Raw genomic sequence first — 72,089 nt, 5'->3', positions numbered from 1 at the left:
GGGCCTTTTAGTTTGCGGAACCCTAACCCTAGGCGTAACCCTAACCCTAACCCTAGGCAGGGCAGCCAATCAGCCTAGGGTTAGGGCAGGTGCCAAGGAGAAAGGCCTCGAGGAGGCCAGCTTGTGGCAGTTTTGCGATGCCCCTGGGATGCCCTTTGCAGCTGCAGCGTGCCCGGAGCTCTGGGCCTTTTAGTTTGCGGAACCCTAACCCTAGGCGTAACCCTAACCCTAACCCTAGGCAGGGCAGCCAATCAGCCTAGGGTTAGGGCAGGTGCCAAGGAGAAAGGCCTCGAGGAGGCCAGCTTGTGGCAGTTTTGCGATGCCCCTGGGATGCCCTTTGCAGCTGCAGCGTGCCCGGAGCTCTGGGCCTTTTAGTTTGCGGAACCCTAACCCTAGGCGTAACCCTAACCCTAACCCTAGGCAGGGCAGCCAATCAGCCTAGGGTTAGGGCAGGTGCCAAGGAGAAAGGCCTCGAGGAGGCCAGCTTGTGGCAGTTTTGCGATGCCCCTGGGATGCCCTTTGCAGCTGCAGCGTGCCCGGAGCTCTGGGCCTTTTAGTTTGCGGAACCCTAACCCTAGGCGTAACCCTAACCCTAACCCTAGGCAGGGCAGCCAATCAGCCTAGGGTTAGGGCAGGTGCCAAGGAGAAAGGCCTCGAGGAGGCCAGCTTGTGGCAGTTTTGCGATGCCCCTGGGATGCCCTTTGCAGCTGCAGCGTGCCCGGAGCTCTGGGCCTTTTAGTTTGCGGAACCCTAACCCTAGGCGTAACCCTAACCCTAACCCTAGGCAGGGCAGCCAATCAGCCTAGGGTTAGGGCAGGTGCCAAGGAGAAAGGCCTCGAGGAGGCCAGCTTGTGGCAGTTTTGCGATGCCCCTGGGATGCCCTTTGCAGCTGCAGCGTGCCCGGAGCTCTGGGCCTTTTAGTTTGCGGAACCCTAACCCTAGGCGTAACCCTAACCCTAACCCTAGGCAGGGCAGCCAATCAGCCTAGGGTTAGGGCAGGTGCCAAGGAGAAAGGCCTCGAGGAGGCCAGCTTGTGGCAGTTTTGCGATGCCCCTGGGATGCCCTTTGCAGCTGCAGCGTGCCCGGAGCTCTGGGCCTTTTAGTTTGCGGAACCCTAACCCTAGGCGTAACCCTAACCCTAACCCTAGGCAGGGCAGCCAATCAGCCTAGGGTTAGGGCAGGTGCCAAGGAGAAAGGCCTCGAGGAGGCCAGCTTGTGGCAGTTTTGCGATGCCCCTGGGATGCCCTTTGCAGCTGCAGCGTGCCCGGAGCTCTGGGCCTTTTAGTTTGCGGAACCCTAACCCTAGGCGTAACCCTAACCCTAACCCTAGGCAGGGCAGCCAATCAGCCTAGGGTTAGGGCAGGTGCCAAGGAGAAAGGCCTCGAGGAGGCCAGCTTGTGGCAGTTTTGCGATGCCCCTGGGATGCCCTTTGCAGCTGCAGCGTGCCCGGAGCTCTGGGCCTTTTAGTTTGCGGAACCCTAGGCGTAACCCTAACCCTAACCCTAGGCAGGGCAGCCCAATCAGCCTAGGGTTAGGGCAGGTGCCAAGGAGAAAGGCCTCGAGGAGGCCAGCTTGTGGCAGTTTTGCGATGCCCCTGGGATGCCCTTTGCAGCTGCAGCGTGCCCGGAGCTCTGGGCCTTTAGTTTGCGGAACCCTAACCCTAGGCGTAACCCTAACCCTAACCCTAGGCAGGGCAGCCAATCAGCCTAGGGTTAGGGCAGGTGCCAAGGAGAAAGGCCTCGAGGAGGCCAGCTTGTGGCAGTTTTGCGATGCCCCTGGGATGCCCTTTGCAGCTGCAGCGTGCCCGGAGCTCTGGGCCTTTTAGTTTGCGGAACCCTAACCCTAGGCGTAACCCTAACCCTAACCCTAGGCAGGGCAGCCAATCAGCCTAGGGTTAGGGCAGGTGCCAAGGAGAAAGGCCTCGAGGAGGCCAGCTTGTGGCAGTTTTGCGATGCCCCTGGGATGCCCTTTGCAGCTGCAGCGTGCCCGGAGCTCTGGGCCTTTTAGTTTGCGGAACCCTAACCCTAGGCGTAACCCTAACCCTAACCCTAGGCAGGGCAGCCAATCAGCCTAGGGTTAGGGCAGGTGCCAAGGAGAAAGGCCTCGAGGAGGCCAGCTTGTGGCAGTTTTGCGATGCCCCTGGGATGCCCTTTGCAGCTGCAGCGTGCCCGGAGCTCTGGGCCTTTTAGTTTGCGGAACCCTAACCCTAGGCGTAACCCTAACCCTAACCCTAGGCAGGGCAGCCAATCAGCCTAGGGTTAGGGCAGGTGCCAAGGAGAAAGGCCTCGAGGAGGCCAGCTTGTGGCAGTTTTGCGATGCCCCTGGGATGCCCTTTGCAGCTGCAGCGTGCCCGGAGCTCTGGGCCTTTTAGTTTGCGGAACCCTAACCCTAGGCGTAACCCTAACCCTAACCCTAGGCAGGGCAGCCAATCAGCCTAGGGTTAGGGCAGGTGCCAAGGAGAAAGGCCTCGAGGAGGCCAGCTTGTGGCAGTTTTGCGATGCCCCTGGGATGCCCTTTGCAGCTGCAGCGTGCCCGGAGCTCTGGGCCTTTTAGTTTGCGGAACCCTAACCCTAGGCGTAACCCTAACCCTAACCCTAACCCTAGGCAGGGCAGCCAATCAGCCTAGGGTTAGGGCAGGTGCCAAGGAGAAAGCCCTCGAGGAGGCCAGCTTGTGGCAGTTTTGCGATGCCCCTGGGATGCCCTTTGCAGCTGCAGCGTGCCCGGAGCTCTGGGCCTTTTAGTTTGCGGAACCCTAACCCTAGGCGTAACCCTAACCCTAACCCTAACCCTAGGCAGGGCAGCCAATCAGCCTAGGGTTAGGGCAGGTGCCAAGGAGAAAGGCCTCGAGGAGGCCAGCTTGTGGCAGTTTTGCGATGCCCCTGGGATGCCCTTTGCAGCTGCAGTGTGCCCGGAGCTCTGGGCCTTTTAGTTTGCGGAACCCTAACCCTAGGCGTAACCCTAACCCTAACCCTAGGCAGGGCAGCCAATCAGCCTAGGGTTAGGGCAGGTGCCAAGGAGAAAGGCCTCGAGGAGGCCAGCTTGTGGCAGTTTTGCGATGCCCCTGGGATGCCCTTTGCAGCTGCAGTGTGCCCGGAGCTCTGGGCCTTTTAGTTTGCGGAACCCTAACCCTAGGCGTAACCCTAACCCTAACCCTAGGCAGGGCAGCCAATCAGCCTAGGGTTAGGGCAGGTGCCAAGGAGAAAGGCCTCGAGGAGGCCAGCTTGTGGCAGTTTTGCGATGCCCCTGGGATGCCCTTTGCAGCTGCAGTGTGCCCGGAGCTCTGGGCCTTTTAGTTTGCGGAACCCTAACCCTAGGCGTAACCCTAACCCTAACCCTAGGCAGGGCAGCCAATCAGCCTAGGGTTAGGGCAGGTGCCAAGGAGAAAGGCCTCGAGGAGGCCAGCTTGTGGCAGTTTTGCGATGCCCCTGGGATGCCCTTTGCAGCTGCAGCGTGCCCGGAGCTCTGGGCCTTTTAGTTTGCGGAACCCTAACCCTAGGCGTAACCCTAACCCTAACCCTAGGCAGGGCAGCCAATCAGCCTAGGGTTAGGGCAGGTGCCAAGGAGAAAGGCCTCGAGGAGGCCAGCTTGTGGCAGTTTTGCGATGCCCCTGGGATGCCCTTTGCAGCTGCAGTGTGCCCGGAGCTCTGGGCCTTTTAGTTTGCGGAACCCTAACCCTAGGCGTAACCCTAACCCTAACCCTAACCCTAGGCAGGGCAGCCAATCAGCCTAGGGTTAGGGCAGGTGCCAAGGAGAAAGCCCTCGAGGAGGCCAGCTTGTGGCAGTTTTGCGATGCCCCTGGGATGCCCTTTGCAGCTGCAGCGTGCCCGGAGCTGTGGGCCTTTTAGTTTGCGGAACCCTAACCCTAGGCGTAACCCTAACCCTAACCCTAGGCAGGGCAGCCAATCAGCCTAGGGTTAGGGCAGGTGCCAAGGAGAAAGGCCTCGAGGAGGCCAGCTTGTGGCAGTTTTGCGATGCCCCTGGGATGCCCTTTGCAGCTGCAGTGTGCCCGGAGCTCTGGGCCTTTTAGTTTGCGGAACCCTAACCCTAGGCGTAACCCTAACCCTAGGCAGGGCAGCCAATCAGCCTAGGGTTAGGGCAGGTGCCAAGGAGAAAGGCCTCGAGGAGGCCAGCTTGTGGCAGTTTTGCGATGCCCCTGGGATGCCCTTTGCAGCTGCAGCGTGCCCGGAGCTCTGGGCCTTTTAGTTTGTGGAACCCTAACCCTAGGCGTAACCCTAACCCTAACCCTAGGCAGGGCAGCCAATCAGCCTAGGGTTAGGGCAGGTGCCAAGGAGAAAGGCCTCGAGGAGGCCAGCTTGTGGCAGTTTTGCGATGCCCCTGGGATGCCCTTTGCAGCTGCAGCGTGCCCGGAGCTCTGGGCCTTTTAGTTTGCGGAACCCTAACCCTAGGCGTAACCCTAACCCTAACCCTAGGCAGGGCAGCCAATCAGCCTAGGGTTAGGGCAGGTGCCAAGGAGAAAGGCCTCGAGGAGGCCAGCTTGTGGCAGTTTTGCGATGCCCCTGGGATGCCCTTTGCAGCTGCAGTGTGCCCGGAGCTCTGGGCCTTTTAGTTTGCGGAACCCTAACCCTAGGCGTAACCCTAACCCTAGGCAGGGCAGCCAATCAGCCTAGGGTTAGGGCAGGTGCCAAGGAGAAAGGCCTCGAGGAGGCCAGCTTGTGGCAGTTTTGCGATGCCCCTGGGATGCCCTTTGCAGCTGCAGCGTGCCCGGAGCTCTGGGCCTTTTAGTTTGTGGAACCCTAACCCTAGGCGTAACCCTAACCCTAACCCTAACCCTAGGCAGGGCAGCCAATCAGCCTAGGGTTAGGGCAGGTGCCAAGGAGAAAGGCCTCGAGGAGGCCAGCTTGTGGCAGTTTTGCGATGCCCCTGGGATGCCCTTTGCAGCTGCAGCGTGCCCGGAGCTCTGGGCCTTTTAGTTTGCGGAACCCTAACCCTAGGCGTAACCCTAACCCTAACCCTAGGCAGGGCAGCCAATCAGCCTAGGGTTAGGGCAGGTGCCAAGGAGAAAGGCCTCGAGGAGGCCAGCTTGTGGCAGTTTTGCGATGCCCCTGGGATGCCCTTTGCAGCTGCAGCGTGCCCGGAGCTCTGGGCCTTTTAGTTTGCGGAACCCTAACCCTAGGCGTAACCCTAACCCTAACCCTAGGCAGGGCAGCCAATCAGCCTAGGGTTAGGGCAGGTGCCAAGGAGAAAGGCCTCGAGGAGGCCAGCTTGTGGCAGTTTTGCGATGCCCCTGGGATGCCCTTTGCAGCTGCAGCGTGCCCGGAGCTCTGGGCCTTTTAGTTTGCGGAACCCTAACCCTAGGCGTAACCCTAACCCTAACCCTAGGCAGGGCAGCCAATCAGCCTAGGGTTAGGGCAGGTGCCAAGGAGAAAGGCCTCGAGGAGGCCAGCTTGTGGCAGTTTTGCGATGCCCCTGGGATGCCCTTTGCAGCTGCAGCGTGCCCGGAGCTCTGGGCCTTTTAGTTTGCGGAACCCTAACCCTAGGCGTAACCCTAACCCTAACCCTAGGCAGGGCAGCCAATCAGCCTAGGGTTAGGGCAGGTGCCAAGGAGAAAGGCCTCGAGGAGGCCAGCTTGTGGCAGTTTTGCGATGCCCCTGGGATGCCCTTTGCAGCTGCAGCGTGCCCGGAGCTCTGGGCCTTTTAGTTTGTGGAACCCTAACCCTAGGCGTAACCCTAACCCTAACCCTAGGCAGGGCAGCCAATCAGCCTAGGGTTAGGGCAGGTGCCAAGGAGAAAGGCCTCGAGGAGGCCAGCTTGTGGCAGTTTTGCGATGCCTCTGGGATGCCCTTTGCAGCTGCAGCGTGCCCGGAGCTCTGGGCCTTTTAGTTTGCGGAACCCTAACCCTAGGCGTAACCCTAACCCTAGGCAGGGCAGCCAATCAGCCTAGGGTTAGGGCAGGTGCCAAGGAGAAAGGCCTCGAGGAGGCCAGCTTGTGGCAGTTTTGCGATGCCCCTGGGATGCCCTTTGCAGCTGCAGCGTGCCCGGAGCTCTGGGCCTTTTAGTTTGCGGAACCCTAACCCTAGGCGTAACCCTAACCCTAACCCTAGGCAGGGCAGCCAATCAGCCTAGGGTTAGGGCAGGTGCCAAGGAGAAAGGCCTCGAGGAGGCCAGCTTGTGGCAGTTTTGCGATGCCCCTGGGATGCCCTTTGCAGCTGCAGCGTGCCCGGAGCTCTGGGCCTTTTAGTTTGCGGAACCCTAACCCTAGGCGTAACCCTAACCCTAACCCTAGGCAGGGCAGCCAATCAGCCTAGGGTTAGGGCAGGTGCCAAGGAGAAAGGCCTCGAGGAGGCCAGCTTGTGGCAGTTTTGCGATGCCCCTGGGATGCCCTTTGCAGCTGCAGCGTGCCCGGAGCTCTGGGCCTTTTAGTTTGCGGAACCCTAACCCTAGGCGTAACCCTAACCCTAACCCTAGGCAGGGCAGCCAATCAGCCTAGGGTTAGGGCAGGTGCCAAAGAGAAAGGCCTCGAGGAGGCCAGCTTGTGGCAGTTTTGCGATGCCCCTGGGATGCCCTTTGCAGCTGCAGCGTGCCCGGAGCTCTGGGCCTTTTAGTTTGCGGAACCCTAACCCTAGGCGTAACCCTAACCCTAACCCTAGGCAGGGCAGCCAATCAGCCTAGGGTTAGGGCAGGTGCCAAGGAGAAAGGCCTCGAGGAGGCCAGCTTGTGGCAGTTTTGCGATGCCCCTGGGATGCCCTTTGCAGCTGCAGCGTGCCCGGAGCTCTGGGCCTTTTAGTTTGCGGAACCCTAACCCTAGGCGTAACCCTAACCCTAACCCTAGGCAGGGCAGCCAATCAGCCTAGGGTTAGGGCAGGTGCCAAGGAGAAAGGCCTCGAGGAGGCCAGCTTGTGGCAGTTTTGCGATGCCCCTGGGATGCCCTTTGCAGCTGCAGCGTGCCCGGAGCTCTGGGCCTTTTAGTTTGCGGAACCCTAACCCTAGGCGTAACCCTAACCCTAACCCTAGGCAGGGCAGCCAATCAGCCTAGGGTTAGGGCAGGTGCCAAGGAGAAAGGCCTCGAGGAGGCCAGCTTGTGGCAGTTTTGCGATGCCCCTGGGATGCCCTTTGCAGCTGCAGCGTGCCCGGAGCTCTGGGCCTTTTAGTTTGCGGAACCCTAACCCTAGGCGTAACCCTAACCCTATCCCTAACCCTAGGCAGGGCAGCCAATCAGCCTAGGGTTAGGGCAGGTGCCAAGGAGAAAGGCCTCGAGGAGGCCAGCTTGTGGTAGTTTTGCGATGCCCCTGGGATGCCCTCTGCAGCTGCAGCGTGCCCGGAGCTCTGGGCCTTTTAGTTTGCGGAACCCTAACCTGCCGACCCCCGAGGCGGGCAGGCGCTGCCGGCTGTGGGACTTGGCGGGCGGGCTGAGCCTTCCAGCCGCGGCTGGAGCTGCCGGCCATGCCTTCCCCCGGCACGCCGGGCTCCCCGGAACACCGCAGGGCTCACCGGCGTGGCGAGCATCGGCAACACGTGCACTGGACCTGGCGCGGCGTTACCGAAGGGCTTTGCCAGAGCTCCCTTCCCAGAGCACCGGACCGGTGCTGAGCACTGGACCCTGCACTGCCCGGCACAGGTGCTGAACTGTTCAGGTGTGCCAGAGCATCCTCACACCCAGATAAAACCGGCCTCCCACACATGCAGACAAATAACTTGAGGATGGGCATTAATCATAAATAAAAAGCCAATTTTGTTAGTGCTTCTCACTGAGCCCATCCTACAGCACTAATAAAACCACTTCCGGCAGGCCACATGGGACAGTGCTGTGCTGTCGAGGATGAGCTGCCCTTTACTTACATCCTCAGAAAACAGCCTTAAGTTTACATCTGCCTTAAACTAGCTTTCAAAAATGCAACATAAACAGAACACATGGCTTCAGAATTTATGCTATCAGCACCCTCTGGATAATGTGTATGGGAGATACCATCAAATGCTGCCACTATCATTTAAGCTTTCAGTTTCACCCCTGATTTTACTACATGCTTGCAGCCAGCAATTTCTAGTCTCTTTTTTTGTCTGTTCAGATTTCTAGTTTCTAAAGTTACCACGTAGGAAGGCATCTTCTTATTCAGCAGATTTGCTCTACGTTTGCATTCATTGTGAGAGCTGCTGACTTCAGTGACAGGCAAGTTTTTACTGCTTTTTGTTCCTGCCAGCACTGCAAAGCTCACAGAGCTGAGAGCTGGCAGCCAAACCAGTCCCTTCTGCTGCATCATCACCGGGAATGGCTACAGCTTGAGTCAGTGACTCCTCTGAAAGTCTTCAGAACAAAGTCAGAACTACTAAAATGCGATGTAAGCCATAGGTTGATCTACATCACCTTCCTCACTTGTCAAAAATATATAAGCAGAGTTTTCAGGGAAGATAACTGCGAAATATTTGCTTTACATGCAAATCACTTACCCCAAAAGCATCCAGACAGCTTCACTTTGCAGAGCAGAACTGTACATGCACTGCTTTGATGTCCAAATAGGACCAATTACAACAACAGGATCCACTTGACCAAATATTTTTCAATTTTCCTCAGTGTTTTAATTTACCTCATCAGAAAAGCGTGAGCTATAAAAAAGAATCACAAGCAGTTTTGTTTATATTCTTTTTTGAGCATTAAGGACCAAATATTCATTCTTTCTTGTGGTAAACACACAATTTTCATCTGCAGCTCATGCTAAACTCTGATTTATCAGTGTGACCTCCATTTGAGATTTACTAGAGGAACTCAGCACACCTCCAAGAAAACCACAGTAGAGAATGCAATATCCAGTAACATTTCTATGCCAGATGCCTCAGTCAGTTGGTGGAGTGGCTGGAGCTGTCCCTGGGAGATGTAAGGTCATTTCCCTGCAAACCATGGCACTGCTTCCCACAGGCATGAGTAGGTGGCTGAGCTGTACTGCCCAGCACTGGACACTATCCCACCTGTCCCAGGGGAACACCTCCTTGCCCAATTCACTAGCCCTTTTTGAAGGAGGAGTTGGTCTGAGCTGACCAGGGGACAAAAGAAAAGCCAACAGAGCAAGTTGTAGTCCTGTCCTAGTTGTGGGCTGCTTTGCCTTATCTGTGTCATCTGTGCCCACTGCTGTGTTCTGCTGTGATGAGGAAAGTGCTCTACCATCTCCCTGAACTACACTGTGCCAGCAGGAGATTTTGACTCATGACATCAAATGCAATATTTGTCTTAAATGGCTTAACAAAGCAAGTGCTTCCCTCTGGAATGCTCTTTGTGCCTGTGTCTGGGCAGCTACAAACACCAATATTTTCATTTTCTCATTTCTGTTTAACAAAATAAGTAATGCAATTCCTACTAGAACTAAGCAGTTCAATAGCTAGATAAGTATAAACTCTCCCTCTTTGTCAGGATTCATTATTTTAACACATTTTCCAGTAATTAATTGGGTAAGAGATAGTGCAGACTTGTGATAACATATCTAAATTCATACATAACTGATAAACTCGCTGAACCACAGTTTAAAGGCACTGCCAGTTGTAACTTTGTCGAATATACTGTATTTGTAAACATGCAGCCAATGAACACAATTATCTACTTGGCCAACCATTTCAGAAGCACTATCTTGAGGAAGACAGAAAGGCAGTCCAGGAGCACAAGATCTTGCAACCAACATAAACAATGCCATGCCTACTTTGCTGCATGTCAGCAATTTTTCTTCCGTCACCAACACAGATTTTTGCTTGACTCGAGCTGTATTTTTGGTTATCCAAACTTCCCCCATTTTTGAAACTCTTTGTAAGTTTGACACTCTATGTAAGAACTCTCTTTGAAGTGCTATCAACAGCTGGAACAACAGCATGCTGTCGAGGTTGCTGTCTGTAAATAACCTGATTTACCTTATGCTACATTTCAGCCTCAGCCCTGGCCAGACTGATCTATATGCTTCCTGGAAAGAAAGACTTTAAAAATCAGATTGGCTTCAACAGAACTGACCCAATTTTTTGCTCCACAGGCAGCTGGCAATACATCCAGGACAGCTAAACTGAGCTAGGGCTATAAAATCCAGAATTTTGGTACTATTATGTACCAAAGAGCAGGATTCTCCAAACATGAATGAAATCTCATGACTGTGGTTCTTATATGCTTTGTCTAAAGTGTTCCCAACATGTGTAGAAAGTAAACTGATAGCCAGGAGTCTTCCCTGGGATGGAATATAGCAACCTCAGGAAAAGGAAAGCTGGAAATTCACTAACTGGACCCTCCCAATGTGAACTCTGTATTTATGAGATCACTGCAGCCTCAAACCCAGGATGAAGAATGCAGTTCTTTCCACGTTGGAATACAATTTTTCTGACATTAGAACATTTACACCTCCATCAGCTTAAACCAGAAACAGTCCTGTTTAGTCTGTGGTCAGTTTTGTACTGAGCATTTCACCCCTATCTGAGAAAATGAATAGCATCATGCTAGCTCTTTCATCCCTGTGGTCTGGAAAAAGCTGTCACAGCAGCATGGATGGAGCTGGGTTCTCACACGCTGCTGCATCCCACCTGATCTAACAAGCTCAGAAATGGGAAAGTGGTTTTGCCCACATGATCTTTTCTCTTGTTTTGGCTTCATATGGCTGTGCTCTAACACTGCAATGTCATGGAACAGAAAAGGAGGGGCATGAGCACCTCTGGGTGGGAAGTGAGAGGTGGGGAGAGTTATTTACAGCGGTTCAAAGTGTCCCCACTGGAATATGTGCAATCACTATCCTCAATTAGCTGTAGCTCATAAGATGTGGGAGTGGGGTCCCGGAGCCCAAATCCATTTTTAAATGGACATATAACCATTATCCTGGTCCCCACAGGCTCAGCCCTTCCCAGCTACCAGTGCCAGGTCCCAGCTCATCCTCCAGCTCTGCTGGTGGGAGTTGTGGTGTCACTGCTGGTGTGGAGGAAGCGGGAGCTGCAGGCACCACAGGGTACCTGCAGCACAGGCAGCTGAGTGTGGCTGTAGCAGCACATGAGCTGCAGCCCAGGGCAGGCTGGGAGCAGTCGTAATTGCCAGAAACCCATTAATTGCAGGGGAATTACTGCAATTTGCAGCAGCCAGCTCTGCCTTCAGACAGAGTCCCCAAAGCCCAGCCAAGGGGCTGCCACGACGCTGCACTCCTGGCAGGGTGTCATTAAGTCTTCTTCTCAGGGTAGCCCCTTTTGTCTTTACAGTCCTTGCTCTGAGTGTTTTTGATCTGGTGTCACTGTAAGCATGTTTAGACACTTGCTTGTTTCTCATGCCAAACTCCTGACCCAATTACAACTGTATTCCCGGTATTTTTAGTAGGTTACACTAACTCTATTAAGACTCACCATAACAATGTTTACTTTTGGCACATTTGGTCACTTAGTAGTTTCTTGTTTCATTCTAAACCTGTGTACAGTTACCATCTCCATTATCTTCTCAGCAGAGATTCACTCCTTCTATGAGCAGATGGGCAAGAACACTTTGAGCTGAGCCCTTAGGATGCTAATGAACTTTCTCTCCAGGCAGCCTTTGTGTACAGGAAAAGCACACCTTGACAAAGGCATTTTAACACAGTTCTCATCTTGCCATAAAACAACTCCAAATAGAAAGCTATAAAATTATTTGCTATATTAGCATTTTTTCCCCTTCCAGCCACCTTCCAGTGTTTTACTGGCCCAAATCAGTGGTGTACTTTTGCCAGATTGTTTCACAGTGCCCCAGAGGCAGCCTCCAGATGTTTACCCCCACCCTTGAAGGCTCATCACACCAGAATAAAGAGGAACCCTGCCATGAATTTCAGCAGGAGATGGATGACAACTCATCATCTTCTCCCCTGCTGCTGGAGGTAACCACAGGCAGTTTGGAAGAGCAACCTCACAGGGATCTGGCAAAGTGCATTCCCTTGCTCTCCCACGCCCATTTGCTGCTACAGGAAGGTGAGAAAAAAACCTAAATATTTTTGGTCAGTCAGCCTGCTGTTTCCTAGATGCAAGCCACCAGATCTTGTTGGTACTTTTAACAAACCATACAGCTAAAGAGAAAGGGACATACCTGATCCCAGATGCACTCTTGCCTTCACGTACAGTGTAAAGGCTTTATGGTGCGGAGTTTGGATTTATTGCAGCTCCAAGCTCTCTGTTCTGGCCTTCATGCCACAACTGATGCTCCTCTGCTTCAGTGAATTTCTCTGAAGACATAACCTGCCAGAAAAGCCTTGCTGTTTTTCAGTAGAGCTTGTTTTTTCCTGGTTAATCTCCCTAACCTGGCTCTTAGGTGTAGAAACACCAAGGGTTGCAACATGAAGCAGAAGGTGTGGCAATAGCATGGGACAGCAGCTCAGATCAGCCAAACCACCATGAATATTTTCCAGGCCAGGGAGCCTACACACTTCTGCCATGCCACCTTGGGCTTCCAAACAAGGAGATAAGCACCATTTATCTCCTCTGAGCTCAGGGGTGCTCAGCACTGCTGGGAGGAAAGTTCTCACCACTTGGCTGGCATGGGATGGACCAAAGTGACAGCCGACTGGCAGCAGCAGCAGCTGGAATTTGCACACTGAAACACATAGAATATTTTCATAAAGGGCTTATGCATATGTAGAAATTGTGGAGCAAGTGGAGACTCCCATTTTATGGGAGCTGTCCCATAAAATGCATTTGCAATATATATATATTAATTTTATTTTATATATAAATATATATTTATATATAAAATATACATTTATATATTTATATAAATATATATATTTATATTTTTAATTGGCTCAGTACAGTCTCCTCTCACAAACCTTTTTCCAATATGGAAACAAACAAAATCTTGGAATGCTGCAGTACTGTACTCTGATGTTATCTTCCATAAATCAGTGTTTAGGCACTGGGTCAATACAATAAGTATCAGACCAAGAATAACTCAACAGAAAGAAAATATCTCCTAGGTTACCCTTTTCTATGTTTCAATCTACAAAGGAATCTCTCAGAGGCAGCTTTTTGTTAGTCTGTCATGCTTATCATGATAACCCACTGTTCTGCAGCTATTTGTTTAGCAACAGGCATGAAATATGCTCTCCTTTCATCCCTATGTTACCTTAATTTTGCTGTTACAACAGGAAACAGGCAAATAATTTCTTCCTCTTTTCCTCTATATGTTTACAATGATAAAACAAATATTAAAAATAAAATAAATTAAAAACAAGGCAAGTCAGAAGCTAGCTAGCACTTGGACATACTGCTGAATATACTGTGCTACAGGTTCCTATTTATTTTTGCTGTGAAAGATTGTCTTTCCTTTGTCTTTGCATTCTCAGCATGTTAACAACTTGGTCTCTCCTCTTATCTACAATTTATCCAAAGGAACTATTAAAAAGAAGGATTGGGGGAGGCTTCCTGCTGCTCTTGTCCCATTTCATCTCCCAGAGACATAAGGAATTGCTGGTCAGGGAGAGGCCACTTGGCCAAAGCAGGCTGTGCCCCTTGGGTTTATCTCAGCGCTGCCAGCGCTGCTCCCTCCAGCGCGCGGCCCTGTCACGGGAGAGCGATCGCCTCTCAGGAGTGTGAAGATAAACAGATTTGAAGCCTTCAAGGCATGTTCCCACCACCTCCTCCCCCTCACATGCACACAGAGGCTCGCCCTGCAAATGCCCCTGTGCACAAGGCGGCTTTGGGGATGCAGACCGAGATGTTTTTGAAGGGCCACACGGAGCTGTGACTTGCACCAAAATGGCTTTGCCAAGAATTCGGGCTGACCCGCTAAAGGCAACACCCCGGTGCAAGGAGAGAGCTGAGGGGGGTGAACCCAGGGGAGCCAAAAGCTGGGCATTGCAGGGGTGATTTCTTTTGATGCCCAAATTGCTGCCTCCATCAGCTGCAGTTGCTGGGATTTTATCTCAGCTGGGCTGCAAGAGTCACTTAGGAACCTGTGGGGATCTCTCCTGTTTAAAGACTCTGGAAGAATTCTCTGCCCAGTGCTGGGCAGGATATGAAGGCAGGAGACACGGCTGGATCACAGCGGCCTGCGTGGCCCAAGGGACTGTGGGGAAACAAAGCAGCCCACCCCAATTCCTCCTCCTCCTGCATCGTTACTAACCTAGCTTAGGTCTCCAGCTGCTCTCTGCCCAGGCACAGCAGAGCAAGAGGAGATCAGGAGCTCTGCTGGAAGCACATCCCCAGGTGCCCTCAGTTTAATGCAATTCAGCACTTGCCACCCCAACACAGGCACTGCCAGCTGCAAAGAGGTTGTGCGGCCAAGTGAGGAATCAAAAGAACTAATCCTGATAGAAATAACTTGGGGGGCAAATTACAACTTGTTTTGTTTTGGAATTAATTCCTTGGTTCAATTTAGTGTGTGGTATACACAGGTATGGCTGCATAATGTATGAGGAGAGCAACCAGCAGTTAGAGCTGCTCATAGTGTAACTCCTCATAGTGTAACTGTGCTGCTATCCAGCTATCTGTGCTGCTAATCATTAGTCCAGGATTATGCTTGCTCAATGCTAAATAGCATTTTGCTGTTATTTGTGTTCAGATACCTCTGTAAGCCCACAGAGGCCAGAGGGTGGCATGTTATGGAACTTCTATTGTTTAAATAATACACATATGCAATACATACCAAAATGTTCATGCTAAGTAACTAGGGGAAAAAAATGTGTGCCATGTGTGTGGGGCAGTTATGACAAGTTAGGGAGTTAAATTGGCCTAATGTGCTGACTGAGGACCAGGCCACTGCAAGGCACTAAGTGGAAGTCCCATCAGGAGCGGCTGGGGCCGTCCCACCCAGCCTCAGCAAGCTGCAGCACCCAAAGCACAATGCCTAACCAGAGCAAACCAACACACAGACAGCAGCCCTCCAAATCCTGCTGGGTTTTCAGACTCCTGCTGGCTTCAGTTGGAGCCTGCCCCGTTAACACCTCCAGAGCAGGACACCCCCAGTCACATCCTGCAGCCCACTCCCACCCCGGCCCAGCCCCGCAGCAGCTGCAGCCCCACACCAACTGATTGAGCTGCTTCAATTACATACAGCCTGATCAAGATTAATTTCTTTCTGCAGTGAAAGACCAACTGATCCAGCCTGTTTGCACTTTCAGAGTTAATTAAATAGCTGGACCTTTTCCAGTACAGAAAAGCATTTATGTGACCAAAATGTTGTTAGTTTTTCAAATTCAGGTCTATGTAAGCATGCAAAATTTCAACTTCCCCTCTTATCTTTACAAAATTGTAGACAACTATATAAATGAAAATCTGTTCTTAGAAAGACTTACTGTCAGACACCAAATTCTCAGTGTGGAGAATAACAAAATTAATTAATTTGCAAAATAATAATTTTTAGCTACATATAACTAGAGCTCAATTATATTATATTGGACGAAGCAGCACCTCACATTTTGATAGCTAACCTTTAATTATACTAAGAAAAGCACTTATAATGATCTGATAAAGCACAAAGAATTACTTTTTACTAACCTGTGAAATAATTATTCTGTGAGTCTTCAGCACAGGATGTCTCTAACTACAGGACTGAGACCCAAAATAGGAATGAACAGCTTCTCAGTCCCCTGGTTTTGGGCCCATTTCTGTAGGTCTACATAGAAAGGCAGGCATTTATTTAAAACTCTGCATTACAGCAAGCAATAGCACATGAACAACTAATTAGGCATAAATCTATTAAGGATGGACAACTAATTGCTGGGCAGCAATACATAGAATGGAGGGGCTTATAACTCCATCAAACACTTTCTGAAACTGAATTTATTATATACTTATCATAATTAGAAATAATGTGTTGTAGCTGTTCATCATAAATAAAATATATTCTCATTAACTACAGCTTCAGCTAGGAAGTAATTTCTAATATCTTCTATAGAGAAATTCCTTTACTTGGGCAAAGGAAGAAAGCAGATTTTCCAGACAAAGGGAATGGCATGGCATGGTCTGGCCTGGGTAGCTTCTATTAAAGTGGCATAGTTTGTCATATCTGACAACCCACTGAAGAAAGTTATCACTAGTTAAGGGCCTGACCCTGCATTCCTTAAGTAGACAAAAATCCCTTTGAAGTCAATGAAGCATCCTGCTCAGATAACTATATCAGGATTTGGCAATTAATGAAAACTTCTAATTTCTTAAGTAGATTATCAAAGGTTTTCCCTGATAAATAACTATTACATGTTACTCACAGCAACTCCTTCAAAGTGTGGGTTTGCTTCCAGCAGCTCTTGCAGCACAGGAACTGTTTTTCACTAACTAGGAATTACCAAAAGTCAAAACCACATTGTTTTCTATTTGCATTGATCTGCCTTTAATGTTCTTCTCTAGCTGATGTCTAGTTGAAGGTTTTGACAGCTTTGCATTCAAAAGGTCAGTAAGCAGTCCTCGGGGCAATTTGATTTAAACCTTTAGCATTTTGCATACTCCCAAGCAGCAGTGCATAGAAGGAGGTGTATTCACAGCCTCTGAAAGGTCATACTTCCCAGCCCTCAAAACAAAACCGCAATCAGAAATATTTCGGCTTGTAGAAAATATCAGAAAAACTAACAATTATGAAAACATTTGCCACTGAATTAAACTCAAAATGGGTTAAGAAAAACAAATTGTAATGCATGCTTTTAGACTTGGTGTACTTCAACGGGAAGTTTTACATTCTGTCACAATTGGGAAAGCTGCCTTATCTGTCTTTCCTCAGGAGGCAGGCTCACTTACTTAATGTCTGTTTAGGTTTTCCAAGCCACTTGGCCTCCCCCTCCCCAGAATCCCAAGCCTCTCTCTGGGATGAGAACCTGAAACCTACAATGCAAAATTTGTTTGAAGTCTCATTAAGCAAGAAACCTCAAATTAAGGACAGCTCAGCAAAACAAAACATTTTTCTACAGAATCACGTGGACAATAAACCAAGCATTACATGGAAGTTCTCCCTCATTATCCCCTTTGTGAGTTGTTTGTATTCTGATTAGCGTGCTAGTGATATACGTTCCACAGAGAAAAAGCAATTAAGTCTCCACTTCAAAGAAAAATGATTTCGTATAAGAGCACCAAAGCTTGTGCTTGCATCTCCTACTGATTCTGTGATGCTGCAGAGCAAAATGGCAGCTGTTAAATGCTTAATTCCCATTTATAAACATAGAAGATGGTACATGTGGGTTGTCTTTTAAATGAATAGACATTTCAAAAACATGCTTCTAGGCCACCAGAGGTATGGCTCCTTGGTAGTGCTCAGACTGCAGATAAATGAGTTCTTCTCAGTTCACATGCAATGAACTGCAGAGTGAGTCTTTTAATAGTTCATAAAGAAGGGCAGATATTAAAATAAACAAACTGCCTGATAAAAAGCAAAACCTCATAGAAAAATAGTATCATAAGACCCTACATGAAGAAATCAAGCACCACAACAAACTAATTAATGAGAAATGGAAACCACACATGAAGGGACAGCATGAAAAATAAGAGACAGAAGAATCTCGTCTCCTAACAACTGACATTATTTTTGACCCCACAAGAAATTAGGAAAATGAAGACAATATTTAGAAGTACACAAATTCAGTTTAAAGTATTTCATATGTTTTAGCATGTTACAATTGCCACAATACAATTCCCACTCTAGGGAATTGATGAGTATCATGTATTTGGTAACTAAGGCTGAATTGCACTGAAAAAAGTACACGAGTTTAAAAAAAAGGAAATGTGTGCTGATCCAGGACACGTTCCACGTTGACAGTATGCCTGAGGCAGCCGTGGATTTCAAGGACATGTGTGCAGATTTTTGTAAAGATGTCATCAATTAGTGAAATACCATCAAACTGTGCTAAGGATCTACAGAACAAATCAAATGTCAAGGCAATGGATAGCTTACAAAGTGTATGTATGAAATAGCGAGGTTGGAGAGAGAGAAACAGGATAAAGAAGGAAAATTAGTAGTTGACACTCATGTATTTTGCCCAGGTTTTATGCATTAGCCTAGTCTCTAATTAAAAAAAAACCAAACTTGTTAGGTATGTTACAGATCTGATTTTTTAATAGTAATTAAAAAGAATTTAAGTCATGTGTTCCTCAAAGAGCATAAGTGAAGACTCAATGGCACTTTCTATAGAAATTATTGTTTTCACTTCCTCTTAACCCACAGCTCTACCTCATGATGCAGCCAGAATGCTGAAGAATCACCTGCACCACCTCAAGAAGTGAGAGACTTGATACAAGTAACACCCAGCCTGTTGAGAGAAATTAATTTTGAAGGGAAAAACCAACAACACCCACTGCCCCAAACCTCCAAGTGAGTGTTGAATGTGTCTTGTTCATGCCTAAAGTCTCATTTCCCTACCACCAGACTGGAGAGCAGTTACACAGACATAACCTTCAAAGGAGAAATTTTAAAGCTTCCACTGCAAGTCTTTGTTGAGGTTAATCTATACACTTACCTTTTTTAGGGCAAATAAATTCCCTTCAAAAGCATCCTAACTATTCATTCAGAAACACCCTTTACTATATAACTGTAATAATTAACATACAAACAAATATCACCAGCAACCTTATTAAACATGCAACAAGAATAGTTTAACTTCCTAGGGAAGTTCAGCCCCTGAAAAGTTTCCCAGAGGTTTCACACCATCCTAACACATCTAACCCCTGTGCCAGCAGCTCCCACCCCTGCTGTGCCCCACTGACCCAGGGGGCCTGGCCCAGCCATCTCCAGTGCCCAGGGAGGCCTGTGGCCACTCCCAGCACAGCCAAGAGTCCAAATCCCAGGCAGAGCCTCCACTGGAATCTCCAGGTTCTATACAAGATGCCTGGAATCAGTACTGAGCTGCAGAAGCCACAACCAACAGGAGGGAACTGTTTTGCTTACAGCTCTCCAGCTTGGAGCAGCCCAGAAAAATGCAACCTCAAGCTCCCCTGAATTTTCAGTGTGGTGTTTTTAAGGCTGAGAAAAGCAAAACTATTCCTGTTGCAGCCATCCTCTGCCCTAGAATGTACATTTTTCTCAAGATCTTTTTCATCTCTCAGTTTCTTCATAGATCAATATTTCTTAGCCAGATCTGCACAAAGTCTCTTACCAAATATCAACCCTATATCCATTTTTTCCCCAGCAAATTAGCTCTTACCTACCTGAGAAACCCTTCTTCCTTATCCCTCACCTGGGTGTTAAGAGCAATGAAATCAGTGGGACAGAGCTGGTTGCTGGCTCAGAAGGAAGCAGCTGTTAACCTCTCCTCTGCAATGGCTCATAAGAAATCTGCAGCTGGCATGCACAACTGTGTTTCTGGTGAAAAAAATGGGTGTTCATAGGAGCATCTCTTGAGTTTCCTCCTCTCTCTCTCTGTGTATGTGCTTCAGGGAATAGAGAAGTTGATGTGCAGAAAATACAAGTGCAAAGGGACGTGTAGCAGATCCCAAAGAGCATCTCCCTGGCTGCCCAAGACTGCACCCTTGTTTGACTGTCCATGACCCCCAAGCCTCCCAGGTCGCTTCCCCTTGCACTGCCCTGCCCACAGATGTAAGGGAATTTAGTCTCCACTAAGAGCCAGGGTTTACAGCTCCAGAATTCCTTGACAAGCTACAAAACCCACCCTGCTCCTTCCTCATGACAAACAGCAGCCCAGGGCAAGTCCTGACCAGGATGTTCCCACAAGGGTCTGCACCAGCCTGTTGTCCCTTCTGCAGCCCTCGCTCCATCCAGTAATTCAAGCCACATCTTCTACTGCTCCCTGGCTTTTCCCTGGCTGCCTCTGTGTTCAGGCACTCAAGGCAGGTCCCCTTCAGCCTGTGCCATCCTCCACAAAGGCTGCCTCACTCCCATCACCCTGTCCCATCTGACCAGAGGGTTGGATCACCTCTCTAAGGAAAGGCTGAGAGAATTGGGACTGTTTTGGAAAAGGCTTCAAGGTGACCTAACTGTGCCCTTCCAATACCAAAAGGGAACTTAGAGGATAGATGGGGCAAGGCATGTAGTGACAGAACAAGAGGGAATGAGTTCAAATTGAAAGAGAGTAGGTTTAGATTAGATATTAGGAAAAACTTCTTTACTGTGAGGATAGTGAAGCACTGGCACAGGTAGCCCAGTGAAGCTGTGGCTGTCCCATCCCTGGAGGTGCTCAGGGCCAGGCTGGATGGGGCTTTGAGCAGCCTGGTCTGGTGGAAGGTGTCCCTACCAATGGCAGGGGGTTGGAACTGGATGATCTTCAAGGTCCCCTCCCCACCTAGGCCATTCTATGATACTCAGCACCACCAAGCTCTCCTTTACTTAAGCACAAGCTGCTATCACTACTCCCCCACAAACTTAGTTTAAAGCCCACAGAAAGGACCTGCTGCTGGACACTCCCTGCTGCTGGTGCAGGGTTTCAGGGCCCCTCTCCCACTCCCCACCCAGCTGTGTTGGCTGTGCACCTGCCAGGAAGGTTCCCAGAGCAGGGAGGAGCCTGGCCCTGCCTCACCTGCTCAGTGGCCTTGCTGAGGGGCCTCCCCTCAGCATCTCTAGGCTGGCCATGCATTGAAGGCTGACAGTGACCCAGAGCTTCTAGAAAAACACACTGTGTGTCTTTCCAAGGCTGCACGTCCCGGGAGCAGAACACCAGGAAACAGCACTGCTGCATCTTCACTGCTCTGCAAAAGCAGCAGCATGTTGTGATGGAACTACTGCCGTGGCCTACCTAGGAGTACAAAAACTTCTCAATTCTTGCTCTTTCAAGATTACTGATTTGCACTTCAAAGAACTCAATCACAACTTATTAGAATAAACTTTTATTTACTGCTCTCAGGATCCTTATTTTATACTTTATGCAACAAAACTGGCTACATTCAAATCTATACAGATTCACTGATATATCATTCACGTTTTACAAAACTGCATATAGATTTGGGAAATTTGTATAAGTTACCTTTATTTACATGTAATACTCTCAGTCCTAATGACCTAGTCAAAGGATAAAACAAAGTGGGATTTTAAATATCCCTTAAGACCCATTAACATTTGTTACATAATTTACATATCTTCAGAGAGAGATGTGCTACACTTCCTTCTTGCATATTTATAAAGACTGTGACTAAACAGAAATTTGGTGGCCAAAGCTAGGTACTGTCATTTCCTCAGATGATATTGGTAATAAAATATTAAAATTTGAGCAAGCCAGGTATACAAACCAATTTTTCTTTCAGAACCAACTTTGCTAATCATTTTAACCAGCACTTGCTCAAAAAAAAGTTAATATTAATACAAAAAAGACCCACATTTACAAAAGAAATCAAACTAATATTTATATATGACAAGTTGATCTATAATAAATTGCACATTGTTGGTTATGACTTTGGTTATACTGTATTAACAAATTTGGTTTCTAGACTAACACTGGAGAAAAAAATATAAAAATGCAGCTGTAGAAACTAGCAACCTGTAAACATATCACAGAACCAAATTCTGCACCTGCTCACATGTGCACAACCTCCATGCAGTTCAGGAGTTTGCACATAACAGACTGCTGAATTTGGCCCAGAAAACCCTGTAAACATGTTCTTTATTGTTATGTAGTGCAATACTGCAAGAATGGATAATAAAGGCCTCTAACTATCAGTAACTAAATACTGAGTGATATCCATAGAAATTTCATTTTAAGATTGATTTGTTGCAAAAGGCTGAATTGAAAATATTATCGTTCAACTACAAATTTATCCAAAAAAGTGACGAACACTCAATAAACCAACATCAGTATACAAATTCAAACAAAAAATGGATATAATTTCTCATTAAAAGTCAGAATTATGCTGCTTATCTGTTTTGTATAAAAATCTTGGGTTTGTTACACTGTTTTAGCAAAAGCAAGTTAGAAACAGAAGTCTAACAACTGTAGCAAGTCAGTGTTCTGCAAACAAATGTTTTCCAATGTGTTATATAACATGCTGAATTATAAGGTGCTTTGGGCAGATCTGTTGCAAAGAGCCTGAAGCAGCACAAATTATGATGTTATAATACATGAAGTTTGTTGGGTTTTTTTTTGTTTGGCTGGGTTTTTTTAAAACAGTTTAACAATTTCAGTTGCTCCTCTTAAAGCAGCAAATCAAATTTAAATCCTCTGCAAAGTTTTCTTCACAGCTTTACTTCAGTAGTTTACTGCAGGACAGTCTCAAATATTGTACAAGAGGCAACTGCTAAAAACATTTTAGTTTTTTACTTACTTGGCACTGGCTGATCCAATGTGTATATTGCATGTATCAGCAAATACACAAAACTATGGAAATGACAAAATACATTTTCAAAAGTTAGTGATTTTTAATACTTAGTTATTTTACACACGGTACTATGAAGATTCAATAGCCATGTGACTAAATACAATGGTAGCCCCTGGAAAATTCAGATTTGTTTGTAAACCCTTAAAATGAAATTGCAGCACTGGACCAACATAATTTATGTCTGTGTCTTAATCAACCCCATCAAAACCCTGAGTGTTTTCAATCGCTAGAAGAAGTTTATCCCATAAATCTTCAAACGAGTCATATGGAGGCAAATCCAAGCGATTAAAGCTGAAAAACAGATGAAAACTCTTAAGTATTTTATCACTTTTACTAGAGGTCATAATTTATCTGAATTAAATACTCACCAGGTATGAGCTCTTGGCAGTTTTTCAGGGGTACCCCACTGTTCAACTGTGAACAACTGTGGTCCATTTGAACCTGAAGAAAAGAACGCATCAATTTTCACCCTATTATGAAATCCTTCTATAATCAGAGATACAAATGATGACATATTTGGGGGTTTTGTAATCCAGGTCTGACATTTGAAGGAGCTATCTATATGAATAAAATACAGACTACAGAAAGAAATAGTCAATAATCCTGATTCCCTTGTATTTTAATTATTTCTTGCTATACCTCAGTTTCAAGAGACTTTTACACCTTCAGCTCAGCAGTCTAAGACCTAAATGTATGTGTATAGTAGCTGGCATTGAAGTTTTAATACTTTTTTATACTTTTATAAATTTTGCATGTAAAAGCTTATATGCATTTATCACCATGTGCCCAGTTTTATAAGCTGGTAGAAAGTAGTCAATGCACCTATGCAGCAACAAAAATAGAGTACCTGAGACCTTCTGGTAACATGGCAATCATTTGTGTATTCTCAGGATGTTCTTATGCATCTGAGAGAACATTTTCTGGCTAGCAAAAACAGCTCCCTCTATCCTTCAAGAACTGTCTTACAGCATCCTCAATCCTCACCAAGCAGACTCAAGGAGTATTTCATAACTGTTTCCTTAAGCTGGGAGAAAGACTGCGGTTAAAAAAAGAGAACGACAAAAGCTGTGCTATCTCAGAGAAGGTCTGTTCAGTGTGCCGGTGCTCCAGCGCGGCTGGGCTCGCTCCCGAGCCGGGAGCCCTGGCGTTTGAGGAGAGAAGCGCCTGGTGGTGCCACGAGGGGGAGATCTCGGCCAGGGAGCGGCTCCAGCGCAGCCGGGCGGGGAAGGAACGGCCCGGCAGTGGAAAAGCGCCACGGACCAGCAGAAAACACTGAAAAACCACTACAGCTCTTTCAACACAAGGTACAGGAAATGTCATTGTTACTGGGCTTTGGTAAGGACGGCATGCTGGCCATAGTAAGCAGAAATAACTTTAAGAGAAACAAACAAAGCACTGTGCAAGCAAACTGCTAGTTGAGTTTTTCATTAATAAGTGAGTGAATACAACTACAGAAAACTGCTCAAGTATATTCTAAACCCTGAGCAGAAGAAAGCCAAGAACTTCAGCAGTTTCTTCCCCCGTATGAATTTTTAGTTCTATCTCTAGTAGTGTTCTTAGACAAATAAGCAGAGCTCCTGAGGCAGCAAAATTCTGACTGGGATGCCCTGTGATGAGCACGTGCTGTAACACCAGCAATGCCAAGGCTCAGGTGCAGCAGCAGACATAGCTAAGCCTGCTGAGCACAATGTTCTTCCCACTGCAACTCACAACTCCTTTACTGATGAAATAGAAAAACATAACCAAGTATTTATGATGAAAATGAAGACATGGAGAAGTGTGAACACAAGATGGGTGGTTTTGTTCACAATCCTTTTGTTTTATAAACAAATTAACGTCCTGTTTATAAAAAAGGAAACGTTTAATCAAAGAGGCAAGTTAGACTATTCAGTCATTTGCACAGCATCTCAAAGCACTTTTAGCCTTAATAAAGTAGTCTAGCAGAAAACATAATAGCTGATGGCAGCTGAGAACAGACCTCCCCTAAGCCAAGCATCCCCACCCTTTGTGGGCTGCTCTATCTGCTTGCCTGCAGTCAGCCCACAGTGGCTTTTCCGGCTTTGTTATTGAATTTTGCTCCCCGCTGTCCTCTGCTTGTCTCAGTCTCAGCATTGTAGGTTCAGTACTTTTCTTCAGACTTTATGTTTAACTCGTGACATTTCAGTGGTCCCCTTTGGAGTATATCCTTACAAACAACTGCATCTGTACAACCATGGCTTGTGAGCAGATAAAAGCAGCTGTGGAACTGAAGTTAACTGCTGATGCCAGCATGTCTTTGTAATCAGATCTTGGATAACTGAGAATTTTCTTCAAGCTCAATCATGTGTTAAACAGGGATTTTTGCAGCTCTTGAGAACTTTAAAAATCCACATTCATTTGAGAACTCCTATACATTTAAAAACGTCTAAAACCAGAATTAAAACAGTATTTTCCCAAGATGTGACTCTTCTCTAACTTAGTTTCTTATAACTGCCAGTACATACTAAATTTTAAAACAAAATTTGAAAAAAAATTTGACAATGTCTGAAGTCAAACATCAGGACGATGTTGGTATCGGGTTCTTTGTTACTTAATTGTGAAGATAATCTTAAGTACTCACCATACAGCTCAGCAAACCCATTCATGGGAACACGGGATGTGCCAGTAACAAACTGAAGTAATCTTATTCTCTTTTCAGAGTCCATCATTAAGACTGCCTATGTATGATAATAATTACAATTAAAGATTTCTTTTTAAATTAAGGTTTTAAGCTAGTAGACTTATGCAAAGTAGTATCTACCTCTAAATCATTATCTATGAAATACATATGCATTTTTTTTAGTGACACACACAGTCTAATTCATTGCCTATTGCTTAAAGCTATGAAGTCAACAATTTTTTAATGGCACTGTAACAAGAGTATGGTTACTGGCTTAGCAGGCTGTTAAAATGCTTCCCTTGAAGATTTGGCCCCCTACTTTCTTTGAAGTTTCTTGTGTTATGAACTAGAAGCCAGATTCCTGTAATTTATTAAACAGAAGAGTTTAACACCTCTTTAGTGTAACCATGCCAGGAAAACCTACACAAATATTTTTAACTCCAGTCAGGGATATTTTTGAAAAAGCAATCATCAGTATTGCATTTACATTCTTACCATGCATCTCACCTTTAGTTTTCTTACTTTCTCAGGAATTTTAATGGTCAGATAATATTTACCTAACCTTTTAATGAATCAAACTATAAACTAGCAGAAAGGCAGCAGCTTTTGAACACATTTTCAATAAGAAAATATTAGAACTTCACGATACCTTCCAGAACCACTGTATTACTTGATGGTTTATGTTGTAGCCATTTTTGTATTTTGTGTGTAGTTTCCAATCAGCCACGTCCACATCTCCCAATCCACACATTAATAACTACACAGATAAAAAAAACCAAACAAACACCACCAAGGTTTAAATCAGTAAACTGAAGTTCCAACATAATTTGTTCTCTTTTCCATGATGCACTTACCTCTAGCTCATTTTCATCAAAAATTTTAATCAGATCCTGTGGTATTAGTTCAAAGAAGCCCTAAAAAAGATGAGGGAAGTTTGTAAAAATCAAAGCAACATTATTTTACTTTTTAGTCAAGAAGAAGGATATTGAGAGGCTTTGGTAAACACAGCCAAAGCAATATATCAAAGACAGATGTTTGGACACCAGTAGTCCTAAGTTTTGTTATAGTACTTTAAATTGATTTCTCACATCTTTACTGTGCAACACTGAGTGATGAGTATAGAAGTTTGAATATCATCTATGTAATACAATTGGTACAAAAAAAGGGTATATTGCCTAGTTTAAATCAAACCGATATAATTAAATTAAGTTTAATTTCTGCAGTGGTCATTAAATAGTTTGCTCTACAGCTAAAGCTGTCAGTCAGGATTGAGAAATAAGCAAATTTTTCAAGATGAATTAAACACCTAATGTTTAATTAATGTAAAAACATACCAAAATATTTTTAACTCTGAAATAATTCAAAGCTGACACTACAAACAGTATCACTGCCTTTTCTAATACTTTTAAGAAAATTATTACTGAGTCTTCAGGGTGTTCAAAAAAATATCAGATGCAACAAACTCTTAGAAGAATTTATTTTGTAATTAGAACTGTACCTCTTTAAAGGCTGTCATTTGTTTCTGTACTCGGCTCACAAATCTCCACTGAATTACAAGACTGCAAAAAAATAGAAACCCAAACAAAACCACATTTAAAATAAAAGTGATTTATATACAAAGCAACAACTTCCTTTTGTAAACAAAGCTAACACAGAGCCCCTGTACTAGAGGGCAATCCAGTGAGGTACATTGCACACAGCAGCCACTACTCACTGAATGTAGTCTCTCTTGTTTTTGTTGGTGACAACTATTTCTGATCCACCACTTTTCAGTTCATGTTGATGGGTCTAAATGCAATGCACAGAAGAGGTCTTAAACAAGGTGAACATATAACAGAATTCCTATGTTAGTATTAGATAATTCATGCAACTCTTGAAGACTGCAGAATTTGACAACTATGAGAAATAGATCTAGTTACACAAGTCACCTAATAAATAGAATGTGGTACATTAAAAAAAAAGATGTATTATTAAGGGGTGCAATGGGAAACCTGCATTTTTTCTGACCTGTTACAGCACACCACCCAAGACTGCACACAGGTTTACAGTAAGGCACGCTTCTCTAACTTCACATTCCATGACCCAGCCCTCATTCCAAATCTCAAGGAAAAACAATTACAGAAACCACTTCAGAAATCATCCCAGCAAGTGAATCAATATACATCTCTGTTACAAAGTGACTTAGACTACTAGAACCTCAGAAGACAAATATCTCATTTTCAGTTATCACTGATGTACATTTTCATTGCCGCTCCTCAGGATCACTGCTGTTACACAGGACCATAAAGGTTATTATCTTTAGATCTAGCTGGCAACTGCAATTTGGAAGTTTTATTCAAAACCTATGGTATTTCTACATGACTTATCTTACATAATTTTGTATGCAATAACAAACTTGTTTATTTTATAGGTTTCTAGTACATCTTAAGAGAAAGGGAACATGTTATCTCCCAGCAATTCCAGCATTTTCCAAAGGAACTCATCCTTTCCAGCCAATCACATAAACCCAGCCCCTACTCCAGAGCAAATAACGGACTGTGGATATCTTAGTCTTGATTGCCTTCACAGCAACAGCTACATTTCAATGCAAGTTGTATTCAACAAAAAAGCAGAAGCAATTTTTTAAAGCTCTGCTTATTTCCAAGTCCTTTATCACACCAGGCTGAAACTCACTCACCGCATGAGTGGAAAGAGCTGAGTGAGCCAAGGGCTTTTCTTAACACCATACACATAAAATCCCCCAATTTCACAGGTCAAGTACTTTCTTCCATGCTTTTTGTATTCCACATTACATGAACATACTAACCTGACCAAAAAGCTCTTCATCAACTATGAATCTGAGGTCCAGTTCTGTTGGATCATTTTCGAGAATCCATCTCAGAGAATTGTAATATTCACTATCCTAAGAGAAAATTACAAAAGAGTAAATGCTAAATAAAGTAGCCACTCTATAAACTGCAAGAGGTTCCATGACAGCCCAGTGAACACTTCTGCCTAGGGTAATCCTATACTGGATACAGAGACACTGCAGTTGTACAAAGCTCTGAAGACCTTTAAAACCTGATGTCTCAGCAATCTATGTAAATGTCTCCAATAGCAAAATGGTGGTAAGATGGTATAGCAGTATCTGAAGCAATATATTTTGGACTCTTTTCTTGTCTCTCATCCTCCATTTACCTTCTTTTTATTGTCAGACATTACTACAAACAATCTTAGGAAATGAAAATTAAGATAAAGCCAACCACACATTGTCTCCATCCAAAGCAGTGTGACCAGAAGGTGGAGGGAGATGATTCTGTCCCTTTACTCAGCTGTGCCCAGCATAAGGAGATGGAGCTGCTGCAGCAAGTCCAGAGGTGGCCACCAAGATGCCACAAGGGCTGGAGCACCTCTGCTCTGGAGACAGGCTGGGAGAGCTGGGGGTGTTCAGCCTGGAGAAGAGAAGGCTCCAGCAGAACTTAGAGCACCTTCCAGCATCAATACAGGAGCCACAGAACAGATGGTGAGGGACCTTCTATCAGGCAGTGTAGTGATAGAATGAGCAGATTTAGCTTGGATATTAAGAAATTCTTCCCTGTGAGTATGGTGAGTCACTGGCACAGGTTGCCCAGAGAAGCTGTGGCTGCCCCATCCCTGGAAGTGTCCAAGGCCAGGTTGGACAGGGCTTGGTGCCACACCCTTCTAGTGGAAGGTGTCCCTGCCTTGCAACCCAAACCATTCCATCATTCTTGAGCACCGAACAAAAACCAAATCAAAACAAAAAAATCAGGACACAACTATAAATCTATTACTCAGAAACAGATAGCAACTACATGCTGTAATCTTAAAGGGCAGCAAAACCAGTAACAGATTAAAAAGACAATAAAAATCACTTTGTCCAGGAGCATTCTAGACAAGAGACATTATCAGGGAACCACCCAAACAAGAAAAGGCTAAGGGATATGTTTTTCCTCTAAAAATGTTACATTGTACCACTCAATTTTCACTCCCTGAAAATTATTAATTTTTATAATAAAAGAAAATACTAATTTTAAAAAACAGGTTAAGATACGAATCCTGAAAGTATTTATATTCCATTTTAACAATTTCAGTGTCTAAAACATTTTAACAAAGCATCACAGAAAGTTTAGGTTCCAGTTTCCAATACAGCTTAACTGACTTGAACCTGAGTCTAGGTCTTGGATTTTCATTGGAAGTTTTAATTCCTATACAGCTTACAGACTTATAAAAGATATAGCCTAAGATATCTGAATTTGAATTCTGCATTTTCAACCTTCAAAATGTAGATTATCTATATATAGATAGTATAGACAGATATGTACATAAAATTATAAATTAACATTAAATTTGTCATCATGATAAAGTAAATTACATACCACAGACTCCATATCATGTAGTGTTATTGGTTTTTGAAGCATCATCTTGTAAAAAGGACGAATAAAAAAGGCTTTAAAGAAGAAGAAATAAATTTAACAGATGCAACTTAGGACTCAAAAAATACACAATATTAATCTGAATATCACATTACATAAAATAAATACTAACCATCCAAAAGTTTGCCATGGTAAACAGCCATTCCAGCCACACGACCTATAAACTTGAAATAAGAGAGATGATCTTCATTGCAAAGTCCAGAGTTCGGATTGATCTGCAGAGTATAGTTATCTCTGAAGAGTTGAAAGAGGGAACAGGAAAGAGAAAGAAAAACAAAAATGTTGTACTATTGGATCAATCTCACATCTGAAGATCTGAAAGACATCACTTATTAAATAAGTTATTGCTTTTCATGATGATACCTAATATTAAACAATACACAATAGAAGACTATTAGTATATCAGAAACAACCACTACAAACTACCTCAGTAAGTTAGAGATATACCCAAGAGAAGGGATTAACTCCCATTCATTTTAAAGCAGAGTAACATTCTCTGCATTACTGGTTACATACTGCCTCTCCTGTATGCAGGAGATGGTTGCAAGCACCTGCTTGTCCATGCAGAGATGCCATGGCTTATCTCAGGCTGCTGTAAAAAAACTCCACAATATTGTCTCCACATTACTCTTCTGACAAGGAACAGGGTGCAGATTACTGCAGTTATTATCAACTAAACCCTCTGGTACATTTGCAAGGGCAGAAGGAACCCCATTTTTAAAGAAGGTACGAGAAATACAATTTCTTTTCCTAAGTTTTCACATCTTCCAGAGTGGTATTACTTACGTAGCTGAATATTCAAACAATCCATAATAAGGATTAAACATTTCTTTAGAGAGAAGGAAGAACCATTCCCTGGCAACTCCTCCATAGTCTAAACCTTTTTCACCATCAAATTCAATCCAAAGTCTTGCTTTAAGGAAATCTGCTCTCTTTACAGCTATGATTCTTCTGTAAGAATCTTCAAGGATTGTTGTGCGATGAATTTTCATTTCAAACCTATTTGGAATATCACTCTATAAAAGAGAAACATAAAAACAAAGAATAATAAAACAAAACCCAGCATCTTAGAGTTTTGCAGAATATGCAAATTCTGAAAATAGATAGAGAGCACAGAAACTGTCTCCTTACATAACTTGGAAACTTAACACAGTATGATTGAAAAGAGGCTCCGTTTACCTACAATTCAACTAGCAAAGAGAATTTCAGACACTAACTTCTATTTCATGCTAAGAAAATACAGTTAAAGTTCTTATTAGTATCAGCATATGGGCAGTTGGTCTGCATGCAGCAAGGCATGGAGTCTCTTCTGACACTGAACATTTATCATATTACACACTTGATTAAAAACAGCTCACAGTTGACACATAAAATTATCTGGAACAGTTTACCTGACTTATGCACCTTCTAGTTCAATATTCTATGAGCCTAGGTGTCCTGTTCTCTTACTTAAGATAAAATCTACAGTTGTATTTAATTCTTAAACTACCACAATTGCATTGTGTGGCTGAGCTCTCTATCTCAGATTAAGATACTGACATTTGAATGAATGTCAATTTTGTTTTACTAGGAACACAAAAACCAAGGTGCATATATAATTGGGTGCAATTTATATGCAGCTCAAAATGCACAGGCAGACTTGGCAGGTAGGTGAAGCATGGATCTAAACTCAAAGGCTATTATATATGTAAAATATCTCCCAAGGATGTAAAATTTGATTGAACTTGTGCAGACTCATTGTTATCTGGATGTCCAGATGCTATTTACAGTCTTTTATGCCACGTGTTATAAATATACCTGGCACTGCCACTTCAAACTAGAGCTTGGAAACAAGATCCATAAACTTCAGATTTTAAGGCTGTAACAATTTATTGCAGTCATCCAGCCTGTTCATGATGACAGCAGAGATTGCTACATAGACTTTCCATATTCTGACTTTCAAAAACTATTCTATACTCGATCAGGGATTTCCAAACTTTTCTGTTGCCAGTCTTACATTCAGGTTCGTGACATTTTAACCTTTGAGAATTTCTACTTTTTAAATTAGATTGCTTACAGTCTTCACCAGTGCATAAAGTCACAAACCCTGCTGTTAGAGCAAATGCTGATTGTTAGGAAGTTGGTGCTTCACAAATATATTTGTTATCAGACAGTAAATTTACCTTCCCTGTAAATTTGCTTTCCCTTGTTTAGGGGCATAAGTTTCATAACCTTCTGCTGGATTCCTACTGATTACTAACCTGTTTCTTCAATTTCTTTCTGAAGAATTCATACTTCCGCTTATAGTCCCTGGAGTAAGGCACAGCCTTTGGGGGGGAAAAAGGAAAAAAAGTCTTGTGTGTCTTGTGAAACACAGACAAGCCATTCAAATTCTGAGATAACAGGAATACATGTTTTACTGAGTGCCAGGGGAAACTTCCAATTTATAAACACCAGGAATGAAAAGCACTTCTCTGTTCAGATGAGATCTACAGAATTCACGCTGTACTTCCCCATTAGCTGATGCAACTGCCTGAAATCCCCGAGTGGCCCAGATCAAAGTGACCAAAATGCCTTTGGTGACGTCCATTTCCCTGCTGGATCATGAGAGACCTGGCTACAAACACCTCTATTTTCCATGGACAGGGAAGGTTGTTTACATATGCAGGCTATTAATAAACACAGATATCAGCTGAACACTAAAACCCATCTATAATTATAATGCAAACCATCTTTGCAATTAGTTCTGGTAATTTCACACTTCAGATTAAGTATTGAAGCTGGATAATTATTTTTCATTTGAAAATAAATTTAATTCCTCTTTAAGCCCTTTTTTTTCTTTTTCTTCTTTTTTCTCAAATTTACTTCACAAATTGAGCTAGTGTGGACAAGAAATAAATAAGACTTCCTTACACACTTCAAAGCCCTCCCCCAAGTCTGTAAGGAAATTTTCTGACTATCATAGGAACTCTTTGTTCAGACACCCTGAAAGTTGCACTTTCTAGACTGACTAGCTGATAAATGACAAGAGTTTGTTTGGATTCTATTAACAGTATTTCTGAAAAATAAGTAAATCTACATTAGGAAAGCTTACTGGTCCAGTTATTGCCACATTCTGCAGTCGAGGATCCTCCCATTGTGTTCTCTTTGTATCTGCAAGAAATTTTTTCATTAGTTCCATTAATTCAAATAATGTTCACAAATAAAATGATGAGTAGCCAAGAACACTACATTGTACATACTGTGGTTTATGAAGAATATTCTTCCATCTGTGTGAGTTCTCTCTTCCCACCCTGGCTGTAAAAAGACACCATTTTTATTACATTTTTATTATGAATTTCTGATCATATAGTGTGCATAGAACTCAACATGACCTACAGTTGCAGTCATTCCTCTCTCCCACCTACTGTCAGCACTGAAATTCAAAACAATATTTTTGTAGGAGGAAAGCAGGCTGCGTTTTCTCATGTGCACATATCAATAATGCTAACTTAAATAGTTAAATTGTTTCATCTGCAAAACAAGTACAAAATGGTTTACTTACTGGTAATGGGCCCAGGTCAACTGGATCTAGCGAAGTCTTTCTCCTTGGAGGAACAGAAATTTTCAGTCTTGGATCTTCCTTTGAAAAGAAAACAAGCAGCACTTTAAAATCCTTTTGCTGTTTTGTTTTGCTTTTAATTTTTTTTTTTGTTTTTATTAATGATTTTGCCTAGTACTAATTAGGTAATGGTTGCATATTTTGCAGCCAGAGGAATCCTTGTGGATTCTCAGTCCTCCAGCAATTTACAGTTATCTTCTAGTAACCTCTCACTTGATTTTACTTACATATATATAAATATAAATCCCTCATTCAACTCAGTTTTTGTGTAATTGAGTGGAATTACTCTTTCCACATGATTTCTGACACACCTTATACTTTTTGGGTTTGGTGGGGTTTTTTGTTGCTTGGTTGATAGGCTGGGGTATTTTGTGGGAGCTAGTATGAAGGTAGTTGTGTTATATAAGTTCTTTTCATCTACCTGGAGAAAAGAATACCCATTTTGAATCAATTTCATGCATCTCTCTTTGCCTTTCACCTGACAGTAACACTGACTTACTCTGGAGATGCTTAAGGCCATCTAGCAGCACTGCCAAGTGGTGTGCAGTGCCCCTCTGTGGAACTGCAGCTGTACAGCTCCCTCATCCATATGGTACTTGCACCTGGTCTGCTCTTCTAAGCATTCACAGAAATTTGTGTTGTGCCCTGTGATAAATTCAAGGTAATGGATTTCCTGTTGAAGGTATGTTTACAGAACTCATTTCTGTGAACAGCTCCTATAAGCTACCACAGTTCTGCAATGTCATTTAGGAGGGGCTTACATCTACAAAGCAGATTCCTGTTTTCCTCCTTCCAAGCTAAACTTTCAAGTACCAATACAATTAGTAAAATTGATAATCTTCTACTCATCTTCTACTCAAATTACAGGTATTGTAACTTGGCATTTTTCTTACATATCACTCAGACTCACACAGAATATTTTGGGTTGGAAGGGACCCACAAGGATCATGGAGTCCATCTCCATGGCCTGTACAGGGACTGAATGCCCTACCTTGGTTTATTAGCACCATGATCTGACCAAGCTCCTGAACAGACAGACACAGCTATCTTGGCACTAAAGAAACATATGGAAGCTTGCTGAAAGCAGCCAAGTTTTGATTCAAGAGGAACTAGAATTTCAGTTCATGAGAACAGTTTTCCATTACCCATGTTGTAGTTTTGGTATTGTGGTCAATAAAGAATGGTCTCCCATTGGGCGCATGTCGGACTTCCCAGCCTTTAGGGAGAAATCCTTGCTCCATTTCAGGCTGCTGCTGAGATGACTGTTGTGATGGATCACTTGATGTTGCTTGTGGCTGTCTTGCTATAGAAATACTTTGTGCAGCTGATGCCTGACTTGTTTCCGCAGCAATCTAAGGTAAATGACCAAAAACATCCTATCAAATCAAAGCCCTGTAAAGCAATTATCTTTTCTCCATTAACCCGTATTTTGACTGATGAAAGCAGGCTCATAAAGCAAGTCCCTGACAGATTCCATGATATCAACCACATTGACTAACAATCACTGATTGTGGTGAAGGCTTACAGAAGCTTTCCAGCCTCCTCAGTCAGCTACCACTCTCCAGAAGGGAGAGTGACTGCCATGAACATTACTGTTGCTAACTCTCCTTGCAGTCTCTCAGCTATTTTATGTGGTACTTTACAGTTTATGCCTTTCATGTTTTCTATTTCAAAGCCATCCTCACTTCTATTACACGAGATGTTTTAAAGGTTCAGTGAATACAAACATCAGTAAATTGAAGACAGGCAGTACCTGTACAACTGGTTTTATCCAGGTAGTGGTTCTAGAATTGTGATCTATATAATACGACCTTCCTTTTTCATCTTGTCGTTCTTCCCAGCCTGGGGGTAATCCAGATGAAGTAGGCAGTAACTAAATGTTAGTGATAACAGAAAAAAAAAAAAAAACCAATTAAGAAAACTATGAAACTTACTGTGGAAAGGTTTTCCTCTGTCAATTTAAAACAACAAAACTATATTCCAGAAGGTTCATGATTTTTATGAGCTGGATAAAATAGATAAGAAGTATTTATTTCTGAATAGTATAAAGTAACAGATTTTTTTTTGTTTGTTTATACAAAATTCAAACTCCTCATGTTAAAGGATTCATTTATATACCTGGTTTAGGCTGATCCAGCTTAGTACTTCTGGTTATGAGGTCACAGCTTGCAGTGTCACCATAAAAGCATAATGGACTGTGGTATAGCTTTTAATTAGAAGTAAACAATTATAAGGCAAACCATTTGAAAAATGAAACTCATATCATCATCAGGGCAAGACTACTTCCTTCTGCAGGCCATGCATCAAGATAATGCTAAACAAAGCTGAAACGTGGAAGCTTTACAGCTGAACTAGACCCATAATTGCCATTTTGTCAGGGCAGCTGCTGGGCAAGGAAGGCCAAATCTCATTTGAAATGTCAGCAGCTAACACAGCTAAAAGCCTGTGTTTTTTGAAAAATTACTTACCACTGGATGTGCAGGCTGCTCTTCAAGTCTGTATGTCTGCAGACTACCTCTTCTGCTGGAATGGTTCTTGAAGGAGTGGAGAGGAAAGACACATTAGCTATTACTGCAGCTTTAAAAATGGCAGCAAACAGCCAGCAATGGTTATCCCACTTCAAGCTATTACATTTTCCATCCTGAACGAAGTGTTGTGTTTGTTTCAAAACATGATTTAATATCCTCTTTGTCAAACTCTTTTTAGTTTTAACAGCTAGAAACATCAAGTTCACAGAGTCTATTATAACCTTAGAATGATAGAGGCCTGTGAAAGTTCAGAATACTCTAGCAATAGATGTTTTGGCATGTAAAACATTAATTACAAATAGTTACAGTACAATTAAGTTTACAGTATAGAACTTTCTGTGCTGTCAGTAAGGTCTGTGATAGAGCAGAGCTAACACAACTTTCCAGACAGTAAATTAGGTCAATAATGAAAAGGTATGAGAGTCTGAGATAATCAGTTTGAGAAGAGCAATTAAACCCCCAGACTTTGCCTAAGTGTCAGCCTTCCTAGCCACAGCCACTTTAGATCTCACTCGCTACTTAATTAGGCACCTGTATTTCATTTTCCTCTAGAATTTCCACAACTATTTGAAGGATTTTTCCCTATCCACATACAACTGAAGTACTTCAAAGAAATAACATTATTAACTTTTAAAGGTTTTTTCTCGGGGGGTGGGAGGGGGGGTGTAATGCAGGTGAAAAAAGGCAAGACTGCCATTCTAGCTGACTCTTGCAAATAATTTGAACATCTGCTTCTTTCTTTGCTCAGGCCACCCAAGCAAGCTGAAATAACAGTTTCTTTGCTACCCATTGAATGCTGAACAGCAGAGATCAAGTAAAGTCTTGTTACTCTCACTTGACTGTTTCCAGCAACCCTAGTGATACATTTGTACAAACTCAGATAAACGCTGTCAATTCCAAATTTACATTTGGAAAAGCATTCTTAACATCACACAAACTAATTATTATTTCAATACCAAAATCTACCACACTAGCTGGCCTGGGTCACCTCTAAAGGCTTTCCTCAATGGACAGTAGATTTCTCACGTCACATATCAGGTTACAAGGCTGTTTGTGGAGCTCGGGTTTCACAGGACAGCTGAGCTTATTTAATTGCTTGCTACCACACCACCAAAAAGTCGAGTTTCACCCTGGCTACATGCTCCTGCTGCTTTCCCTCTGCTACTGTAGCATTTGTCAGACAACCTAGCATGCTGTTTCAGTTGTTCAAACTGCGGAAGAGCAGCATTGGGGAAAAGAGAGCAGTTTTCTGCTGGGTTAGCAAGCTGAACAGCCTCATGCAGAGGTCTGGCAAGTTCCACAGCTGGCACAAAGGCTGTGGCACTGTATGAGCAAACTCCCTGTTTTGCTACTAAGGAAGCAGCAGGTTTACACAACTCAATCAGAAAACCTTATCCCAATATTCAGAATGAAAAATGGTCAATCTCAGAACTTTTTCTAATTGGAAAAGTAACTCACATAGCACAACTCCCTTAGAAATAAGCTTTCAAGAAACAGATTTTTTCATCCATAATTTTCAGCACTCTATGACACTAGACTAAGAGGTAGATTTACAGGCTGCAAAATAGTTCACACAAATCTGTTTTAACCTCAGGCAGAAACCCATACAAGCAAAGCAGAGAGGAAGAAAATTCTTGCTTAGATGGGATTCTACAGCAAAAAGACTATTCTTAAAGTGTGTGCATTTGAGATGAAATTAAAAATATAATTCCTAAATAAAGTATTTATGGATCTAACTCTATCAGAACAAGTAGAAAAATAATTTACAGTGTAGGCTGTTGACTGGCCAGTAGCTGGACCTCCAGAGGTAGTAAGTCTGTTACTCAATTCTTCTGCAAGATGACTCTGTATATCACAGCTACTCTGCGAGAGAGGTGTTTGAACATTCTGACTGCTGTACATTGTTGCCTCATCTTCAGTTATAATTTCCCAGCTCTTTAAAAGGAAACCAAAGGGAAAACATTTTTAAAAAGTAGTTCCAAGTTACAATTAGTTAAGACAAGCTTTTTGAGTAGGCTAGATTAAAAACACTATTTGCATTTCAGAAACACATCAGTTGAGATGCATTGGTTTACCTCAGGGGAATCTCTGCTGTCTGTGTTCTCTGTATCCTCTGAGATCTGTCGCCGGTGAGTGAACACGTGCTGGGCCTCCAGCTGCACACTGCCAAGGTCTGCAACAGCCACACTGTCCCTGGTGGGCAGGGTGGGAGAAGTCAGCTAACAGCAGTCAGAGTTTATCTTTCAACAGTAAGCTAGGCTAACAGCAAAAACATACATCACAGTCATTTTGGCAGAAGAAAAAGAAACAGTCTGGACTATATAAATTAATGTAAACTGTTTAAGATGAATAAGCATTTATGTCAATGTGAAGTGTAAGCTGAAGAACCAGGGCAGGGGGAACAACAACAAAAAAAAAAGCAAACAATTTAACGAAGTCCCTGATGGAAGGAAGAAAACAGGCTGAAAACTGAAAAATTATTTCGCTTTCATTCCTATAGTTGTTATCTCTCCAACTGCAACCAGTTCCTATTTGAACACATACTTCCAGAGCACAGTACAGCCAAAATAATCACTAGCCAGTGACCACTGCATGAGGGCTTCCAAGTGAAGTGAGGAAAAGCTCTCTACTAATTCTCAAGCTGTTCACTTTTTATTTCTCCTTGCTTTCAATGTAACTAGGGTGAATTACACTAGCTAATATAAGACTTGAATTTGCAGGCTAAAAGACTTACTGTGCAGTTGGTCTTTTCCACTGTGTTCTTCTGAATTCATGATTGACATAGTAGGTCCTGCCGAGGATGTCTTGTCTTTCTTCCCAGCCTGAAGGCAGAGGAGGAGATTCCTGCTGCTGCTGTTGGGGCTGGCTAGCAGCCTCTGGTTGGTCCAATATAATCCACCCAGGCTGAAAGACATAATATAACTACTTTTAATACTACAGGAGTTGAAAAACATATCCTAATTTTTCAAGCCACTCCCCCTTTTAAGGTGTAGTTCACCTTAAGCCAGTAAATTTGGCTCTGGTTTTAGTGTGTTTATTTCTAAAAAATGACAGGGCATAATATGCATGCAGAAATCTTATTTTTAACTCAAGAGCCTTAAATATATAAGTATCAGAAGTTGCTAATTCCAGGAAAATAAACAGCATTCAGAGAATACAATAAAAGCTTAAGTATTGTCATTTAGTACATATGCTGCAAATGTATGAGGCAGGTGAACACACCCTTCTGTAACAAAGTTTAATTACAGCAAAGCTGGTAATGCTGAATAAAGTATGGAAAAGAAATCAATTAATACACAGTGGATGTGCTTAAAAAGATCACATATATTTGGTAGGTAAGATCAAAATGTCCCTATGGATTGGAGAGAGTTGAAATTCTAAAACCAGAGAGATGTTAGTGTCTGTCTGGGGTCAAAAAATATTAAACAGTACCTACAGCAGAAACTTCAACTCTTTAAACTGTATGCACAAGACAAGCAATTACTTTTAACTGGTTTGTTTCTAAAACACTATTTATAGCTTAGTGATTCCTAACACTCATTTTTCAGCAATAAACACATTTTTCCCACCTCTAATTCTTCAGCCTGTTCTGTGGTTTCTTCTTCAGACCCATTGTTTTTAGGTAAGTAAGTCATTTTTAATCTAAGGTGGCCTTTAACTCTTGATTTATGGCTGCAGAGGAGAAAATAAAATTATCTTATTGTGCACTTGTAAAACAAAATAGCTGAAAAAGCACAGCTAGAGGATTATTCTTAAGTGTTCCAACACAAACTTGACTTTCTATAATTTACATTATTAAAGTTCTATAACAGCATTGAGGCTTCAGACTTCTGAATACAGTTAAGTATTTAAAATAATGCCGACTTTTTAGTAGAATATCAATATCTTAAAAATGGCTACTCAAATTTCTTTGATAGAAACAGAAGAACTTTGAAAACGCATATGTAGTTACAACTAATTACCTAAGAGCATTGTTTAGATATAAAAATTAGAATTTCCATGTGGTATTTACCAACCTTCTTGGATGAAGAACAAAATCCTTAAATGTATATGGTCTCTCCATACTTGGATTTTCTGTCTGGAATAAGAATTTTTTTTCAAGAAAAATCTTTATCAAACACTTGAAATCAAAGAAAACTAACAGAAATTTCCAATTGATTTCTTTAAAGGCCTTAGAACATTTTAAAACTTAAATTACAGGTTCAGGTACAGTAACAGCAATAACAGCTTTAATCTTAGCAGCAGTAAGACCAATACTCTGGTTCAAGAAAACAACAACTACCTTGCAGTGTCTATGCACATTACAGAATGAAACACCTGCTCCTCAAAGGGTTTGCCATGGTTACCACCCTGTTTTTAAGACAGTTTCTGATAAATCTGTTAGTATCTGCTAATGTTTTGAGACTTCAGAAGAAAATGAAAAAGCTTATTTATTATAACATTCTTAGTGATATTTCTTAAAAACTGATTATCTGCCTTGCAAAACGATTACAAGAGACAGAAAAAAGCTGGCCAAAGCAACAGTAGCTGTATTTCCCACTTACCCTCTTTTTTGTATCTGTTTATGAATAAGGAACAGTAAAAACAAATTTACAGACTTTAAAGAAATATTTTAAGACATGACAATAATTACAATCTCTCTTATCTTTAAGACTATAAAATTATGGAAAAGCTAAAAGCACTCCAGTATTGAGAAACAAGGTAACCTACACTGTTTTATAAATATCAGCACTAAAAACCCCAAACAGATCTACAAAATAAAACAAGGAACCCACAGAGCAGGAGAATTCAATCACTTTATTATCAGTATTGTTAACTTCCTTAATAGAGTGTGTATAGAAATGTTTTTTCCCTTTCATAGTCTTAAAAACAAACAAAAAATACAAACCGGTAATTGATAAAGAGGAATATCCACTTGTCCCAGAAAATCATCTCGAGTCTACAGAAAACAAAAACACCACAGGAAGCTGTAAGCTGCAAAGTGTTTTAAAAACATTGTCCCCCACACCCTGATAGCACATCAGTGCTTTCTTAGAACCTGAAGGCACTTTTGAATTATAGGCAATAACTTGTACAGAGCAAGCGTAGCAATCACATTCTCGGAACAGAGAGAGAGAGATAATTCTCTCTCACAGGTTTTTTCCTGGAGAAGCACAAAGAGAAAACAATTCTTATCTCTACTTGCTGCTCCTGTTGTTTTTGCACAGGTGGAGTGTGTTAGGAAGACTGCTTACCTGAAGTGATTTGTCAATTAGATTCTGCTGAAGATGGTTTTGTTTCCTTAGCCAATCACTCAAAGCTGTGTCCTGACTGTCTGGAGCCAGTCACAAGCTTTCCTTTAGTATTTTTTGCAGTATAGTATCTCTTCAATATAGTATAGTATAATGTAATATAATATAGTTTAATAAAGCAACTGTCCAGCTTTCTGAATCAATGGAGTCAGATGCCAATCATTCCTTGCTCAGGGGTCACCTTGTTCACTATAAGCAAGTTCTGACTGTCCCAACACTCCGAGCCTTGGACAGTTCTGCCTTCCTCAAAACAAAATTTGAGGGAGCTGGAAGTGGAGATTTGACTCTTTACTAAATTACACAGCCTAATGTTAACAAAACAGGAGAGTTGTTCAGCATCAGGACTGAGACTGTCAGTATCTCCTGTAGAAACACTGTCCTAAAGGACCCTCCCTCCTAGGAGGGCCCAACAATTTCCATAAATCTACCTAGGCAGCTGTTTCAAACATGCATGTATAAACATTTTTTTCTTTTCCAAATCATACAGCTACTGTCAAAGCTAACAAGGAGCAAAAGAAAGTGTAATCTGTGGTAAGTGCTTTGGAAGTTCCAGCAATTCCAGTGGTCCCAAGCTTGGCATGAAAATCTGTTGGAGCCATGAAAAAATGCCTTCTGTCTACACACACTGCAGAGTTTAGTTTTAACAATGACCATCCAAAAGATTTTACCTGACCTCGATGTCTGGACTGTCCAGCTGGGACCAGACTATGAACACAACAGCTGTCAGACCAGGGCAGGGACTGACAAGACACAGTATTGCTGCACACTTGACTTTTCATAATGGATTTTTGCTCACCAAATAAATTACAATTTCAGTAATCTACACAGGTAATTTCAGTATTCACCAATAATCACCACCAGCAGTACTTTACTTGACTTCTTGCTGGATTACTGGAGCATGTGCTAAGTTACTTCAAATTAATTCCTGATTTGAAAACCTTTGTGAACCTCCACAAAAGCAGGAAAATGTATTATAAGGGTCATTTAACATGAAGACATATCAGTCAGTGCCTGTGGAATAAACTCAGATCAGCATGGAATTTTTTTTAAGCTTATGGCTTAAAAAAAAAAAAACCAACCTACACTACAACAGGACCACGCTTTTTTGCACAGACTGAGTAAGGAGCTGTAAAAGTCTTCAACTCTATGGCTCATGCAACCTCTGAAATTCTAGGCTTCCTGATTTTTCTAGCTAACAAAAAATTTGGTGCCTATTCTTTGCTAAATCTGTTGTTTCATTTATTCAAACTAATCACCCCAGAATTTTAATGTTTGTCCATAAAACTTTTCACCACAAGGCTCTGCAGCTTGCTGACATCTATTTCCTTCACCTCAGGGCAAAAACATGTGTTCCAATTTTCTTCTGGAAATCTTATTTTAATTTTCAATCCAAATGCTTTACAGCCTTAAAATTCCAGCCCAATCCTATCCATTTTTTGGTCCTCTGACATGAAAGTACAGGTATTTCTTGAAGCAGTTCTTTTTGCCTTAGTAATTCTGGAACCTTTTTTCCTTAGCTCTGTTGTCCTAAGTTCATCCATTTAACCTTTAAGTCATACATGTATTTGGAGAATCAGTGTCTCTACACCTGCAAAAAGCTCAACTGGATTGTCATAGGTGATAAAATGCAGAAATTTGGAGATACATCACTTCAAATTCAGTTTGCAGCGCAGATGCCACGTTCAGATCTGAAGGGGACAAAAATGAAAATATATACAAAACATCCACTGTTTTAGTCCACAAATTCATTTGAGATAGAAAGCTACAACAGGTTTCATACCTGTGGAGTCTTCCCTGAACTACTGAAGGAACATTTTCTGTGCTATTATAGACCACAGGACTCTGGAAAAAAAATAGTTATCATTTTTGCCTATGAGGTTTTTTTTTTTTAAATGGCACAGCACATACCTTAGACATGTTAAAAGGCTTAGTATTTGTAAAGTTCTTGGCAATCCTCAAGTGGAACATGCCTTCCAAATAAATTATTGGAATGTGGGACAAGAGTTTGCTCTATTTTAGAAACCCTCAGAACATTGTGTTTGTTACCAGCATAATTTGAGTATGGGCTCCTGTTATTCACTTTATTATTCGGCTGCCTCTCCTATTTTTAGCAGAGTTAGCCTCGATAACCAACTCTTTAACAGTACTTTCTCCTCCAGCCAGAAAGCAAAACCCTGAGTGGAGATTTTTGTTGACCTCCAAACAACTACCACATAAATCAGATAGCAGGAATGATCTCCAGCAATGTGTCCCCCCGTGACAAGCTGACTAACTGCCTGCCAAGAGGTGCCAAAGCAGCAACAGACATTGCACACAGGAACAACTAAATGCCAGCGGAGCTGAAATTGTTTGGATCTCTGTTTCATCAGAGCAGGCAACACACACAAGTGGGTCAGTTGTTCTTGTCAACTTCTAATTTCTTAACAGCCAGAGAACTCAAACTTTCTGCTTGGCATAAACCTCAATTAATGATATACTGCACTAACAGAGAGGCCTTGTATTTTACTGATTCACTGGTTTAGTCTATAGAAAGTTATTAAAAACAGGTGAGGACAGACAGCTGCTGTACACAATTCATCTGAAGAACTCCAGTGCAATGCCAAAGCATTCAAAGAAAAGCACCAAAATACAGTAATTCTGTCCAAAACTAATTTTAATCTATTTTATGAATATATGCTTACTAAGTTTTAGATTTTGGACTTTTTTTTTCTGCAACTCCCATCAGCAATTGAAGTAGATTTTAAACAGACATGCTTATCTGAGCCACACATTTAATAGCAGTACTGAGAACATATCCCAAAATTTAGCAGGTTTGAAAATGGGTCACGAAATTTAATGCCTTTCTTAATTGCTGGATTCACCACACAGCCTTTTAAAACAGCTCTTGTATAAGACCAGGGTGTTGAAATAACAAGTATTTTCTCCAGCAATTTTTGTGACAAATGTTTGGTGGTATTAGTGCATTAATTAGAATCCAAGCATATTCCCAGTCTTTTTCTGAATAAACAGGCAGCTAGTTGTGCACAGGTTGGTCTTTGCACAGAAATCCACAGCTGTATGGCAAAACAAGAAAGCATACAGCTTTTATTGGAGGGAACATAAGTATCAATTCAAATTGAAAAAACAAACAGTGATCTGGACTATCGCTGCTTAAGAAAACATGAGCTCAATAGATGCCTTATAAAACCAACATTCTTCTTGCTTAAACACCCAAACATCAACATTAGTTACAAGCTTGATGAGAATGAAAAAAACTTTCCTGAGCTACACTAGCAAATTCAAGTATTTTTCTTTTCATGCTGTGCTGAGTGTATTATTTGGTCCTCTAAAACTCAAAACTGAAAAAACTGAGCATTTTTTTCTTCCATAAAATACTGCCAGCATATGCTATTCATCATGAAAAAGTTACAGTTTCAAAAAAACAAGATTCAATTATGACATGAAGATTGTACCAAATTCACGGATTCCACAGGCAATGTTTTCTCTATCTTGCAATGCAATAAATACTTGGTTGCATGGAATTCATTACAGTCCCAGTCTCCTGTATTTTTAAGGGGGACCCATGGATTGTGAGGAGATTTTTTTTTTAAATGACACGTAGGCTACAGAGGCATTTCTTTAGAGCTGGCATCTATGATAGAGAGATATAAGACCCTATCAGCATTTTCAAAATAGGGAGAATACATACTGTTAGGTCAAGGGTTATTACACAACATGTGTTTCTGCAGGACCTTCAGCCCTGCTGGCTGTTTCAACAGCAAGGTGTCAGCACAACATGCCTCAGCAGTTTTACCATCTGCTTAACAGACAGCATTTAGAAAGGACACTGAGGTTATTTTCACTAATTCTCTCTCACTTCCAAAGATATTTTCAGACAACTGCTTATCTAAAGACCAGAGTAAAAGCATCATCTGTTTCTCCATTTAAAGCTTACACATTTTATATGGCACCAAAATCTTACCACTTCCTTAAAGCTTCATATTTAGTTTACTTTTCAACAACATTCATATATTAGTCCACTCAATGTGTGCTGCTTTGAGAAATTGTCTAAAAGTTCTAAAAGAACTTGTTAAAAGGTTATTAACAATGAAATTTAAGATAGCTTTTTTCTCCCACAGTTCACAGGAAGGCAAGTTATCTAATATAACCAAAGCATGCTTCAGAACAACATAAACAGAAAACATGTCAAAAGTTATTAATGCATTGATTTTATTAATCAGAACTTTGAGTTTCTTTGGTTTGATGTATGCACGTGCCAAACAAGCTACCATATAAAAAACAGGTATATTACATTTTATGAAAAGTCAAAAGCCAATCCAGACTTGTCCTCCTGTGTTAAATCTGCCAATATTCACCACAAAAAAATTAGAAAACAGTACCAAATATTTAATTAGGTACTATTTCAACAAGTCATTCCAGACTTCAAGTCAGTTATCTTCATAATAGTATAAAAACATAAAACTTGCGTCTGTTTGTGAAATCTTTTTTGCCGTATCTTGAGACTTCAAAGAAAGTTTGAAAAACAAACTCTCATAGTAACAATTCCAGGTGCACTTTCACCTTCTCCATTTAACACTATAAAGCTTAAAACACAAAAATGTGAAACTCTATCAAATGTTAAAAACTGCATGTGGAATTTGCTCCCAAAAGTAACAACAGATAAACCAGATACTGCAGATGCTTACTGCAGGGGCTAATTAACACATTCAGCTGAAGGACTTCATACAGTCAATGAACTTTTTGCTTTTCAGAGCAAGAGGGAAGAAATACAATTTAAAATAAGATAAACTACTTTTGTCCAAAAGGGAGACAACTGGAGCACGTCTGCGTCATGGTCTCACTCCTATGAAGTTCATTTCATCCAGTTCAGGATCACACAAAGTCAGGCTGAACCTGGAAGCTGCCTTTCAGCCCTAAATTAAGTCAGTTGGCCAGGGCTCTACAGGTACCTGGCCACTTCTTAGAGGACGAGCCTAGAGCAGGGCTGGATGCAGGCTGCATGGCCTCACCCTGCTCCCAAGTCAGTCCAGCCGTTTCAAAAGCATTCCTAAGTCTACTGTCGATGCAAATGCAGCACCACACCTACTCAGGACTGCCCTGAGCCTGTGCACCAGCACGAAGCTAGCGGCCACTGCCAGCCACCCCACAGCTTTGCACAGCCAGCTTTAGCCCTCAGCCAGTGCTGAACAGGAGTCTCAAGCCCCACCTATCGACCTCTCCCAGCCCCAAGCCTAAACCTCTTGCTGCTTGCTTGAAGGTCTGATGCGCTCAAGCTATAAATCCCACCTGTCCAAAACCAGTCTGCATGAACTGACCTTGGATGCCTCAACCTCTAATGACAAAAGGTGACCACAACACAAATAATCCAACCACAATCACTTTTCCAACAAAACAGTATGACAATTTATTTCAGACAAGCTCAATGACACTACCAAAGTTATATTACACTTCCCACCTCAGATATGGTTTTATTAGCCTATAATTTGCCAGATGTTAACCACTTCAGATTTCCCATTAATAAGCTAAATATTTGTCTCAAAACAAACTTACTAGAAACAACGATTAGTAGAATAACTGGCTAATGTAGAATCTCTACTGAAAAATAAGTAATGTTTATTATAAACTCTGGAATTCCTTTTCCTTCAAAAAGCCCTTGTACTTTGACATTACCAAAGAGGCCGTCTCCCTTATGCTAGGAAAATCCCTGATTGCCAGAGAAATCATCCAGGTCAGAAGAATCCAGTTCTGTGTTTCTTACCACATTCCTCTTACTGAGTAGCTGGAGTGTCTCATTTGCATTTTAATACGCCCTAACTTGTATGACTCCAAGTTTGTATGAAATTTCAGCCAGGAACTTGCTGATGTCCTTCTTAAATTTTGTTTGCTTATGTTACAGTTGATACAGCTGAAAGCAGCCCAAGGTCTCAAACAATAATTGCAGCTATCTGTAGACTTTTCAGTTTATTGCAAACTATCACGACAGAAAAAAAGAATGATGCACTCTCTTGAAACAGATGATTATAAATCCATAAACTAACACTGCAATGAGCTACAAACATTTTGCTGGCTGCATTCCCAAATCAGCATGTTCAGTTTGTCACAAGGAATAAGGAAAAAAGTACACTTGAAACAGAGACACTTTACAGAAATGCAGGGCAGTCCCCTTCAGACAAGGGTGAAAGACAGTCATAAGCAAATGACTTGACTGAAAAGGCCACTCAGTTTTGCTTACTTGCTTAATCTGTGAAATTCATCCACTTCTGGAAGATGAGAAAACACGTGTTGGAACACAGAAGAGCACTCTGCCAAGGGTGAGGGGAGAGCATTTCTACCACTTGATCCTCTGTGGCTGCAAGGGCTGAGCAGGCACCAGAGAGCCTGGGGGTCAGATTAACACTCTGCCTACCCTTGTATCCTTTCCATGTAATGGCCAAAAGCAAAGCTTAAGGAATAATAATAATAATAGTGGCAATTAAGAACAATATTTCCTTTAATACAATCCCCAGTTTCCAATGAATAAGTGGCCATGGACCTCTTGATCCTGACATTAAAATTACCCTTTCATGGACCTTTCTTCAACTTGCCTAACTTCTTAAAATCCATTTCTACTTTTGATATGCAGATATTGAGACAATTTGCTCAGCAACACATAAAAGAACATCTTTCTAAAAGAGTGGAATGGAAAAATTCACTCCTCTAAAGTATAGTTTTATGAACTCCCTCTATACCACCTTTCTTTTTTTTTTTTCCAAAGCTGAAAAACTCCTGGCCTACTTAGTGTTTCTCCTCACATAAAACTCACCCCAGTCTTGCAACCCTTCTTTTTTTAGTTCTGTTATCCATGCTTCCTGAAAAAGGACCATCAAAAATATACATGCCATGCACTTATGTGGATTTGTACAATTCCACAATGATGGTTTTAATTTTGTTAGTTTATTTCTTCCCTAATAAATCCTGAGCTTTTATTTGCCTGTCAATAAGATCTGAGCTGGCATTTTTAGCAAGTCTTTCCCCACGACACAAACCATTTCCTGACCAGTATTGGATGCCATCACCAAGGGTACATCATTAGCTGCTTTTCATGTGTGCAATACTTGGCATTTTTCAACAATGACTTCCATATTGCCTATTTGGGGAAAAAAAATTAAATTAAAGCAACGATCATGTCCCATATCTAAAAGCCTGCAAGTTCTTCAGGTAGTGAGGAATAAAGGAAGAAGCTTGCCCTGTGAACAAGTTTTACTTTAACACATTCTTGTAGGTATACCACATTTTAAAACAAAGAGTAACTATAGCTTGTGGCAACATTAAAGAAGCCACAGCATCAACGCTACCCACTCTCTCATGGAAGATTAAAAGGACATGAATCACCCTGAAGGCTGGATAATTACATATTTACATAAGCTGTTCCAGGAGGCCTGCTCTGCATGGTTTTGCAGCTTCAGTTTTTTTCTGGCATGAGAAACCTGCCCAAATTCAGTTCAGCTGCAGACTATAAACAGAATTAGGCTAATCATGATCTCCACAGAGCACAATCAAATAAAACTTCTCCTTAATATGTACATGTAATGTTTGCTGAGGACTGCAAAGTGCTAGAGCTTTAATATACTGGTATATTCAAGTATCTGCTTCCTTAGAGTATTATGATATTCTGAAAGTTACATATGGCTCATAGTTGCCAAACACAACCTGTGAAACCTGAAAAACTTCAGGGATCAAGTTATTACCAAATAATGTTATTTGATCATTTCCTTTGCATCACTTTCCTAAGGCATCCACATAGCAGGCTGCAAGATCTATCCCATTCTTTGTGTGCCATCTTTTTCTTCCCCTGAAGAAGGACAGCTAATCAAAAGCTAAAGCATGAGGAAAGGTAGAGAAGAAGTTGTAACTAAACTCTCCATTTAAGCAAGACAAAAAACAGAAGAAATTAGTACAAGCTATTAACACACTACAGGTCATTAAAGCACAGAAGCAGGAAATTACCTACAACTAATTATAAATTGTTCATTATTGTGATTAACATAGTCTCCATTTTCTTCCCTTCAATGTATTGGTGTATACTTCAGCTTCCAAAATTTGTCTGAGATACAACACATACACTTCTGAGTGACTGAAGTCTAACCTAATCACCCCCACAATTCCTCAGAAAGACACAACCTTCCTTTCAAGCCCAACTCTCCCTGACTGAACTGACAGACCATGACACAGCAATGCACCACATGGTCTTGTAATGTGATCCTCCCAGATATGCAATACTGAACAATATGAAAGTTGTTAGATTATGAGGTTAGCATAGCACAGTAGCATAAAGTGATGCCAGTTTGTGCTTTGCCTTGTATTGGCTCCATAATCTTCTGCTTTTGCTGCTCCTTTTCCACCTCACTTCCTTGCACAGATTTGAGACACTGATACACAGGCAGCCCTTTGGTCCATGTGCAAAGCTGGAGCTGAGCCACAGCTGTCCTTCCCTTCTCTTGGCACTTCTCTCCGGCTGGATCACAGTTTTCTGGGAGGGAGTTATGCTATGACAGAAGCTCTACACCTAAGGAGAATGCAAGAGACAAAACCTCAGACTATCCAGCACTAACTTGTGGTGCAGCATTTATCAAGGGAATCACTATCTTCCAGACACAGGTTCTGGTCCCCTTAGCATGTTCAGATCAGCTGGGAAGTGATTCAAGAGAAAAATCCTCACACACAGCCCCCTCAAATTACTGTTTTACTAAATTTAAATTTAGTACAGCAAGATTCAAATAGCATCTTTTATGAAGGCAAAGTTCTAGAGTTCAGTGAAAAAAAGCTCAAGAGTTCCAACTAAAAGGTTTCCCTTATGTGAATCTGACAGTAGAAAAACAATTTGGTTATTTTACACCATCGCTGAAGTTTGAGGGTTTTTTTGCTTCAAAACATGTCATTTCAATAACCAGAGACAAAACTCGAGCAAAATGATTTGTAAGGCCTATAACACAATTTATTCCCTCAATTGTATAAGAAATTATTTTAAAGGTATACAGCTGCTGAAATAGATTTGCACATACACTTACAATTTCACATTATCCAACAGAGTGATACTAATGGGGAAGGAATAGCTAATATCAACAGGGATGTCAACATGATATTATACGTGTCCAAGAGACCAACAGAACTTCTAATTTTTTAGAAGTTTATGTTGTACAAGAAGTGGAACTGAAGTCACTGTTTCTGCCTTTCTCTGTACCTCTTGGATTTTATGTATGTATGATGACAAGTAACCTGTTCCCTTACTCCTACCCCTCCGATCCACACCTGTAATGTCAAAATGCTTTAGCTGCAGATTTATCTCTACCCTAAGCAGAGACAGATGTACTAAAAAAAAGAACAACCAAAACCCAAAACAATAGTGAAAAAACCCAAAACATTAAAGCAGAAAAACATAGTCAAGGGCAACCTTCAATGCTATAAGCAGGGACTTCTTTCTTTCTCCTGCTTCACATAAATGAAATTCCAGTATCTATTAGAGAACCTCTTCAGTAAGTTTCCAGTAAAGACCAGCAGTCACACACTGGCCACCACCATTCCCCATTTTGTAACTTAATTAAAAATAATCCAAAGCCAGTTGTCATAGAAATGGTGTTGATTTTTTTTAAGCCAGCCTTTAACAAGCTGTTGATTATGGAAAGCAGGAAATGTGATCTGAGGTGGCTGAAGGCTGGTAGCAAGGCATGGAAGAAAAGAATGCATAGACCTTTTGCTGCTTCAGCCTCTGGAGTCTCTGACCACAGCACTGATTTGATTTCATGGCTGCCCTGTACAGATAGCTGACATTACTAAATGCTACTCCAGTATCAACTTGTTAAATTTGAACCTAGACTCAGCATATCAATATACTAGGCCAGACTAACTGGAGTCAAGAGAAATATTTTGGGAGTTGTTTATTTTTAAATGAGTCACAATACACCATGATAATTAACTGGACTATGCAATTAAATGATTGCCATAGAATCTGTTGTATTGGTCACAAAGACTAATAACAAATACAATGGTATTTATCTATTTTATTCCACTTAGTTACTGAACTGCTGTGAAGTCAACTATGGTTTTTGCCTGGTTTGGTAGAGGAAGCTTTTACATTTTTTGATAACATGTTTTATAGAATATTTACCTATTTACTGGTTTTACATAAGAACTGAAAATAGCCATTTGAGGACTGAAAATTTTCTGTACCTGATGTTTATGTCAATCCACTGTAAACACTGCTCCTGGGAATGAAACAAACTACTGCCAGTCCAGTGTCCGAGGAAGTTTGCTGGAAATGTTAGCTAACAGTCCAATCCTGAACTTGGATTAAAATACAGATTATCTTTCATTTCAGCTGCCATTAAGCACAGAGACCAGCAGGGCAAGTTGATGAGAAATGTAATTGAAGTGCATGACTCAACCTTTTTTTCACAATATACTTTCAAAATAACTGACACATTTTAATTAGTCTGGATTTAATCTGTTTGTGCTTATTGTGGATTTTGCCCCTCACTTTACAGTGAGATTTTGGGAAGAAGAATCACCAAACAATACACACACACACACACATATATATATAACGATTATCTGTATTCCATTGTGAGTTTTATAAAGAATCTTAAGCGTAAATCACAGTTTCCCAAGAAGGAAAGAGCATTTTTTATGCTTTAAACAAAATGCACTGAAGAAGCTGAAGTGTAGAATCATCAGGCACTGCTCTAAGGGCAAAAAAAGACTGAAAATTCCAGGGTAACACCTCCAAGGTGTCTTACTAGTTTAGATAGGGATTGTCATAATTGTAAGGTCTTTGGCAAAAAGCCCTTTCCTTAAACAAACATATTAGTTACATGGTAGTAGTGTCAAATCAATGAGAATGAGTTCCTAAAACCTTTTTAGTAACCATCAATTGTTAGATTTTTATCAGCATTCATAACTAAAAATATTCAGATAATTTAAGTCCTCACAAGGTTATTTAAACAAGGCTTAAAATCTACCTTCCATGTGGCCTATGCTTTACTAACTGCCTCAAGAGTTAATAAGAGCAGACACCTCTACCAGCAGTTTAGCTGGACATGAATTTCATTACAAAAAAAAATATATTTAATATAAGCCTTCTAGACCCAAGTACTGTAATTTGAACAGCAATGTTGTTGGAAGAGGTATTAAATTACTCAGTACCGCTCAGGCTGAAATAGTAGTTGGAAGAAGGAAAAAAAGAGTGAGAGGAAACTGAAAATTCCTGTGGTTCAGGGTGTATACAGAAACAAATGGTATTTACAGTTTCTCTGCTCAAATACGACTTATCTTTAATCCTACATACAACAAACTGTTCTGCAAAACAGAGCCAATCTGAAATAAAACTAAAAGATCACTCATTTTTACCCATTTTATATGCAAACTTCAGTAACTACTATTAATTTACTGAAAAGTTAGGTGTTATAACTACAAAATTTAATCTGAAGTTTAAATGACTCCCATGTCTCCATAACTAGACAAGAAAATTCCTCTGAGCTCATGTAAACGGTGAACTATTGTTTAAAAGTCTATTAAACATGCTTATTTCACAGCAACACCTATTTACCTATGCCCCATATTCTAAGAAACTAATAAAAAATCCAAATGCTACAGATAATTAAAAAATTAACTTCCTAATGGTGACAATTTGACACCATTAGGAAACTCTGAATTCACTGCACCTAAGTCTTGGTTGCAAACTTTTACTACTTTCCAGCTAAATTTCAACTCTAAGATACCATCACATTTTTCTATAAACCACAACACTCACCTTATGGGGCCTCCACAAAGTGCTAGACATTTCCCTTTTAGAGGTGCCATATCTTTTCCTAACACCAGTTGTTTTTCCTTCATTCCCAGCTTTGAACTGTATGTGCAACTGAGACGTCCTTGCACTATGACACTTGTATTTCAGGCTGGATAAGCAGCAAGAAACTTTTTGGCGTGATCCTTCCAAGGAAACACTTCTTTGCAAAATATGAGGAGTTTTGCTCATCTGTGCATTTGGTCTTCCTAGTTCATTTACACTAATCTGATATTCTGAATCTGTTTTTGAGGGCAGACATGCAGATGTGCTACGTTCCAGTTTTAAATGAGGGTATTTTGTACCAGAGTTCAGATTTAGCTCTGGACTGCAAGAGCCATTAACCATTTCACTGCTTGATGCAAATGCTCTTTGTGTAAGATGAACTGAAACACAGGAGAAGCCATCAGGTACTTCTTCACAAGTTGCCTGCTGAGGACCATTCAAAATTTGACTTTTGTCCTGTAATGATGCATTCAAATAAAGCGGCCGGATGTCTCTGACCTCGCCAGGAGAACAAACTGTTTTAGACAGTCTAAGTCCATTGACTGCTGTTGAAAGGAATCCCTTGGGAATTGTGGGATCTTCTTTTTGCACCACCTCACTTGGAGAAATAATTAGTTTATGAGATGTTTGATAGGTGCCTCTGTGTGGTAGCTGACCTGAGCTTACTGGAGAAGCTGGAGGAGTACTGGAAGGACTCCTAGGAAAGATAACCAGTGATGAACAACGTCGCAATGGAATTTTCGTTTTCTTCCTCACTGACAAAGCATCTTGGTCAAAAGTAGTATTACTTCTGTACAGTGTTTCCTGAGATGAGTTGCTCCTGGAGGGATTACATTTGTTTCCAGTGCTTCTATATGAAGAGTCACCCTGTGCAACACTACTACAGAAAGTACTGTCACTTGTCCAAAGAGTGCCACTGCCACTGTCACTAATGATACTGTTAGTATACGAACCTCCATCACTTGTGGTACTTGCACATGATCCGTAGTCACTGCCAGCACTGCTGAACGAGCCACTGTCACTTGCTGCAATGCTGCTGAGGCTGCCTCTGCCCAGAGCAGCACTGCTCAAAAGGCTGTCATTAGATCGATGGTCAGACACGGCTCCAGCACCACAGCTCTCTTCACTACCAATACCAATGAATGAAGTGTCTTCACCAGTAGCCACGGCATCACCAAACCTAGAACATCCACTCTGCTTCCTAGACTGCAAGGAAATGTGCAGTGAACTGCTCTTTTTTATTTGCAGTGAAGAAATAGTTGTGCTTTTCTCTTGATTAATTACTTGTTGCACTACAGGTGCATAAGCAGCTTGTCTAGGAATTAGTTTCACTTGTGTAAAGCTAGGTGCAGAACTCTGTGATTTTTTGAAGTACACACAATTATTCCTATCCAAAAAATCTTCAGAGGTTTCTGATAATGGGTCTGTGTTGCTTCTTTGGGTAGCAAAATGCAATCTTAACCGTCGTGCCATTTGTTCTCATTTCCACGCATGTTAGCAAATGAAACCCACAAAGAACCTTCAGCAGAACGGCTACAGGCAGCTGCACAGAACCCAGAGCTGGTACACTGCAACAGTAAAAGCCCATAAAAGTCGCAGTCTTTGTCCTAATTTCTACAAGATACTAGCATTTTAAAAGAAAGTACCTCTTGAAATAAGCCAGCAATTCCTTGAACTGTAGTTTCTGGACCGTCGTTGGTTGCTTGCAGTCAGAAAGCCTTCATTTAAAAAGCACTTATGTTCCAAGGACCTCAGCTGCAGCACACTGACAAACACTACTGACCTTGTTTCAATTACACCTTCTGAAATTTGCATAAATGAATGCTATAATAGGCTTCCAGAACTTCCAAGCTGCAAACAGCAACGCCTGCTGCGGCTGCACGAGCTGAGTCAATGTGTCCGTACTTTCCTCAGCAGCCTATGACTACTAATATTTTTACCCACAGGTTTAGAATTACAGGAAGTTGGTAGGAATGAAGTCCCATATAATTGAGTATCAAGTCCAGGATTGAATTTCCAAATAGTAACCATGCTAGCAAACTGCTGAGGTCTGAATTATGCACAAACTAGTGAAATAAGCCTCCTCTCCCTTAAGAAAATGTTCTTCTGCACTATTTAAATAAAACTTGAAAGCAATCTGGCCTTATCTTGCAATCCACATGCTGCTAAGCAGTCACACTTTCTAAAGATTTCCACGTAGTAGAACCCTCTGTGCTTATTAATTCCTAATTTTAAATGAGGTGCAACTGAAAAGGAGCCAAAAAAAGTTTTGCTGGCTAATAATTTGGCATTTGTTTTTATTTCTAGTTTGACCTTTTCTAACCACAGCTGTTAAAGGTAGAAAGAAACAAAATCATTCTTACAAACCTAACTACCTCATCTTATTTGCTGGAAGCCCAGAGTAAGGACACATTCATTACAGTTCAATGTGATTTGCAGATATGTGACCAGCTACACAAAATTTGGAACACTGAACTAAGTATGCACAGATAAAAAGCATTACCAAGAGAATTACAGAATACAGCTATTCTGTGTCATTATATACAAAATGCCTTACAGTTCCACAACTAATTATTTTTTTAATTTTCATTTTTTAAAATAAAATGGTCAGCATGTCAAGAAGTCACTATATTGTCAATTCTTCCAAGAGTAAAGGGATTGAGAATCCCTCCAAAATGTTTCACTGGCTCATATAATCTGTAGAGGTCCTTTGCTGGCACCTAGTGGGACTTTTGATAAAAGACAATCTTGAATCTTGCTGTTAAATGGGATTTCTGTTGTGGGTTTTGTTTTGAAAAACACAAAAACATTTGGCTATGAATGTATTTTTGAATACATAAGCCATATATGATGCAGTACTGAATGCTACTGCACTAATGTGAAATTACTTAGTGCTGGTGAAAGAGTACAAACAGAAGAGAACACTAGGCCATTTATACTTTTATAGGTCATACTACTAGGAGTTTTTTCTGCTTCATATTTATTTAACCTTTACTGTATTTTAAGCTAGAAGGCAGTAAAATTAACATTTATACCTCCTTCCCAAAAAAGAGCCAAGAATCAAATTCACAGTACCTTGTTTGCAAGCAACAAATTTGTTTTCTAATTATACTCCAGGGCTTACTTAACCTCCATTACCTGAATTCCATTATTAGAATGAAGTAATAAATGAATACTGGCTTATTCATAAAAAGCCAACAAATACAACACTTCATTTATTTCATTATAACCAACAGGACTTCTTCTAAAGTTATATGTTGGTGGGGACTAGGATGGGGAGAGAAGAGGAAAGGAAAATACCATGAAAGGTTCTTTTGGTCAGTTTCAAAAAGTTATGTTTGTACTTCAAGCAATACAGTAAAAAAAACCCATAAAAACCAAACAAACCAAACACAAACCAAAACCATCAGGAAGTGACTCTAAGATATGTGAGCAAAAAGTAAAAAATGCATTTCTTAAGGCTTCTTCTCTGCTCAAGAACAAATATATTGGTGGCACAGTTTGTAACAAGTCGGCATGATGTGAAGTGCAACCATTGGAGGTGCTGGTTTTTGGTTTTCTTTTTTGGTTAAAGGCATTACTTTCTCCCCCAGTGGATGATCTGAAATGTTTTGTTCAATTTTACTAAAGAAATCCTAAAAAAACAATAAACTGACATAATTTGGTAACTCAAGGCTTAAGATTCTAGCAAAATTTCTCAACAGGTCTCTTTTCCTTAGCTATATCTGTTTAGGTATTGCCAGCCAACTACATCTTTCTCAGGCAATTAAAATGGCTTTTAAAGTGTTACACTCAATGTTGCTGAATTAGAGTCGGCATAAAAATAAACTAAAAGTTAGTATTTTTTAAAATATACCAATGGTTCCATTCAAAGCTTAGTATCATTGATTTCTTCAGTATCAACAACAGATATAGGCACTAAGTTTGCAACACACTTAAATTGTGGCAAGGTACTGTAACACAGATAGCAAGAGGTGTGTTCTTCACTGATTCATCTCCTAAGTGATCTCAATGTTCTTCTTGACATTTTTCTAGTGTGTTTTTAAAGACAACCATAATTAAAGACTCTGCAAACCACTCAAGCCCTTTATTCTACCAAGGGTTTGCAAGTCAGAAGAACAACCTAGATTTAGCACTCCTTTACCAAATCCAAGACAAGTGATCTTTGAAAAGTTTTAAAGCTATTACAAGATATCAAAACTCTGACTACTGGTGATATAACCAATGCAGCAAGACCTGAAATTTAACCTAAACTCTGAAGAAAGGTTTTGAGGCTGGTATTCAAGAACACAACATTTCTTAAAAACAAGCAGGATTTCTGGCTTCCATTTATCCCCAAGAGTTAAAGGGAATAAAAGCACTTGAGAGAAAATTTTGTAAAGAGGAAATTAACCACTGGGAGACAAAAATATAAGAATATTTCAGTTTTACCAGATTGCTCACATTTAGACTTTAAACAGTCATCCAATAGGTAGATGAAAGAACACTGAAAATAACAGAATAAAGTACTAAAATAACAGAAGATGAAACACCTTTTGATCATAGCTACTTAACAAGGCACCTACGATTTTTGACATGTGAGGATGAATTAATAGAAGTGGGGGAGCTTGTCAACACTAAATAACAATCATAGCTAAGGCAACAATTTGTCTTACTTAAAACAACCCAAGACATTTGGGATAAAAACAGTTTCTGAGAGCAAGCTGAGGAGAAACAGGGAGACTGGCTGTTCCATTCACCAAGTGAAATGGAAACAATGAAAAATATAGGGATTTTATTACAGAACTATAGAGTGACTGATGAGGCCATGACCCTTTGATCTCTAAATATAATCATGCACGAGAAACAAAGCACCATTTCCCAGTTGATACCAACACAATATTTAACTGGTTCCTCTCCATAAGCAAACAGATCAAACAACTTATATATTTAGATTAGAGAAAGAATGTGAAGGAGTTCCGTTGGAAAACAGAAAGAAAACACTGGCCTTCTCCCCCAAAAAGTCAAGAATCTTACTTTCTGATCATGCCTCGTGGCTTCCAGGTGGTGGCAGCAATGCTCTAACGAGACATGCAATGGACAGAGTACTTCGATGTCACGAGGGATATGCTCTAGCCCATAATACTACATCCAGATGAAAATCTGAATATCCTGAAAAACCACATTTAACCTCCCATGCAGGGACAAGTGTTTGTGATTCCCTTTAATACTGCTTTTAAATAAATCAAAGAGACATCATATTTTGAATACTTGGGACAGGTAATATCACCAGTTAAGCAGTAAATGGCCTGGGGACTGTGTAATGCCTATAACTAAGAAACAAGCCTCCTCCTTCTTAAATCTCATTATTCTAGGCAATTTTTACTTATATTTACACACATTTTCACTCTTCCCAACCTCAGAAGAGCAGCACCTTCATATGGTTTACTGAACACGTGCATTTTAGGAAAAAAAATGTTTTTCATGGCCAACACACTACTCAAGCACAAAGAGACCCTTTCTTTGGAATGAAACTGTTTGGCCTGCAAGAACATTCAATCCCTCCCATTAGTTCCAAACTCCTGCAGAAGAGAAAGGTATCTATCTTAGTGACAAGGAACATCAGTAAAACAGATGCCAAGTGTCATGACTGCACTTCTACAAGCTTACTCACAATGAAACACACAAACAAATACAGGTAATCAGACATCTGGACACAAAATGAGAGCTTGGGTCACAGGAGGAATTTTGATTTTACTGAGATAAAAGCACAAGATTGCTCTATCCCAACAATGATCTGCCATTCAGAGTGACACCTATCTACAAGATCACAATCCATTGTTCACTTCTTGAGCTTTCCAAAGAAAATCCATGTATGCTTTCTTTGATGTTACCCCTCACACACTGCAGAAGCCTCTCACACCACATCTCAATACTGCTTTGTTTGTAGGGAAAAATAAAACATCCAATGCAGAGCTTTCAATATCACCAAAGAATTTGGTCCTGTCATGTGGACAGCACTATGAAAGAATGATGCTTTCAGGAGTTAAAGCACATTAGAAGTTTACAGTAATAATATAACTGCTTCAGAGCTTCAGGAGTGTGGTAATGTAATAATAAATAATCAGGTCTGCCTTTAGCTTTAGGTTTCATTATAGAAATTAAGGTTGTTTGGAGTGGGTTTTTTTACCCACATTCAATCCTGATGGACTTGCTTTCATTCAAGTCTTTAATACACTGCAAAATTAAGACAAAAAGACCTACCAAACGGTTTTCATCAAATACTTCAAAAAGGAGTCTGTGTTTCTGAGGATTAACCTACAAAAAACAAGTATAGTGATAATTAACATTTGTACTAATTGCAGCACTTCAGCAAAATCTCTGTGTTTATGTAGGAGGAAAGAAATACCAAAGGTCTTTATTAAACAGCAAATCTACACCTTACTGCCATTCTACTGTGCAATGCATTTCTACTAGTATCATAACTGGTACTATCCCAAACTGTTTCTAAATCCATGCACATGCTTTCAAACATTCACAGAATAAAGAAGGTAACACCAAGACTGAAAATCTGACATTTGTCCCAGAGTTAACAAATGTATTTCTAAAGAAAGCAGTTTGTGAGCCTTTTAGAACATTAATTGTAGAGTTATTTCTGAATTAGGGAAGTGTTCTGAAGTGGGGAGAGTAGTGAGTAGTTTTTCCCAATATGCAATATATCCAACATGTAATAAGGCCATAAACAAAATTACTTACTCTAAATAAGAGTTCTTCATTCCATTTGGGGTTTAAGGACTATGTGGGGAGGAACAAAATAAAAAAGAAAGAGGAGAGCATTAGTTATGCTGATAATTCTGTACAAGTGTGCATAATTTTTGATATATTACCCATTTTATTCCATGTAACAATCCACTTAAGAAAAAAGTACCTTTAACCTTGATATTGCTGGTACAAGTCAGAGGAGTCTTGCACTGTTTAAGGCAGTGCAGAATGGAGACAACCAATGCAGGTATTGTGAGCTATTGGCTATGCCATGGATGCAGAGAAGGTGCATGAGACACCTGAAAATAGTTCATTTAGAATATGTCCCTTCAGTAACAATCACTGCCTTCCTCTCAGCTCAACACCCACATTACTTACATGCAAGCTCTTAACAAATGCCAAATCTCTAAGCCACATAAACTACACAGAGCAGGCACAGATGGGCCAAACACAGCATAACTCACTTAGCTCAGCTCATCTTTGAACTGTGATTATTTCAAAAAATACTACAGATAGTTTAGTTCCAAAGAGAGTTTATTGTAACAATTATCAAAATTTAAGGAAAAAAAAGCATGAGTGATCTCATAACATAAATCAGAGCCACTGTTTGAGAACAACAATTTGGAAGAGTGCTTTCCTCCTCATATATACAGGTCATCATTTTTAGTTAAACTGAGTTAGCAGTAGTAACTTTTTCCTGCATGAATTCTAGAAAAACAAGTAGAATCATGATTCAGGTGAGTGGTGCAATTTGATTGTTTTAACAGAACAAAGTGGGTTTGTGTTTTTAACATAAAAAGATAAAAAGTTGTATAACAAGAAAGATTCTTCTATCATTAAAGATCTCAGAAAAATCAGAACAATCCAGTACTTCCATTAATGATGTTGTTTTCAATCAGTACTCACCTTATATTCCTCAGTTTTTCCTCTACCCTTCAATAAAATTTTTGAAGAGAAAATACACAATAATGCCATAAACAGAGAAACTGAGCAGACCATGGAACACTCCTTTCCACACGTCCATTCAATCAAAGACATGAATTCTCACATTTCCTACAGCTTTAACTTTTCCTCTGGAGTCTGTTTTAAAAAACACCTCAACACAGTACCAGAAACCCCAAACAAACCCCAGCACACCCACCCAAATAAGATGACTAACCTTTCTAATAGTTTTTGTCTGAATACTGGCAAGGGCTCCATTCACTGGATCATACAATGTCACTTTCACATATGGGTCACTGGTAGGGAAAAAAACCAAACAAGTAGTATGCTGCTCTATGCCCTTTCTGGTCACCATTATCAGCAGTCAAGTTTTGAAAGGCTTAAATTAATAGCAGTTATGTAATCATGGGGTTACAATTACTTTACAAATACCACAGACATTTGTAATTACAATCATTTCCTGCACAGTTTTAGAGATAAAACTAATATAAACACTAGTACTGATAATGATCACATTAGCTATGCCATTCTGTGTATCAGTACAATTTGACACTCTGTCCTCTTTCACAGTTATTTCAGGAGAACAGATTCAATAAATCCTCTCACATTTCAACAAGATAAGCATGAAAAAAAATCAGTTGCGACTGAAAAATCTCTAAGTATTAAGTATCTTAACACCTTAGAACATCTGGAATTTGAGGTACTTCCTCAAACATGAACAATTTTACTAAATGTTCTATCATTTTGACAAAGTTTGAGTTTAACCTGAATTTTTCTGTTAATGAAAATGTCCGAATATTGCTGCTTAAAATGTCCTACTGCCTTTTCGTTTCCTTCAGTACTAAAACACAACATATTATATAAATATCTACTTTTCATGAACAATCAAAGCACTCAATTGCTCAGAGTAGTAACAAAAGGTGACCAAGACTGTCTGCCATACAGTAAAAGAGCATATGGTTTTCACATATTTAAGTTCTGATGAGAAAAGCTCATCTATTTTTTGTTTGAAGAAAAAAAAAATGCGCATGAACAAAAATTTAAGGGAGACTGTCTAGCTTCAGGGAAAATACAAATTTCACAAGAGAATTTTTTCTATTGCTAAACTGATGTCACACACAGCAATTTTGTGCTAAAATAACAACATTCCTGCACATATGCCAAAGCAGCTGACAGCAGAACTTGTACTACACCCATCAATACTTTTCTAGACCCTTTATACAAAGGCCAGAAGCAAAAGTAGCTTTAGCACAAAATGCATTTTGCCACTTGCCAACTCTACAAGATCCTAAAAGCATTTCAATTACCAACTCACAAGTCTGAATATTCATTTGCTAATTTTTAAGCCACTGCACATAATTTGAGCTGAAACAATCTTACAGCCACCAGTGTTTAGTACTGTGCTCATTCCAAGTCTTTCAAGCACAGATGAGAACTCTGACTACAATTAAACTCTAGTTATTTTAACTGTAGTTATTTTAGCTGCAGCCTACCTGAAGTGAAACACAGACATGGATCTATCCTCCATGGCAGAGCTATTTTTCAGGAAGAGAATAAAACATTCCTCTACTTTGTTTTGCCAACACTTAAGATTTGTCCAAGTCACTCTTGGACGTGAAAGCAGATATCTTCATGTTTATATAGTCTCTAATAGCTTTATAAAGTTGCCAGTTGAAGGAGTTCAGATTCTTTTTTTTCAAGAAGCACAGAAGAATTTACTGAGAACTAAAGAGCTGTAGAAGGACAATAAAGAAGCAGCTGTCCCTTAATACATTAACAACATGTTCACATGTTCTTACCTGGCTCCTAAGATATCCTTCTTGGCCAGGCCAATTCCAGCTATGACCTTCACTCGGACAATTCGTGTGTTCTCCTTAAAAACAAAGTAACATATTCAAGATGCATTCAGATTTCTTTCTCAGGTCCATTTTCAATTAATAAAGCTAAAAGAAATTATGGGCACAATTTTGAGTTCACACTGAAAACTACAGACTAAATGATGCAGTTACTTTGTCTGACAGAAATAGCTCTATCAGTAACACTCAGACAAATCTGCATGGACCACAGAAGTTTTCACCTAATGGTATCTTGGCATGCATCACAGTGAGGGAAATAGACTCTGACAATACTTATTTCCTGGGAAGAATGAAAAGGGTATCAAATTTATCAAAACAGATTAATAAAGCAGTAATAAACTCTGGAAAGAAATGTAAGAACAAGAAATTCACAGAGAGTTCATACTTAAAATATCAGGATTACTGATACGACCTGCCAGCAGGGTATGAGTTTTATAAGAAACAAAAAAATACTTTCATTTCACATTATACAAATTAGCTTCACAGGAGTGACATAAGTAATTGCACTTCTCCTGTTAATTAATACAGCTGCACAGTCTTACATGGCTCATCTGATAAGGAACTGAATTCAAGAGGGAAAAAAAATTCCCAACAGCTGTGACAGTATCAGAGGAGGAACACAAATGATTATTGTTTCTCTGGAAAGCAAAAGGCTTTCCAGATGAAGGGCTGTTTGTAGGAGATGGTGGGCCAGAGACACTTGTGAGGAAAGCTGATCCAATCTAGGTTAAGGAGTTAAACAGATACAAGAGCAATGGGTGAAGCAGTAGATGTTCCCCCTGAGGCCTTCCTGAATTCCACACACTATTGAAAGTGCTTTCCAAAGGAGACTTCTAGCAAACCCTAAGAATGCTTTATCATTGGTCTCCTATATAACTACAGGGCTAGACTCCCTAACCAACCCCAACTGGAATGGTTCTTAAAGCTAATGGAGAAAACTGCATCCTAATACTGAGGCAGGAACTACTGGCTAAAAATGTAAAACTGAGAACAGACCACTAAATAAGTGAGCAAGTAAGCAAGTTTCTCCCAACCTCTACAGTTAGAGGTGATTTCCTGGGAACTCAGATGAACATCTACAATGTTCACCCACTGACAAAACAATCAATTGTCCAAGTCCATTCCAGCGAAGTCACAAGTCTATCTTTGGCCTTCAACTCAAAGGAAATTGTCTCCTACTAGAAACTCTAAGAGGTCAGAAGAGAAAGACCAACAGACAATCCCTCCCAGGACTGACCACTTGAAAGTGGCTTGAGCTTTAAAAATCCTTAGTCATGACCACGCTTTTAAGGTATATGACATTATCATGTGTTGTATGACAACAACAGAACTGACCAGAGTTAAGAAAACATTCATAAAAAACTATGTTGGCCTCAAATTAAGAAGAGCTATTTGTTAACATTTCTATATATAACAAATATCCCAACATATCCACCCATCTTACATTCTAAAACAACGTCCAATTTATCTTCTACCAATTACTTGGCTTCAGTGACGTTCAACATCAGTGAGTTTCTGTGAGGATTCAAGAGTCCCATGCGTGCATTTCCCCTCTCCCTGAGCACCTCTGCACTGCACCAGAGCACCCTGACCCCCTCTCCAACAGGAGGATGGACCTCAGCCACAGCCCATGGGACCCAACTGACAGAAATCAGCTTGACAAACAACCCCACCTTTTCCTTCTCAGAAAAAGACCCCGAGCCAATGCTGATGTTACACACAGCCCTAAAAGACAAATAAGTTTTCTTGTCTCTGCACTCAGTTGCTTAGACCGAGATTTGCTCCATTATTCAAGCATGAAAAAAGCAAAGACAACTAGATGCTTTTGGGCACAGGCATCCCAGAGTCAGGCTTAATAGTGCATCAATGTAGCCCACACAGGGGCAATCCCAGAATAGGATCCACGCTCCTGAGATTTTCAAGTTGGCTTAATCACATGGTTTGTTTACTTGTATCATAATAGAGATATGAAAGCTATTTTACAGAAACACAAATTGCTTTGCTCATAGCCTCAGGAAACTAGAGGTCACAGACCCAACACTGGCATGCTGAAGGTTGATTGAAACATGCCTTGCTGAAAGAAAGGTTATTATTTGTTTGGAGTCAGCACCAAACTAGGACAGCTACAGCATTTTAGTTAGCTGAGCAGAGCAACTAACCAAACCACCATGAAGGTATGAAAAGGTATGTCCCATAGAAATACCTTTCTAGATTAACAGAAACAGTTTTAAAAAATTCCTGAATTGTTCACAACAATCTTCCCAACAGATCTCCATTTTCACTTTCACTTTTTCAACTAATCACTCTCACTGCAAAAAGCCACCACACCCCTTTTTGGTTTTTTTAAACTGATAGGTAACACTGAAGGATCCACTTCTTCCTTTCAAACATGCAAGGGGAATACATAATTGCAACATATGAGGTTCCCCATTCTCTGGTCAGGCCAGTGTGCAATGAACATCAGGGGAAATTCAGCCAGCTTGATCCAAACACAGGCAGAAGGGCCTGACACTGGAAGGAGCCATTATGCTGTGACCCCGCACATCCTGAGGAGGCAAAGCCTGCTGACAGGATACAGCGCTGTGACCCTATGACCTTTCCTCCTCACTCACTGATGGCAGAATTACTGAGCAACTGCTGCCACAGCTCAAAAAAGCTGCCACAAACACACTGATCCCACAAAGCAGTGAACAGCCAAAGAGCTCCAGAACCTTTTGAAGCTCATTTCACGTGGACAAAAATTAGGCCATGAAAGCTCTGCACAGAGACAAAGCATTGGATACTTGATTCTGGCACCCACCAGGAACAGATTCAAAATCAAAATCTCATGGTTTGAAAGGCAATTTTTGAACCTCATCCTCTTCATTCACCTTTGTTCAGGAGATCCTTATTGGCCTCCTTCATAGCCACATAAAAGAAACTGTGGATCAGTAACTCCTGTAGATTCACAGGCAGCTGCAACACGAGTGGTTTTGTAGTCCAAAAAATACACAGGCTGCAGCCTGTACCTTTACTCTTCCATATGACTACAGACACTCTCAAGCTTGCCTTGCTACTCTTTTACACCACTGCCACGCTTCAAGTGGTTCTGGTGGCAGAGGAGGGGACAGGCACCTACCCAGTAAAAAGGAACACACCAGCAATGCCTAGCAGCACTGCAGTTTATCTAAGAGACTGCTCTCTCAGCCCAATTTATCTCCTCAAGAGTCTCTTCCTGGATATAAATGTCTACCCAAGCTTCCTGACAGTCCTGACATTAACCTGCAGTCCTGACATTAACCTGAACAGGTCAATCTGAATTTTTTCTGTCTGTACAGCTAAAGAAACTGAGCATCCTCTGCTGCTTTGCACACACAGAGAGTTGTCCAGGTTTAGTGCCCTCGTACCGAGCTGCTCTGTAACACAGACATGCACACAACAGCCCTCAAAGGCAGCAACTCTGGGCACAGCCTTGCACAGGGATTGTTTGTACAGATGGAACAAGGACGTTCAGCTTCTTTTGACAACTTCTGACTGCCAGCCATTCCAGAGGCTGGAGGCAAAAAAACAAACAAACAAAAAGAATACAATAATGTCAAAACTGAACTGTTAAGCTGTTCCCTCTGAGAATGTAAGTAACCCAATATGAATCAGCTAAAAACAGCAAATGGAAATAGAAGAAATTTTGTTAAAACTACTGAATCTGCCAGAAGTGGCTGCAGAGAGTCTGTATCAGTTAGGCTGCTCCCAAAAAATTCAGGCTTAAATTGTTTTTAGGGGTTATATAGCATTTTAAAGCTATGGGGTAGGAGAATAAGGTTAAGACATACAGAGACTAAACTATTCAAAAGGTCTCAGTCTGATTAAGTGAGACAAAACATCCTTTTCCGAGCTGAGTCAGCAAGATAGTTATCTTATTATCAACTTCCAGGTTTTATCATTACTTTATTGTTAATCATATCAGTATATTCTAAAGTACATGTTCAAGATGCTAGTCAAAATAGCTGGGACTACTAAACCACACCATTTTCACCATCTCTAATAATTAATCTCTTTACTAACAGATACTGTGTAACAAGGGATGAAATAGAAGGTTTCTGAGCCAGTATGTTGAGAATCAGTAACTTATAGCTTTAAAGGCAATGCTTTCCAGCTTGTGATTCTTTGAACAGATAATAAAACAGAAATCCTTTTTAGGTACGGCTTAAAATAGCTGTAAAATGTGTCCTCAGAGTAGCAAAGCACGTGTCAAACTAATAAAGTAGCACTTGCAGAAGAAGACAGTTTCATTCCACAAAAGTCACTATGAAACTACCTATGTTCAATGAATATACATTAAGATGAGACATTCTTGAACTGTTCAGTCTGGACATGAAAACAGCGCTTGAAAAAAAATTTCAACCTTATAATGAGTTCAAAACTTGTTCACAATCTTGAGACTGGAATGGTCTTGCTTGGCTTACAGTCATTTCTAGTCAATAATTACAAAGGACAGGTATTAACAAACTGTTCATTCTCACCCCCATCCTTTCCTAATTCACATGGCAGGAAAATAACACCAAAGTCAACTGAGAGAATGAGTCCTGCCTTAGTGATGGAAGTCCAAGAGAGAGCAGAAGACAGAAGAAAAATACAAGCAAGAAGAAAGGGTGAGAAAAAAGGCACAGATCAAGAAATGGTGACATGCTGATGACTATAGCCAAAGCCAGGATGGTTAATTTAACGTGAAACATAAAATGGTAGTATCTACTGGACTACTAGATAGCTTTTTTTTGAGGAAGCCAATATAAAAATGACTGAGTGGTCTAACAGAGAACACATGGTAGTAAACAATTCCTCTAGGCAATAACATCCTGTTATTCTTTTGTTCCTGTTAGACAGGTCAAGAATCAACTACCACTGAAGCCAAGATAAGAGCACCAAAGCTTATTACAACAACAAAACAGTACAGCATCTTCAGCTTTAAAGATTCTGGCAATATCAGGAACTATGTATTAAAGCTTTCCTAAGATTCATATCATGTCTGCATATAGTACTCATTTGAAAGAAAGCATTTCCCACAGAATGGGAAGCCTTAGGTGGAGAAAATCCTTCCTGCAATAATCTGACCTCTCAAGTGAGGCAGCATACATGTTAGGTGACATCCAAACGATAGCAAGTCCTTTTTAGCATCATCACTTCATTTCACCAGGAGATGGAAAACGGGAAGGACACTTTCCTATCTGACTATTGCTTCACAACTCAGAGAACACTGTCCCCTCTACAGTGACCAACAGAGCTGAATCATTTTTCTTTGAAGACATTTCAAACCAAAGTTTTAGATTCACAAAGATTCCTATTACAAAACTACATTAATTGATCTTTTAAACATAATGAGTCATTAACTTCCTCCTGCCTGTTACAGATCAGTCTTAGCAATTCACTAGAAGAATTTAATTGTACCACGTGAGCATTTTCTGCTCATAAATACAAAAGTCTCATCCATTAAGAAATGCTGGCTGTCACTACAGATTGTATTTAACAATTGCATTTGACTACAAACTAAGGAAGAGATTCAAGACAACCGAAGTCCACTAATGGAGTTACCAATTTGTCAACAGAATTTAAAAAAATCCAAAATCCCCCAACCAATCACCAAACACTTTGTCACCATGTGCAACCCAGTGTCCATAACAGTCCAACTCAGTGTTTATTAGTTCCGTGTAAAGGAAAGGCTTTAAAAAAACAACACAAAACAAACAGAGGGATATAAAATAGCTTCTGGAAACCACCAGATCTACACAAATTACAGCGCTGTTCAAAAAAATGCAAGCAAACTCCAAACAAAATCAGGAAACCTCTCAAGACTACAAGCCAGCAAGTTTCACTATTTCTACAAGAGTCTCAACTAACACGTGGGTTTCTAGGCCATGCCTTGCCATGGTAAAGTCCTTCACAGCCTAGAAAAAACTGAGAGCCTTTCTAAAGGCCAGAGACATGAATGTCTGTTTTTTCTGTCTGAGTGTCTGCATAAGAACAGTCAGATATTGCATACACCTTGTACAGAGACACTGGGGAGACTACAGGCTTTGAACAGGAACAGAAGCACCAGGCTGCTCCAGCTCAGGCACAAAGGAGCCAAACATTACTGGCTTTGTCAGAGGCAATCCAAAAGAAGATGAGCCCATATCAGTCTCTGAAGTAATTTTTTAAATGTTTCTACTCATCAGCATCACCTTCAAAAGACAGCAATATGAGAAGAGTTGTGGGGTAAGGTGTGCAGAAGCTGAGAAGACAAATCATGCATCCTAGACACTCAGTTCACCAACTACAAGCTAAATAACCATAAACAACCTACTCCAGCAGTAGATCCTAAAGGAACATAATAATATATCTAAAGCTTTCCAGAATGAAATACCAATATGAGAAATCTTAGGCAACCTGCAGTAAACAAGAATGCTTGTTCTACACAGGACAGGTCTCAAGTGACTGAGCAAACTGAAATGGCAAATGCCTGCAAGTAGGAAGTGTATTTTTGCCTGTGAGAAGTTCCCATTTGTAGTTTCATCCCTGAAAGCAACCCCACATAATAGATATAAAAGATGTAAAAACCTATCTTAGAATGTTATCTGGGCAACATAAAAAGAGCTAAACAAAATAAGAAGTCTTTGATTGAGGCTGGGAGTGTAGAAACTCTGACATACAGACATCTGTACATTAAACTATGAAAGACATGGATATAGACAATCAGTGTTGTTTTACTGAATGCCATTCCAAAGGCCCTTCAGAGCAAGCAGGTATTATAATAGAAAATAGAAATAGATACCAGACAACTTTCTAAAAATTACATTTTTAACAGAGCAAACCACTGAAAAAAAAATTCCTTTTGTAACCAAAGAAATAAGAGTGCATTAGCTAAGATAGCAACAATTCTTCCTTCAGTCTTTGAAAGAGCATTCCATAATTACTGATAGACAATATTGTATTTAGTACTACAGTCAACTGTCACAAAAATACAGTAAATGGAAGTGACTACCTTGTTAGAAAACGCTTGATTAAAGTGATTAATCTACAGAAATCCAAGTCTTAACAACTTGAAAGTTTTGTATGAGAAAGCCCTCCAGCCAAAACCCTGCTGTGACAAAGTAAAGCAGCAGCAGCTGTGTCAGTCTGCTCCTGTGTGTGCCAACCAACACCTGCCCTGCATTCAGAGGAAGATGTACGCGAGCACGGCGGGGCAGGCAGGCCCGCACAGCACGGGCCACGCCTCAGGCAGCTCCCCTGATGGCTCCAAGGAGCCTGCAGCAGAGAGCGCTGGGAGAGGAGTCCGACCTGCTGGGAAGAAGGAAGTACATTTTATCGCATTCCTTTCCCCTTTAGAAAAAGTTACTAGGGTGATAAAAAGCAACATGTTGTTCTTATTTCCATCCCATTTGAGATCTTCTTTTCTACTGCTAAGACCTTGCTCTGAATACAGAACTATTGTTTTTTCCACTTCGACCTTACTAGTGCTCATTATTTCAATACTAAGCCTTAAGTCCTGTGGGTGACAGGATACTTTTACAGACGAAAAACTGAACCAGAGAAATTAAGGAAAACTGCAACTGCTAGATTCAGGCACTGCAACTCAGATACCTACATAGAGCACACACACAAACCCACTGTATATACAATAACCTCATTTACACCTTTTTTATACCAGCTTCTGTCAGCAACATCATATTAGCAATCCTTTATTGAGTCCAAGTAATTAATACACCATTAACAAAGAAATCTGTCATAAATGCCTAACCTGAGTTGTGATGGAACCCACACTAATACTGCATTCGACTGCCTCAACAATTACACCTACTTCTCCTCGTCTGCCTTCCTAAATAACAATTTATCCATCACATCCAAAAACTGCAACAAGAGGCTTTGCAGATAACATTGCTTTCTTTTATTAGACAATTCTGATTTACACCCAAAGCAAATCCTGCAAAACAGGCCCCAGAGCAGCCCTGGGAAAGCAGCAGTGTGCAAACTATGACAAGACTGCAAAACAACGTGGGGGGACAACAGAAAAGTCCTTGATACTTTCAGTATGACTTGCGTTTCTGACCGTGTTTTTCTTGTGCTTCTGTGTACACAATCTTCCAGACCTAAACTCTGTGAGGACAGAAAAAAGACCATCCATGGAGGGAGAACTCTATTTTCCATTCTTGTATCCTAGGCAAGAGCAGCTAGCAGAGCAGTTTTCTTGTAACCCTAAGATCATTTGTTTTGTCATTTGTGCATGCAGAATCTCACACAAAAACTATGGAGATAACTTGACACACAAATCAGTATGTACTCACTGAATATTAAAGTCTCTGAGCATAAACAAACTGCACTTTTCACGTATGTCACTTGAAAAAGTTTGGCTAAGCTTTTGGATTACAGAAGAAGTTAGAGCTAATGGATTTTTTACACACTTTTCCCCCTTCCCCCAGTTCCAAAGGAATATATTTATGGTCAAAAAGATTGAGGGAAGATCAGAATTGTTAAATTTTAAGCAGATTTCAAAACATTTTCACCATAGCAATGAAGGCTACAAAGCAGCTAAACCGAACAAAGCTTAACAATGTAAAAGTAGAGAGCCTAAGGCATGGAATCTTTTAGTACAACTACATAGCCTCAGAAAGTTACTAGCAAATGAAAACAGGATCTTGCAATAGGAAGTGTTATGCAACCCTTGCAGTATGGAGTGCTAATTCTGTATTAGAAATCCTATGTAATTCAAATACTGAGATGAAGAAAAAAAGTCATTCAAGAGCTTTTTAGTTACTTCTCCAGAAATAAAAGACAACTTGAGAAAGAGAGTTATGCTAACAAGAAAAGGAATAGTATTTTAGAGCTTTAACAAACCAAATTCCTATTACGGATGCAACAAGTACACATTGACACAGAGATCATCACTGCCTGAACACAAAAAAGAGCTGATCAAAGACAATCTTGGTAAAATATCCTGTTGGCTCAAAGACAACACTACTGACACTTCACACAGGTCACCAAACAGCTTTCAGAGATACTGCTTTTAGTCTTCCTGCATCTGCAATTTAGAAGAACTCCTGACTTTCCTTCTTCTTGATAGAGTTAACTATTCCATAATATTCTGGCCCACGCACAAGCCTCGGTTACAACGCAACAGCCACCCCCACCTGTCTGCCACTTACACCCAGTAACAGGTACACCAGCCCCAGCCACTTTCCAAAAGATCCACGTGCTCAGGAACTACGACCTGAGGACAGAGGCCACTGCAGGAGTCACTTTCAGTCACCCACGGGTTTATTGCAAAAAAAACACCGACACGCAGACAGGTTTTCACACTCCCGCTAATGGCAACGCTGGGATGAGCCCCATCACTCAGGCACCGCTCTACCTTTGTACCGCTCTAATCACGCACGGCTCCTGTCACGCTGCCGGTGACAAAGCCCGGAACAAAGGCGCGATTCTTCGGTACCGGGAAGAGAGCGGGGGGAGAAGAAATCCCGCTTCACTCTGTCACGAGGAAGTTGCGAGCGCACGCGGATCCCTCCGTCCATAGAGGAGGCTCCACAGCTTCCCGTGGGAGAAGACAGGAATGCCGGTGCTAGACGGCACGGTAGCCGCCACCTTACGGCGGGCCGGGGCTCAGGGCAGCCGGCACCGGGGCGCCGATCCCGCCGGAACCCCCCCTCATCACCTCACCCCGCTCCCCCGCCCCGCGCCACACCACGGCAGGTCCGCAAGGAATACCCGCCCTGCAGGGGGTCCAGCCCGGCGGAGAAGCCGCCGCCCGACTCCGCGGAGAGGGCAGCGGGGAGCGGCCCGGGCCTCGCTCACCTCCTCGCCCGGCAGCCCGAGCACCTCCGCAGGAGACGCCGCCATGGCCGCACGGCGCGCGCCCCCCGCCGCCGCGTTTACCTACGCCCCGCCCCGGGCCCCGCCCTGCGCCCGCCCCGGGCTCCGCCCCCGCGCCTCTACCCATCGTCTGATTGGCGCGCGGAGCCTAGGCTCCGCCCACCCGGATGCCGGCGGCGCCTCCCGATTGGCTGTAGCTCCGCGCCCCGCCTGGAGACACGCGCCGCGCGGGCAGCCTGAGGGGGCGCGCGGCCGCCGCCCTCAGCCCCAGCGCCCCTCAGG

At 41.5% G+C, this 72,089-nt stretch overlaps 1 protein-coding gene across 2 annotated transcripts; it reads right to left on the bottom strand.

Moving 5' to 3' along the window:
- Window positions 1–20,710: 20,710 nt before the first annotated feature.
- Window positions 20,711–71,870, bottom strand: NEDD4 (NEDD4 E3 ubiquitin protein ligase; the record flags this gene model as incomplete). Of its 2 annotated transcripts, XM_084213452.1 has the most annotated exons (29): window positions 20,711–22,446; window positions 22,524–22,596; window positions 24,755–24,851; window positions 25,443–25,550; window positions 25,648–25,707; window positions 26,292–26,352; window positions 26,508–26,581; window positions 27,600–27,695; window positions 29,170–29,240; window positions 29,339–29,460; window positions 30,013–30,242; window positions 31,467–31,532; window positions 32,300–32,358; window positions 32,448–32,502; window positions 32,750–32,827; window positions 33,952–34,158; window positions 34,560–34,679; window positions 35,275–35,340; window positions 37,102–37,269; window positions 37,410–37,527; window positions 38,069–38,238; window positions 38,904–39,006; window positions 39,351–39,412; window positions 40,223–40,273; window positions 58,693–58,746; window positions 59,185–59,223; window positions 60,350–60,428; window positions 61,932–62,005; window positions 71,790–71,870. In XM_084213452.1, the coding sequence occupies 29 exons, from the start codon at window positions 71,832–71,834 to the stop codon at window positions 22,344–22,346; spliced, it is 2,709 nt and encodes a 902-aa protein (XP_084069578.1). In that variant the 3' UTR covers window positions 20,711–22,343. The 2 variants fall into 2 exon arrangements, with proteins under 2 accessions (XP_084069578.1, XP_084069577.1); XM_084213451.1 differs by lacking the exons at window positions 58,693–58,746; window positions 59,185–59,223; window positions 60,350–60,428; window positions 61,932–62,005; window positions 71,790–71,870 and adding an exon at window positions 52,411–53,922.
- Between the last annotated feature and the right edge of the window lie 219 nt (window positions 71,871–72,089).

Source organism: Fringilla coelebs (genome assembly GCF_963513975.1).
Source record: "Fringilla coelebs genome assembly, chromosome: 12".
Taxonomy (NCBI): domain Eukaryota; kingdom Metazoa; phylum Chordata; class Aves; order Passeriformes; family Fringillidae; genus Fringilla; species Fringilla coelebs.
This window is presented reverse-complemented; position numbering and strand designations above follow the sequence as displayed.